Source organism: Myotis myotis, unplaced genomic scaffold, assembly GCF_014108235.1.
Source record: "Myotis myotis isolate mMyoMyo1 unplaced genomic scaffold, mMyoMyo1.p scaffold_m19_p_1, whole genome shotgun sequence".
Taxonomy (NCBI): domain Eukaryota; kingdom Metazoa; phylum Chordata; class Mammalia; order Chiroptera; family Vespertilionidae; genus Myotis; species Myotis myotis.
In genome coordinates, this window is record NW_023416313.1 from 148,050,867 (window position 1) to 148,120,493 (window position 69,627).

Below are 69,627 nucleotides of genomic sequence, written 5' to 3' on the forward strand. Positions count from 1 at the left end.
CCAGTGTACAGATTTGTGCACATTGAAAAGAAATTTAGAAGAAATATTTTAATCTTGCTATTCGCCCTTTCTCTATAATGTAAGTGTCAACCAAATTTACAATCGACAATGACAGATCAAAACACATGCATGCGATTGGCACCAGCAAGAGCTTTATATGTATCGCACATGTGTGAGTCAACTTAGCCTTTTATGTATATAGATAAATTTGCTTAATTAGACCTGCTTTCTGATTTAGCTAAACTTTTTCCAGCCCGGTGAAGCACCCCAACTTCTCTTTCAGGTAATTGTTAACAACACAGCAGTAAATATCTACACGAAGGACATTTTTTTTTTTTAGTATATTTTTATTGATTTCAGAGAGGGAGAGAGAGAGAAATAGAAACATCAATGATGAGAGAGAATCACTGATCAGCTGCCTCCTACATGCCCCCCACTGGGGATCAAGCCCACAACCCGGGCATGTGCCCTTGACCGGAACTGAACCCAGGACCCTTCAGTCCGCAGGCTGACGTCCATCCACTGAGCCAAACCAGCCAGGGCACAAAGCACATTATTATTGTAGATCACGCAGGGAGAACAAAGGGTAAAATATTTAACTGCAGCAGTGTTTGACTATATTCTGTGCAGTGAGAAAACCTGAAGTCATTTTCAAGGTCCACCATTTCTTACTTCTTTTCAGTCGGGTCAAGCTTCTAAACTTTCTAAATCTCTGTTTCCAGCTAATGAAAAGAAAATGGGATTCTACCGAGTCTCCTATCTACCTACTCCAGGACCTCTGTGAGGATCAAATGAGATGAGGCACGGGAAAACACTGCACAGACATTTGGTTAAACTGTAAAGTGTTTGCACCTGGCTATAAAGCAAGTCAGGTTCCTGCGCTGAAGAAACTCCAAGGAAGCTAGTCCCTCGGGCAGTGATGGCGAACCTTTTGAGCTCGACGTGTCAGCATTTTGAAAAACCCTAACTTAACTCTGGTGCCGTGTCACATATAGAAATTTTTTGATATTTGCAACCATAGTAAAACAAAGACTTATATTTTTGATATTTATTTTATATATTTAAATGCCATTTAACAAAGAAAAATCAACCCCAAAAAATGAGTTCGCGTGTCACCTCTGACACGCGTGTCACCGGTTCGCCATCACTGCCCTCGGGAGAGGAAGCCCGCGTTGCGATGTGATGTCATTACCCGGCGCCCACAGCAGCTGTTTCTGGGCCGGGCTGTGGGCCACATTTTGTGCCATGGGGTCTTGGCGGCGTTGGTTGTGATTTGGGGGTGTCGCTCCGGCGTGGCGGGGGCTGTGTCCCACTTGGGGAAGCAGAGTGTTGGTTTGTCAGTGCCAGGTCCGTGGTGCCATTTATTTTTAAATGGCCAGGGCGCCTGGCAGCTCCTGCACTGAGCATCTGCCCTCGGGGGGCCACAGCTACCGGGTGGATGGACACTTAGCCTTTTATAAATATAAATATTGCAAATGTTAACCACAGTAAGTTTAGTTTACACACACTTCACTGCACATTTTTGTTATTGTTGTTATGATAAGAATATTTTAAGATCTACTCTCTTTGTAACTTTCAAGTATACAATATAGTGTCGTTAACTATAGTCATCATGCTGTGTATTAGATTCCCAGAATATATTCTTCTCATAACTGGAAGTTTATACCCCTCGACCAATTTCTCCCCATTTCCCTAACCCTCGGCCCTGGCAACCACCACTTTATTCTGTGGTGGTTTTTTTTTTCCTTTTTGCTGCGCTTTTTCCACAAACAAATGTGGTTTAACTAACTTCGTAGGAAGATGACCTCAGAGCAGATCATTATTTTATCCAGTAAAACAAGATGGCATTTCCATTTCAGAGGCGTCCCTGGGTGCTGAAGCGGGGGAGACGGGAGGCGTTGCTGGGACACCCGGCCGGGCGGGGCCACTCGCAGCTACGCGTTCAGAACCGTTTTCCCCAGTCACGCCCTTCTCAAAGATGGCCGGCCTGGCTTCCCACGCAACAGGGACCTTCCCGATCGCTCCCTAGGGATTTGAGGTTAAGCTAATCCAGGACCGCTTGCATGACAAAACCTAAAATGGCAGGCATATCCCTTTAGAGTTTAAGGGCAGTGAAGCCACTTTTTTTTTCCCCCGCTCGGGGAAAATGGTCCCTTGCATCTGGCTCTGGTCTTTAGAGGCGTGGTTGCCAGGAGTTAAAATGGCTCCTCCCTGAGATGCAATAGGAAGTGAAGCTGTGACGGCAAGACGTTGCCCGGCCGTTATCTCCTGGGCGTTCTCGGAGGCGGCTCCCAGTGCCCTTACTAGACATGGCGCTGGCCAGTGTGTTGGAGAGCTCGGTACCGGCGAACCGGCACGGGTTTTTCGGACTCGGAGGTCGTGCAGATCTGTTGGACCTGGGTCCAGGTAGTCCCAGCGATGGGCTGAGCCTTGCCGCACCCAGCTGGGGTGTCCCAGAGGAGCCGAGGATCGAAATACTTCATGGGACCACCACCCTGGCCTTCAAGGTGCGGACCCGGCAGCTGAGCCGGACCGGAGCCCGCAGTGGCCGCGCCGCGAAGCCCAGGCCGAGGCTCGGGTCCCTCGTCCCGACCCTGACGGTGTCGCTGTCTCATTGCCCCGGGAGGCCTCGGTGCTCGCTCTGGCCGGGAGCGGGTGGGCTGGGCTGGGGCTGGGGCTGGGCGGGCCTGGGCCTGGGGCTCGGGCTGGGGCTGGTCCTGGGGCTGGGGCTGGGGCTGGGGCTGGGCCTGGGGCTTGGTCTCGGGCTGGGGCTAGGGATGGGCCTGGGGCTGGGGCTAGGGCTGGGGCTCGGCCTGGGCCTGGGCCTGGGGCTCGGGCTGGGGCTGGGCCTGGGGCTCGGCCTGGGCCTGGGCCTGGGGCTCGGGCTGGGGCTGGGCCTGGGCCTGGGCCTGGGCCTGGGGCTTGGTCTCGGGATGGGGCTGGGCTGGGCTGGGCCTGGGGCTGGGACTCTTGCTGGGCCTGGGCCTGGGGCTCGGGGTGGGGCTGGGCCTGGGGCTCGGGCTGGGCCTGGGCCTGGGCCTGGGGCTTGGTCTCGGGATGGGGCTGGGGCTGGGCCTGGGGCTTGGTCTCGGGATGGGGCTGGGGCTGGGCTTGGGGCTGGGACTCTTGCTGGGCCTGGGGCTCGGGCTCGGGCTGGGCCTGGGGCTGGGACTCTTGCTGGGCCTGGGGCTGGGCCTGGGGCTTGGTCTCGGGATGGGGCTGGGGCTGGGCCTGGGGCTGGGACTCTGGCTGGGCCTGGGGCTGGGCTGGGGTAAGAGGGAGAAAGCGCCCGAGGCCACTTAGGTTGATTCCTTGGCGACTTCAGGTCGCTTCCTCCCAGAAAAGGGGAGGCAGCAGCAGCAAGGAACTTGGGCAGAGGGAAGGCGGTTGGTTGTAACCATTCACCAAAGGTTATGGAAACGGAATGGTTACAACCCGGCGAGGATAACGAACAGGTTGTGGCGAGAGGGGGATCTTGAGAGGCAGCGCGTGTCCCGGGGGCCGGACTCGGGGTTCCTGGCCCAGCTTTGCGGTAACCGCTCGCGATCTTGGACTCGTCGTTCTATCGCATTGAGCCTTCTTCCTCAGCCATAAAGTGAAAGAAACACCGTTTACACCTGTGTCACGGTATTGATGTGAAGCTCAAGTGACACTAATATGTGGGGAAGTCTATTGCAATGATTTTCAACTTTTTTTTAATCTCATGGCACACGTAAACTAATTACTAAAATTCTGTGGCATACCAAAATATATGGTTTTTTTGCAGATCTGACCCAAAAAATAAGGTGTAATTTTGATTTGTTCACACCGGGCGACTACTGTGTTGGCTGGTGTCTTTTTTTGACAATCTAAGGGGAAAGACGTCAGTGCCCCTGACTAAATAGGTATTGCATGTTTTAAAATTTCTCGGGGCACACTGGTTGGAAATTGCCGGTAAGTTGTGAAGTGAAAATGACAGAGAAAAAGATGTACTGGGCTTGCACTGATGCAAAAAGAAAAGTCAGGGAGATGTTTTTGTAGTCTAAGTGGCCTGCGTTGTGTTCTCTGATCTGAACAGTTCAAACATGGAGTCATTGTTGCAGCGGACTCCCGGGCCACAGCGGGCGCCTACATTGCCTCCCAGACGGTAAAGAAGGTGATAGAGATCAACCCCTACCTGCTGGGCACCATGGCTGGGGGTGCAGCGGATTGCAGCTTCTGGGAGCGGCTGTTGGCTCGGCAGTGTCGAATCTATGAGCTTCGAAACAAGGAACGCATCTCAGTAGCAGCTGCCTCCAAACTGCTCGCCAACATGGTTTATCAGTATAAAGGCATGGGGCTGTCCATGGGCACCATGATCTGTGGCTGGGACAAGAGAGGCCCCGGTGAGTTAAGCTTCAAGCTCATAATTCTTGGGGCTGACACTACAGAGAGGAGGGGCTGGATGAACAGATGAGTGAAAAGGCTTTGGATCCTTGCTGGGATCTGTCGATCCGTTTCCCGATAATCTTTGTTAAAGGAAGGCACTGTGGTGTGGAAACGGGCGTGGAGTTGGGCTAGCTGTGTCTGACTACCCATGTGACCTTAGGCGGTTGCTTATTACATGAAGTAATACACATAAAGCATGTAGCTTCTGGCACATAATATTTTTGCTTCTATTCTGTCTCCCATAAAATAAGACGACCTACAAAGAATATATTTGAGAATTGAAGTGCATAATAATAGACATAAAATATCTAGTCAGTGTTACCTAATAGAGATATAATGTGAGCCACACCTGATTTTAAATTAACAATTTATTTAATCCAAAATACCTAAATTATCATTTCCACAAGTGACATTAGCCCCATTTCAAGTGCTAAATAGACACATGTGGCTAGGGCTACTGTATTGGACCCCGAATATGTAGGAAGTCGCTGCTCAAAAGTTAGTCATTTCTCTTTCTTTTTTCCCTTTAGGACTCTTTGGCCTCGAAAGGGCCTTCATGTACATCTTCTTTCCGTGCTTAATATACTCATCCTAGGTCTTGTTCTGTCATCTCTGAAAAGAAATTCCTTAGCCTAGTTTCCTTTCCAGTACATAAAAACTTTGCCAGGAAGTTCAACCTTATATCTGATGTCAACTCCTTTTCAGCCAATTTTTAAAAAGTATTTTTTTATTGATTTCAGAGAGGGAGAGCGAGCGAGAGAGAAACATCAATGATGAGAAAGAATCATTGATCGGCTGCCTCCTGCATGCCACACACTGGGGATAGAGCCCACAACTCAGGCATGTGTCCTGATTTGGAATCAGAACCGTGACCTCCTGGTTCATAAATCTATGCTCAACCACTAAGCCACACCAGCCAGGCTCAGCCAGTTTTGAATGTTCCTTTAGTCAAATTGGAATACAGCTAGTCACCTTCTGTGTAATTTTCCCCCTTAATGCTTAAAAATAGTTATTTTTGCCCTTGCTGGTTTGGCTTAGTGGATAGAGCATCCACCTGCAGACTGAAGGGTTCTGGGTTTGATTCCGGTCAAGAGCACATGCCCAGGTTGTGGGCTTGACCCCCCACTAGGGGCCGTGCGGGAGGAAACCAATCAATGATTTTCTCTCATCGTTGATGTTTCTATCGCTCTCCCTCTCCCTCTCTAGAATCAATAAAAATATATTGTAAAAAAAGTTATTCTTTTCTCTTACTGTTTTTGATTCATTCATTTACCTGCTTACTAAATGCCTAGTTTTCCTTTGTCCAACGACTATGGGATACCCACCACTTTTTTTTTTTTTAATATATTTTATTGATTTTTCACAGAGAGAAAGGGAGAGGTATAGAGAGTTAGAAACATCAGTGAGAGAGAAATATCGATTCAGCTGCCTCCTGCACACTCCCTACTGGGGATGTGCCCGCAACCAAGGTATATGCCCTTGACCAGAATTGAACCTGGGACCCTTTAGTCCTCAGGCTGAGACTCTATCCACTGAGCCAAACCGGTTAGGGCCATACCCACCGCTTTTTCACTTGCTTTGGAGAATATCAGTTCACTACTCAATGGAAGATGAATGAGGAGATTAAAAAGTGGATGTGAAAGAGGAGCTCAGTTTGTTACTTTGGAAATTGAGACACTTTTCTCTTTGAAAGGTGTGCAAGAACAGTTCATACATGTTGCATGATCTAGGGAAGCACCTTGGAAATGCTGCTTTGAACCTTTAGCTATTTGGTTTGGTACAAGTGATGGAAATAGTGTAACAGTGTACAGAAGCTGGCTAGCAAGAAAAACCTAGGAAGCTAGAGCATAGCTTAAATTCTACCTTCTCAAACCCCTCCTGACAGCCTGTCCCATTCAGGAGAAGTCAACTCCTTGCTTCAAGAAGCAAACTGAGCCCAGCTGGCATGACTCAGTGCTTTAGCATTGACCTATGAACCAGAAGGTGGAGGCTCAATTCCCAGTCCAGGCACATGCACAAGTTGCAGGCTCATCCCCAGTGAGGGGTGTGCAGGAGGCAGCCGATCGAGGATTCTCTCATCATTCATGTTTTTATCTATTCCTCTCCCTCTCTGAAATCAATAAAAGTATATATATATATATATATTTTTTTTTTAAAGAAGCAGAATGAGAAAGGATCATAGATTACTTAATACAAGACTGAATGAGATGAATACCATCTTTTCTTTTTCTTTTTTGTTTTCCTCACCTGAGGATATTTTTCCATTGGTTTTTAAAGAGTGGAATGGAGAGGGAGAGACAGAGAGAAGGAAACATCAGTATGAGAGAGACACAACGATTGGTTGCCTATCACACACGCCCGACCAAGCCCAGGGATTGAGCCTGCAAATGAGGTATATGCCCTTGACAGAATCGAACCTGGGACTCTCCAGTCTGCAGCACGACGCTCTATCCACTGAGCCAAATCGGCTGTGGCTGAATACCATTTTTTAAATGCTGAAGGAGTTCTGAGGAGGAGAGGATTACTTCTGATGGGAGGAATTGTGGAAGATTTCATGGACAGGTTGCAGTTTTCTAAGATGTGAAAATGAGAGTATAGAAACATAATGAACAAAGGAAGGGAGAAGCATGAGGGCTGGGGGGAAGTATTTGGAAGTCCAATTTAATTGGAACTAAAGGAATGTGAAGAGTAGAGATCCATAAAGCCAGAAAGGTAAACTGGAACCAAATGGTGAGCCAGCTAAGCAAGGTAGAGGCAGTGGGACTGAGGAGGAGATAAATTGGGGTAGACATTAGAACAGTGATGGCGAACCTTTTGAGCTCGGCGTGTCAGCATTTTGAAAAACCCTAACTTAACTCCAGTGCCGTGTCTCATAGAAATTTTTTGATATTTGCAACCATAGTAAAAGAAAGACTTATATTTTTGATATTTATTTTATATATTTAAATGCCATTTAACAAAGAAAAAATCAACCAAAAAAATGAGTTCACGTGTCACCTCTGACAAGTGTGTCATAGGTTCACCATCACTGCATTGGAACCATCTGAACCTGAAAATCGATAAGAGCAGTGATTCTCAACCTGGCTTGCATTAGATCACCCAAAGAACTTAAAAAACAAGCCCTGTGCTTATCCCTCACCCCAGACCAATTGAAAAAGAATACCTTGAATAAGTCCTAGACATTTTTTTAAAGTTTCCTTAGATTATTCTAGCGCATAGTAAGAGTTGAGAACCACTGAAATAGGAAAAAGATTAGTGAAACCATTACAGAAATTAAAAATACAGCAGAAATTGTGTCTTGATGGGACACAAGAGAGATGAGTTTGGTAGATAATGATAGTTTGGTTGATAGTATTTGAGGACAAGATGTTTGAATCTGAACATGGTGACAAAGGCTTGGAATTGATAAAAATTTTATTAAAATCTTTGTCTTAAGTTTTTATCTATATGAGAGGTCCGCTAATTTTTTCATAAAGGTCCAAGTAATAAGTATTTTAGGTTTGCAATCAGTATGGTCTTTGTCTCAACTACTTACTTAACTGTCCTTCTTTAGAGTAAAAGCAGTCATAGACGAGTGAGTGTGGCTGTATTACAATAAAACTTTATTTACAAAAACAGACAGTTGGCCTGGCTAAACCCTAGTCTATACCAGCACTGTCCAGTAGAAATAAAATGTGAGCCATATATGTAATTTTAAACTTTATAGTAGCCACATTTAAAAATTAAAAATAAACAAATTTTCATGGAATACTTTATTTAACCCAATAGATCAAAAATATCATTGTGTGACGTGGTTCTAGCTTCATTTCAAATGCTCATTAGTCAATGTGGCTAGTGGTTACCACATTGGACAGTGATTTGGAACTGTAGGCTTTATTCTCTACTGTATAATGTATGTCTTGTGCCCCAGATAGTCTACTTTGAGGGCTAGGATTTTTAAAAATATTATCTCGCACAGAAGTTCTGTGCTTGAAACCTAAGTCATTTGAATTATACTTGCTTTTTGGTTATACAGACAGGACAGAAAGTGGTTACTACAATGTGAGGCGAGATGGATTGGTATATTGTAGAATCCCGGAGTCTTAATATTTAATTTGATTCCTCCGGCCTTTTTTTTTTTTTTAAGCAATTTTATAGTAGTGCTTTTTTCTTGTATTTGTGTTGGTCTCCCTTGGGTTTCAAGAGTGATGGAGATCTGTTGCCTTGGAGGATGAATTAGATGTCAAAAGGGGTGGTCATTTGTTTTCCTGCTAACCTCATCTCTCTTTCCAGGCCTCTACTACGTGGACAGTGAAGGAAACCGGATCTCGGGGGTCACCTTCTCTGTAGGTTCTGGCTCTGTGTATGCATATGGGGTCATGGATCGGGGTTACTCCTATGACCTAGACGTGGAAGAGGCCTATGATCTGGCCCATCGAGCCATCTACCAAGCCACCTATAGAGATGCCTACTCAGGAGGTTCGGTCAACCTCTACCATGTCCGTGAGGATGGCTGGATCCGAGTCTCCAGTGATAATGTAGCTGATTTACATGACAAGTACACTCGATCTACCCCCTGAAGGAGGGTGGATATAGCTACTTGTGTTTGGGGTGACTGTTGTTGGTAATATGGGTACAACTCCCCATTCTGTAGTGGAGGGGTCCCCAATTGTATTGCTTGTTTTTTAAGCTCTGGTGCATTAACCTCTATTGTTACAGTTGTTAATGAGCTGTTGCGAAGGTGAAGATTGCTTTTCCTTTCTTGGACGTTAGCATTACACTACTGGACCTCAGCCTGTGTTGTGTCTTTTTTCCACCCTGTCCCTCCTCTAAGCACTTTACAGTCAAATAAGCCAGGACAGTGGGAGGGAAGTGACTGTATTACCGGAAACTGTGGTGTGAAGACATTGTCTAGTGAATACATTAATGTCCCCACTTATGAAGCTAATAACAAAGGAGAAGGAGAGAGGAGCAGGGAGGAGGGAGAGACTTCCCGGTTCCGTTTGCAAAGATGAAAAGTTGATGAGGTAGAAAGATGCACAGGGCTGTACCAGGCAGAGCTGCAGAGGCCCTCACCCTGTGGTGTGGGAGGGTAGACTGGTGTTACAGGCAGAGCAGAAAGCGGAGAAGGTAAATCTTGAATTTTAAACCAATTGAGAAGGGAAAGCTTGGACCCCGGGAAAAGAGAAGACAAAAAGGTGAATGCGAAAGCAGTAGTGACCACAAGCTTGGTAGCCCCACAGTGTGTACGTGTTGGGGACAGAGAGGGATGATGGTGGCTTATATACTCCTGGGCAGGAAGCAGCACAAAACTGTCTCTGGAACATGTGGGTGGGGAAGAAGCAGAGAGATGGCTGATTTATCACACCCAGCACTGAGGGGTTCCCAAGCTAGTGGTGGCAGCAGATGGCAAGACCTTCTGTTAAAGAGAAGGCATAGACATAGGGAAGGTGGAGGTTGATGGAAAAAACCTTTAAAAAAAAATGGGAGTGGAAGGCATAAACAGTACTGCTTTGTATTTAGCAAAAGTGAAGAAAGTGGTTGGTGACAACTGAGTGTCATGTTTTTCAGGGGTCATTCATAGAAATAGAGGGGTAAAGCCCCCTCCCTGTACTGTGGCTACCTTTCCTTCCTTCACCCCCTTCCCCCTCAGCCTATGCAGTCGACTTACTGATTAATGAGGGCTGTCCGCCAGGAACTGATCGAGGCTTGTTAATTCCATTTGTCAAATGCAGGGAAATTGGGAATTAGTGAGATTGGAGAAGGGAGTTTGGAAAACAAATGACTCTCGTGCCTAAGGAGATTCATTTTGCTGAAAAGTGCCTCAGGATTCCCTGGACTCAGGGAGCTGCCAGCATGGACCTGGACCTGCTCTGCGGGCAAAGCAGGGAGGAGCCATTGGCCAATGGCGAACTGGAGGTAGAGGTACAGTCATCCTCTCAGGACACTGTTTTGCAGATCTTTTTATTTTTTAAATATGCTTGTATTGGTTTTAGAGAGAGGAAGGGAGAGGGAAAGAGAGAAACATTGATGAGAGAAATATCATTGACCAGCTGCCTCCTGTGCACCTCTCACCTGGGATCAACCCTGAAACCGAGGCATGTGCCTCACCGGATGACCGAAAATTGAACAGGTGACCTCTTAGTACATGGGTTGATGCTCAACCACTGAGCCACACTGGCTGGGCTGCAGATCTTTTAAAAAATGAGAAATCCCAAAATCTGAAAGAAATCAAATCAGGTTGAAATAGAACTGAGGGTCCAAAACCTCAACCATTGAACTCCCCCACCCCTGGAACCACAACTCTCCCTTTCCACCTCCACCCGCCATACATACACATACTCCCTGGCACTTCTTAAAGCCCGAAGGAACATAAGTGTTTTTTTTTAATACTTACCTGAGGGTAAGTTTTTCATTGATTCCAGAGAGAGAGAAAAATCGAATGCTTGCCTTACACATGTGCCCCAGGGTATTGAACCCACAACCTGGGTATGTGCCCTGCCCAGGAATCGAACCTGCAACCCTTCAGTGCACGGGACTATGCTATAACCAGTGGATTACACCAGCCAGGGCCCAAGGAACACAGTCTGAAAATACCTGCCCTGGGGAATAACCTTAAGGGTGGAAAGAAAGTTGAAGATTGTAATTCTTTATGACCCCAGAGAGCATAAAACTCCCTAGGCCAGTGATGGCGAACCTATGACACGCATGTCAGAGGTGACACGCGAACTCATTGTTTTGGTTGATTTTTCTTTGTTAAATGGCATTTAAATATATAAAATAAATATCAAAAATATAAGTCTTTGTTTTACTATGGTTGCAAATATAAAAAAATGTTTATATGTGACACGGCACCAGAGTTAAGTTAGGGTTTTTCAAAATGCTGACACGTCGAGCTCAAAAGGTTCGCCATCACTGGCCTAGGCTCTTAGCCCATGATGGAAAAGTCAGTCTGGAGAAAAGAGATGGTCTTAAAGCAATGTTGCTCTTGCCCTGTTTCCGTCTCACCCTTGGCTTTGGCAGTGGTTTGGGTGTTTAATGTGAACACCTACTCTTCACTAGCTGCGTCATGTTCAGGCAAGAAAAAGCATAAGCAACAGTCCCATGTTCTCTTCTGGCATATCCCTGTTTCTGTCCTCTCCTGGATCTTAGATGAAAGGATTACGTAATAGAAGAAATCAACTTGTGGAAGGTTTTTTGGAAAGAATAGAGAAGAGGTAGAGGAAAACGGCAAGACTCTAGGCCCAATCATATCCCTGTGTGCAGTGTGGTTTCTTGCTGCTGGGGACTGTGGGAAGTTGGCTTTGCAGCAGTGTATGTCTCTGCTTGTGTGGGATGATGGATGCCGCATAGGGTTGGAGAGATGCTGTTGAGTGGAGTGTACCAGTTCAGGGACTCCCATCAGATTCAATTTCCCAATGCAGTCCTCTTGACAAAGGATGATGGAAAAGAAATCGCCTTAAATAGCAGGAAGATTAATTTCTCTCGGCAGCTCCCAGGCATCCAAGGGACAGGGCTCTTTAAGTGATGTCTGACAATATCTCCTCCTTCCACAGATAGCACAGTAACACCAAAATCTAATTCTTTCTACTGATGGGACTAATCTAATTAAACAGGGAGCAAACACTCCTAGAGGCCCCGTGCTTCTCTTGCTAGCAGGGAATGCTGTGGGTTGAAGCATCTCCACACCAGGGAGGGGGGGCTGTGGGGAGCAGCAGTGCACTCTGGGGTGAGTAGAATGTTCATGAGGGAAGGTGACAGGTAGGTGAGGACATGGGGAGCGGGGAGGAAGGGCACAGTGAAAGCAAATCAGGACTGAAGCATAATAGTCACTGATTGTTCCCTCTTTAGGCAAAACCAGAAGGTCAATGTCTCTTGTTATCCTCCTCAGCTAGCAGATGAGAAAACTGTCAAAGCTATGTGGGGAGTGGAAGGTTATATCCTTCGAGGGGGAATAAAACACCAGATTTATTCTGGTCCACGGATTCTGTGTGGTCTGTTAGGAAAGAGGTGGGATGGAAAGGGAGGAAGGTGAAAAAAGGTGGAGAGAAACAGGGGAGCATGTCCCTTGTCTCAGAAGAAAAGAGGGTGATTGGGTCAATGAAGAATTTCTATGAGACATGAGCCTATCTCATTTGGGGAGTACAGTCAGGTTTTTTATTTCCTAGTAGAAGAGCCCCTCTTGCCAGGGCTATAGCAGAAAATTAGTTACCTTGAAACTGACCAACAGCAGTGACCTCAAGACATGATCAAGTGCTTTATGGTTTAAAATATACGCATATTGCAACCAAGCATCTCTGCTGGTTTGTTTGTCTTTTAATTCTAGTTTCCCTTTAGGAAGCCAGAATCACATTGGGAAAGTTTTAATTATAGTGAGCAAGAGGAGAGCAAACACAGCAATGAGAACTGCCCTCATCAGCAGCTGCTGCCACCTCCCGCCTGACCTAGGCCGCCCCCTCGGTCCCCGCTCCCACGCTCCCACGTGGCAGCTGACCTGGCAGCTGACCGCCTGCATTCCTGCAGTGCTCCCCAGGCTGGGCCTCAGAGCCACGTTCTTGCTTCCAGGGGCTCTGCCCCACTGAAGCATTTAAATAAAAAATATTTCTAAAATGTCCCATTCACAGCTGGTAGTGGGTCAGGCGGAAGCAATTCTACCCATGTCAGCTTCTTGGGTTTATTTAACCCAACTCACTTTCCCTGAAGCTTTTGTCTGAGTTAGGTGCCAAGTCTCACTGATCTTAACACTTTATAGTCCATATTTAGCTGTCATCAGCCATGAATATCTGACTAGATTATTTGATAGGAAATCAGACATCGTGGAGTCAATCTTTTCTGATGCCTCCCCCTACTCCTCACCCCTACCATCCTCTCAGGCTGCCTCTTCTTTCTAACCTCCCTTTGTTTGATTTCTTTATAAAAAATTCTCTCACTTTATAAAAATCCTCTTTTCTTTCCTCCATAGAATTTAAATAAAAATCAGTCAATCAATAAACCAAGTGCTGCTTATGGACTTTAATGTAACAAGAAAAGGTTATCACTAGCTGCTGGGAACCCAAAAAAGCTGGTTGTTACAGAAGCAAACACAGATGGACTTCGAGAAAGTGAGAGTACAAGAGACAAATGAGAGACAAACAGAAAAGCAACTCATGGACAGCGAAAATAAGATTGAGCAAAGTGGAGAGGAAGACATGGACATGGCAGAGAAGATGGATGGAGACACTGATGGGCAGAGGTGGACTGTGAAGGGGGGTCAGGGAGTGAGAAAGAAGACTCAGAAGGACAGTGATAGAGAGAGTGGGCAGGGGAATAGCGAGGAAGGAGCGGCTGGAAGCTAATGCACAATGAAACATGTCCCCCTGGAGACAGATAATTTCTCCGGCCGTACATAATGAGCACGTGCCTCTCTGTGTGTTGCCCCTGGACTGTCACAGTCACTTAGATTCCGCAAGAATCTCTCTGTGTCTCCACCACTTGTGCAAGGTTGGAAAGATTTGAGCTCTCTCAGAATAACCTCAATCCAGCCAGGCCAAAACCAGATAAGTAGAAACCTCTCTCAGAAGAGCAGCAGGCTGAGTCAGGATCACAGATTTAGTCCCTTTTAACATTTCATTTTTAAAAGTCGTGAAGAGATCCTCTCTCCCCTCACCCGCATACTCCCTGGCCATGCACCTCACACATCGCTAACACATCCCCTTTTTTCTATACATGCTCAGGGCCAAGGCTGTTCAAATAAAGAGAGAAGGGCCACAAACTTCCAAAAAGACAAGAATAGCAGGTGCTTCAGGTAAGAATGAAATAATTAGGTCCAAGCAGGAATGTGGTACACCACAAGGGACCAAAGTCAAGGGGATATTTTTGCAACTTCTGCAGCTCTTCTCCCAGCCTCAACACCATCACTATCCCAGGACATCATACATTCTAAGCTTCCCCATGCACACAGAGTAGTACATAGTCCATTGTGTATTACTGTAGCAGCTCATCTCAAGTGCTGACATACAGTGTTGTCTGATTAGAGGGAATCCACTAAGCACCAGGGTTCTATGGAAGGTTCATAATCACCCTGTGTCTCTTGGCTGCACTCACAGCTTAATCATTTTAAAAATTTATCTTTATTGTTGAAAATATTACAGATATCACCTCCTGTTTCCCCCCACCAATGACCCCCTTCACTCTGCACCTGCCCCTTCCAAGCCTTCACCACACTATTGTTTATGTCCATGGGTATGCATATCCTAAATAATAAAACCCTAATATGCAAATTGACCAAACAGTGGAACGACCAGTCACTATGATGCGCACTGACCACCAGGGGGCAGATGCTCAAAGCAGGAGCTGCCCCCTGGTGGTCAGTGCGCTCCCACAGGGGGAGCGCTGCTCAGCCAAAAGACAGGCTCACAGCTGGCGAGTGCAGCAGCAGTGGCAGGAGCCTCTCCCGCCTCTGTAGTAGCACTGAGGACCCCTTGGGGGATGTCCGACTGCTGGCTTAGACCCACTCCCCATGAGAGGGCCCAGGCCAGGCTGAGGGACTCCCCCCTGCCCAATGCATGAAGGTCATTCACTGGGCCTCTAGTATGCATATAAATTTCCCAGTGAATCTCTCCCCACCCACCTATCCCCACCCCTGCCTCCCTCTGAAATTCAACAGTCTGTTCCATAGTTCTATGTATCTGGAACTATTTTGTTCATGAGCAGATGAGTGGATAAAAAAGCTATGGTACATTTACTCAATAGAATACTCACAGCTTAACCTTTAGAAAAGAGAGTAATAGAGCATTTTAAACTAGAACAACAGAGTAAGCATAGTCCCATATTTCTAACTACCTCCCAAAGAGAAACAATGTGCATAAAGATGGGTCAGCCTTAAGCCAACAGAGCCCAAGTGTTGTCCTTGACTAGGGTAGCAATGTTCCACATCCCATTTAAACAGCCTTAGGCATGTTATATTTAAAGAGCATCTATGCAGGGTCTCTGGTTGTTTCATGATATGTCTGTCTTAATTTTCAGTTAAACACTTACTATATTGTACTTTGTTCCCCAATGTCGGACATGGTGCAGGCTAGTCGGCAGAAATAATAGATGCACTTTAAAGAACAAATGAATGAATGAATGATTTCACTTTGGTGTCCTTATGCCAGTGATTCTTACCTTTCTCAGTATTGTGACTCCATATTATTTTGGGGGGAGGGGGGGACACTCTAGGGTGCTAGGGTGGTGACCCTAGAGAGGGAAGGGGTGATCCCTCTCCCTCCCAGACCTTGCCCCATGCATTTCTTCTATTTGATTGTTTCTGAGTTGTATCTTATTTATTTATTTATTTATTTATTTATTTATTTATTTATTTATTATTTTTGTTAATCCTCACCCGAGGATATTTTTCCATTGATTTTTAGGGAGAGTGGGAGAGAGAAGGAAAGACAGAGAGAAACATCGATGTGAGTGAAACACATTGATTGGTTGCCTCCTGCATGAGCCTGACCAGGTCCCAGACAGGGGAGGAGCCTGCAACCAAGGTACACGCCCTTGACCAGAATCAAACCCAGGACCCTTCAGTCCTCAGGCCGATGCTCTGTCCACTGAGCCAAACCAGCTAGGCCTGACTCCATATTACTGTTGAAGTTCAAGAGGCCATTTGCTATTCTTAAAAATACTATAAAACATTAATTTTTAAAATTAGGACAAATTAAAATTGCTTGTTTTAAGGAAGTAATTTTTTTAGTGTTATTCCACCCCTCTTTATAAGTGAAGATAATTAGGTATCATAGAAAGTGGTTTTAAGAAGAAGTCCTATCCATTCCTGGTATCTTTCTCTTCAAATGGCAGGATTAGTCTCATACAAAATATGGTTAGCTTCTGAAAAACTGACTCTAGGTGTAGCTCTCTGTAGGTTATCTCCCCTAGCATATTTTGTTTGTTTTGTCTTAGATCCTTGGACAGAGGCTTAGCCACTACCCAAGTCTGGTCCCTGGAAATGCTTTCATATCCTAGGCGGTGTTTATTAACATGCACTTGGGAATTTTCTGAAGCATTATAATGGAGTCCTAAAATCAATTAAGGAAACCCAGAGTCCACGAGACCATTTCCTTGTCTCAAAAAATGGCTGAATCTAAATAGCTAAAGCAAACCATGCTATTTATTTATATTTTAATTTTGAAATGTTTCAAACTTCAGAAAAGTTTAAAAATAGTACAACAAATACCCATATATCCTTCATATAGGTTCACTAACATATCATTTTGCTACATTTGCTTTATCTCTCTATATATCCATTTATTTATTAACTAGTGACCTGGTACACGGATTCGTGCACATTGAAAGGAAATTAACTAGAAGGTGGCCGGTGGGGTAGGACTGAGTGAGATGGGCTGGACACACCCTGGAGCCAACCTCCCATGTTCCCTCCCCAGTGTCTGCGGCGTCCCTCCAGCAGGTGGGGTCCCTCAGCCTGGCCTGCAGGGATCGGGCCGAAACCAGCTCTCTGATATCCCCCAAGGGGTCCCGGAGTGCAAGAGGGCACTCTGCAAAGTTGCTGTCATACAGGGTGTGTAACGCAAACACAAGTGTGCAGTAAACCAGATTCTGGGCCGACAGTGCCCCAGCAACAACATAACCCATGGCTGAAGGTGGAATCACGTAGCCCTGTGAGAAATTGGGCTCCCTCCTCTCTGGTTTCAGGGTGCGTCACCCAAGAACTGATGCTGCCAAGTCACTGCAACTCAGCAGCTCCTGCGTTGAGCGTCTGCCCCCTGGTGGTCAGTGCACATCATATCAACAGTTTGGATGGTCGGACACAGCATATTAGCCTTTTATATATATAGATATTTATTTTTACTAGATGGCCGGTGCACATATTGATGCACATTGAAAGACATTCCCAGTGATTCCTGAGCCAGGCACAAAGATGATGTTAAATAAGGTCCCACTGCCCCCTAGTTCTGTTGTTGTTTTTCATGAGTGTGTTACCTCTTTAGATGTGTGTTTGTTTCTGCGTTAGGAGGAGGAGTTGTGTTCTTTATAAATAAAGGTAGAAAAAAAAAAAAAGAAAGTAAATTAATTAGAAGGTGGCCGTGGAGCGGGACTGGGCAAGATGGGCTGGACACACCCTGGAGCCAACCTCCCACAGTTCCTCCCCAGCCAGCCACACCTGGGGCAGCACCAAAGCTTGAAGGGCATCTGCAGAGTTAGTGGGACTAGCCTGCGGGGAATTGGGCCAAAAACGGCAGTTGGCCCTGACCGGTTTGGCTCAGTGGATAGAGCGTCGGCCTGTGGACTGAAGGGTCCCAGGTTCGATTCCTGTCAAGGGCATGTACCTTGGTTGCAGGCACATCCCCAGTAGGGAGTGTGCAGGAGGCAGCTGATCGATGTTTCTCTCTCATCAATGTTTCTAACTCTCTCTCCCTCTCCCTTCCTCTCTGTAAAAAAATCAATAAAATATATTAAAAAAACAAAAAACAACAACAAAAAAAATGGCAGTTGGACATCCCCCAAGGGGTCCTAGAATGCAAGAGGGCACTCTGCAAAGTTGCTGTTGCTCGGCAGCTCCTGCATTGAGCATCTGCCCCCTGGTGGTCAGTGCACACCATAGCTACCCGCTGGCTGGTTGGCCAGTCGCTTAGCCTTTTATTTACTATATAGATATTTATTTTTACTGAATCTTTTGGAAATAAGTTACAGAGATCATGACATTTTACCTCTAAATGCATCTCCTAAAATCTAAGATATTCTCTTTCAAAACCACAATGCCATTATTACACCAATAACTTTTATATTAATATAATTATATTATCTAATATCCAGTCCATATTCAAATTCCCAACTGCCTCAATAATATCCAGTATAGCTTCCCCCCACACACCCCCCGGTCCAGATTTCAATCAAGATTTGTACATCACATTTAATTGTAATGTCTTTTTAGTTTTCTTTAATTTAGAACTGGCCCTCATATTTGTGTATGTGTCTTTTATGACATTTATGCTTTGTAGATTCCAGGCCATCATTCATCTTGTGCAGTCTGGATTGTCTGATTCTTTCTTCATGATGAGATTCAGGTGAGACATTTTTAGCAAGAATATTACCTAGGTGAGTCCGGCCGGCCGGCATGGCTCAGTGGTTCAGCATTGACCTATGAGCCAGGAGGTCACAGTTTGATTCTAGGTCGGCAGGGCACATGCCCAGGTTGCGGGCTCGATCCCCAGTGCGGGGTATGCAGGAGGCAGCTGATTAAGATTCTCTATCATCGTTGATGTATCTATCTCTCCCTCTCCCTTCCTCTCTAAAATCAATAAAAATATATTTTAAAATAAATAAAATTAAAAAAAAATATTACCTAGGTGATATTCAACCTTTCAACTGCACCACATCAGGATGCACACAGTGTCAGTTCATTACATTATTGGTGATGCAAAGTTTGCCTGCTAGGTTTCTCTATTGTAAAGGTATGCTTGCCCTTTGTAATTAGTTGGTAAACTAATAATAAGTAGATTGATTATTTGAGATCATATGAATATCCTGTTCTCCCACAATTTTTCACCCATTGGTTTTAGCATCTATATTGATGCTCCTTTTTGAATCAACATTTACATTAATGGTTGTCAAATGTTGGTTTTTCAAATTCTGTCATTTCATCTACATATATTGGCTAGAAAATTATCTTTCTTCTCTTCCTGTTCTTCTTTGTCTTCCTCCTCCTCCAACTTTTTTGCATTTATCTATCTTTAATTTTTTAAATTTTATTGCATTTTAATGTTTTTGTATTCATTGTATTTTACTGGTTTTTAAAGAAAAACTTCCCAGCTGTTAATATAATTTCTTTCTCTCTTTTTTTAAATCTTTATTGTTCACATTATTACAGATGTTCCTCTTTTTTCCCCCCATAGCTCCCCTCCACCCGGTTCCCACCCCACTCCAGGCCTTCCCCCGGCCCACCTACCTTGTCCATAGGTGTAAGCTCTTTGTCCAATCTTTTCCCGCACCCCCACATCCCCTTCCCCCCGAGGATTGTCAGTCTGCTCCCTTTCTATGCCCCTGATTCTATTAAATTCACCAGTTTACTCTGTTCATCAGTTTTTTTATTCATTTGATTTTTAGGTTCACTTGTTGATAGATATGTATTTGTTGTCACTTTGTTGTTCATAATTTTTTATCTTTACCTTTTTCTTCTTCTTCCTCTTCTTAGAGAATACCCTTCAACATTTCATATAATACTGGTTTGGTGGTGATGAACTCCCCTAGCTTTTTCTTGTCTGTGAAGCTCTTTATCTGACGTTCAATTCTAAATGATAACTTTGCTGGGTAGAGTAATCTTGGTTGTGGGTTCTTGCTATTCATCACTTTGTATATTTCTTGCCACTCCCTTCTGGCCTGCATAGTTTCTGTTGAGAAATCAGCTGACAGTCATATGGGTACTCCCTTGTAGGTAACTGACTGTTTTTCTCTTGCTGCTTTTAAGATTCTTTGTCTTTTGCTCTTGGCATTTTAATTATGATGTGTCTTGGTGTGGTCCTCTTTGGGTTCCTCTTGTTTGGGATTCTCTAAGTCTATTTCTCTCACCAGGTAGGGGAAGTTTTCTGTCATTATTTCTTCAAATAGGTTTTCAATATCTAGCTCTCTCTCTTCTTCTGGCACCCCCATAATTCAGATGTTGGTACACAGGAAGTTGTTCCAGAGGCTCCTTACACTATCTTCATATTTTTGGATTCTTTTTTCTTTTTTCTTTCCAGTTGGGTGTTTTTTGCTTCTTCATATTTCAAATCTTTACCTTGATTCTTGGGATCCTCTAGTCTGCTGTTGGATCTCTGTATATTATTTTTTATTTCAGTCAGTGTATTCATATCCTTGAGGGTCTCACTAAATTTCTCAGAAGTTTCTAGAAGATTCTTGAGTAACTTTATAACCGTGGTTTTGAACTCTATATCCTGTATTTTGCTTTCATCCATTTCTTTCATTTGTGACTTGTTTCTTTGTCTCTGCATTTTGGTTGCTTCCCTGTGTTTGTTTCTATGTACTGGGTAGCTGCTAAGTCTCCTTGAGTTGATAGAGTGGCCCTGTGTGATAGGTGTCCTAGAGGGCCCAGTGGCTCAGCCTCCCCAGTCACCTGAGGTGGATGCTCTTGGTGCATCCATTTGTGGGCTGTTTGTACAGTTTTGTTGTAGTTAACCCTTGATTGCTGTTGGTATCACTGGGAGGAATTGATCTCCAGGCCAATTAGCTGTAATGACCAGTGGTTTTTTTTTGTTTTGTTTTTTATTTTTTGATGACCAGTGTTTACACTGGAAGATCTTTTGTGTAGGAGACACCCTTATGGGGCAGGACTTGCTTCAGTGGGGCTTTGGTGCTCACTGAGTCTGCCCCTTCAAGTATGTCTCTTATGGATGTGAAGAGTTGTAATCCGGTATGGTCTCACTCTGACCACTGGGTACACTGGCTCTTGGATCTCCAAGGAGGCGCAAGTTCAGCCACTGTCTGGGGCCACCCAGCAGGAGCTACAGAGACATCTGCAGATTCCTCCTCTTTCGGAAGTGCCCAGACGAGGACCAGCTGTGAAGCAAGGCAGGCTGTTGCTGCCAGCCTTGGACCTTCTTTTAGAAGCTTTGGGGCTCTATGACCCAGCTGCAGTTTGAGAGGTTTTAGGCTGAGAGAGGACAGGCCATTCATATGCAAAAGCCGATACACAGTTTGGGTGGGGTTGTAAATTGGGTGGGGCGAGGTCTCTGAGAATCACCAGGGCAGAGCAAACAGCAATGGCTGCCAGTCAGCCCTGCACCAGGAAGGTCCCTGAGTTTCCTGCACCCCCACGCAGGAACAATGATCGCTGCGAGCACCTCTGCGAGAAAGCCGCCCTCACATTCCTGTCCCGATGCCAGATAGTCCAGTTTCTCCCCGTATGTATCACTGTATGGAGGTCCCTTGGATATCACTGAACAGAAACAACTTAAAATAAAGAGATCTGTTTTATTCAAAGCCAAATAAGCAGCTTTTCCTTAATCAAGTCACCTGTAAAACTTAATATTTGAAACTCAAATGTTTTAGAGTTCAAAATTGTAACTTTTTAGGTGATTAAGGTGCATCTTCTCCCTATTCTCATTACCTAATAGCACAAAAATGCTTTATTCAAATTTCTACAAAAGATTCCCCAGTGATCATTTGGGAAATAAAAGAAACTTTAAAAGAAATGGCTTTTCCAACTTAACTCTGATCTTTGTAGAAATGGACTCATAACTTAAAATATATTGCAGGAGATGTTGTATGGGGGTTGATGGGGGTTGTGAACATTCTATTGATCATCAGAAGAAAGACAGCTTGACTTTCATGAACTCAGAACAAGAGAGCAAAAGAGGATAAAACAGCAAGACAGAGCAGATTTCAATTTAGGCAGAGACTAGTTCTGGAGTCAGTGGACCTGGATTCAGGTTCTGACTCCACCATTTAATCAGTTCGATTATTATTTTTTTTTTAAATATATTTTATTGATTTTTTACAGAGAGGAAGGGAGAGAGATAGAGAGCTAGAGAGCTAGAAACATCGATCAGCTGCCTCCTGCACATCTCCTACTGGGGATGTGCCCGCAACCCAGGTACATGCCCTTGACCGGAATCGAACCTGGGACCTTTCAGTCCACAGGCTGACGCTCTATCCACTGAGCCAAACCGGTTTCGGCCAGTTCGATTATTTTGAGTTTAAGTCTCCTTCCCTCTCTGAGTTTCAGTTTTCTCATCAATAAAAGATACAGTATAATAATAATCTCATAGAATTGATTAAATATAGTGCCTGACATCAAATAAACCCTCAATAAATGCTGATTGTAATAATTGTTGTCAACAATTCTGTTTATCCTTTATCCCTAAAGTTTATGAAAATAATCACTTGTACACTTGAGAACATGAGCTGTCCTAGTATATTACTATCAGAAGTTAATATTTCCCTAGTGATTTCCTGTTTATATTTTTTTAAAAATTAATGGAGCCCTGGCCTGTATTGGTCGGTGGTTAGATTGGTCCACACACTAAAGGGTTGCGGGTTCAATTTCCCGTCAAGGACACCTGGATTGTAGGTTCGATCCCGGCCCCAGTTGGGGCTGTGTGGGAGGCAACCAATCAATGTGTCTCTCTCATAGATTTTTTTTTTTTCTCTCTCTCTCTTCCCCTCCCTCATCTCTTCCACTCCCTCTAAAAATTAATGGGGAAAATATCCTTGGGTAAGGATTAACAATAACAAAAAAATTAATGGGAGTCATAGGAAAGGAAACACAGATTCTATAACCCTTAAGAATATAAATACTAGCCCTAGCCACTTTGGCTCACTGGATAGAGTGTTGGCCTGTGGACTGAAGGGCCCGGGTTTGATTCTGGTCAAGGGCACATGCCCAGGTTGCAGGCTCAATCCCTAGTAGAGGGTGTGCAGAAGGCAGCTGATGAATGCTTCTCTCTCAGCACTGATGTTTCTATCTCTCTCTACCTCTCCCTTCCTCTCTGAAATCAGAAATAAATAAATAAATCAGAAACTCTGTAAAAAAAAGAATATAAATACTGCCACCTCATTTTCATGTAACAGGGAAATCTGTTGTCTGGGTTGCGTAAAATATAAGCTAGTGTGCTGCTAGAGTGAAAATAACACTAAAGGTCTTTCTGCTGAGAACCAGATCCTATCAGAACATCCTAGACTTTGAGAACCAACAAGTGTATGGAGGAGGACTGACTGACCACCAGTGCTGAAATGTGGGGGCTGAAAAAGGCAGCTGGCGTGGGTTTCAAGTCTGCCACCTGTTAGCTATGAGAACTTGCAGTAAACTCTCTCTGATTCTGTCTCTTGTAAATGGAGATGCCAATAATCTGCCTGTTTAACACTGATACAGTCAGATTATCTAATTTCACATATTTTATTTATCATATTCAATTTTGCCCAATTATCCTGGTAATGTCCATTATAGGTGTTTGTTTGTTTTTCTGACCCAGATTCCAGCAAGAATCTTATTTTGCATTTAGTAATGTCTCTTTTTGTCCTTTAATTTGTAACAGTCACCTTTGTGTGTGATTTCCATGCATTGATATTTTGGAAGTATTCAGGCCATCTATCTCATGGAATGTTGTGAGGATGAAATCAGGTATTAATATTTTTAAGAGCTGTGCTCTAGAGCCAGTGAGGAATAGTGATTAAGAACTTGGGCTAAGGAGCTAGATTTTTGAGTTCAAATCCCAGGTCTCTCTCTCTTATTATCTGTATAACTTTAGTTAAATTACGACTCTGTTCTTTAATCTCATCTATAAAATGAGGGTAATCGTACCTACTCACTACTGTGGAGATTAAATAAGTAAATATATGTAAAGCGTTCATAACAGTCCCTGCGCAGTAAGTATTTATCAACTGTTAATTGCTATAGAAGGTAAATTCTTGTCATGGGATCTGAGTTTCCAAATTCATGTCTTAGCCAGGAAAAAAAAAATCACTCATTTAATTATAAATTGCTTTCCCCCCCCAGTGTTTACTAAATGTCTACAATTATGCCAGCTGGTGCAGTAAGAATGAGAAGAAAAAAAAGATTCTGAATGGAAAAAGAAGTTTAAAAGATATGATCTCTGATTTCCAACCACTCACTAGTGTGAAATTACTAAATATGTAAACAATGAAGGTCGAGTTCAGAGCTGCTTCCCTGAGTAAGCAAGCATGCAGCTCATGCTGAGAGGAGAGCAGAGAAGGAAGGGGTCCGTGTTGACTCAAACAGGTGAAGAATGGATAAAAACTGACTAGTCAGAGAAGAGGCAGGCGTTATTCCAGGCTCAGGAGACCACCCGGGCAAAGGAATAAGAATAAGGGGTGAAAAGGTGAGAGCCGTGGGAACTCAGAACGAGCAGGGCCTGGGGTCAGAATACGGGGGCGTGAGTCCGGGCACAGCCCCGGCCGCTGGTGGGGGCCTCGCCCGGTGCACCGAGAGGCGGTCCGCTTCCCAGGCAGGGCACACACCAGGGCGGAGGCTTGATCCCTGGTCTGGGCGCACACGGGCGGCCACCGATCCTCTCCCCTCAAATCAATGAAACCGCCTCCTCCGCCGGCCGTGCGCTCGCTGGTGTCACCTCCACCCAGGAAGCAAGGCCACCAGCCGGTTCCCAGGCTGGGTTGCGGGATCCCCAGGAGGGGCGAGCAGGAGGCAGCCGATCAATGCTTCTCTATCCCTCTCCCTTACTCTCTAAAATCAATAAAAACATACTTACAAAACAAACATATTCTCGGGTGAGGATTAAAAAAAAAAATCCAGGTACCAGCAACCAGGTCTTCATGCAGGGACAGGAGTTAAGAGAAGCCATTTTATTCAGGTCCCTACGAATGTAGTCAGTCAAACAGAGGAAACTGGGGAGTCAGGATGAGCAAAATCACCTCCAAAAGTGTAGCCTGCTTTCACCTGAGGGATGTGTGGATGTTCACTTAAAGGTGGGAGTGTCGAGCCGCAGACGAGCCCGGAGACATTGGCCCTGGAAATCCTGAGTTCGGCCACCCCGACAAGTCCTCGTCCTGAACCCCAGGCCCGAACTTCCCTGACTAGTTGACCGAGTTTAGCAAATGGCCAGGAGGGGCTCGCTCACGGGGGTATTTCTGTGCACCAGGGCCTCTTCGCGCTGAGAAACCGGATGGGGAAGGGAGAGGGGCGGGCTGGAAAGTAAAAGGAAGCGGAGAGCGGCCCCGGGCCGGGGGGAGGGTGCTGGGGTCGGGGGTCGGGCGGCCCTCAAGGGGCCCCATTGGGCCCGCGCCTCCGGCGCGCGTGTGCTCGCGGGCGGGGCGGCCGGCGGCCGGCGGCGGCCAATCCGGGCGGGCGGCCGGGGGGCGGGGCTTGCCGGCTCGGGCGCCGCGCGTCCTCCTTTTTGCACACACACGAATACAAAGAGCCATACGACCTTCGGGTATCCTTTTTCCATTTTCCTCGCCCTCTTGACTCTGTGTGTGCGTTCAACATTTTTAAAAATAGAGGTCTGTGGCAGTGCCGGGGTGAGGAAACTGTGGCTGAGGGCAATTTGCGCTTTCCCCCCCGTTTCTTTTTCTGTCTCTCTTCCTCTTTCTTTTTTCCTCGTCCAGGTTTTAAATATACCTAGAAGTTGAGAAGCAGGATGGTCGTGTACAACTGTTTCCAGTCAAATTTATAGAGATTTTTTTTTTCTTTTTGCTATCACATTTTAAGAACTGGTAAATTTTTATGGTCGAGGGATTTAAAAAATGTGGCTGCTCGGGAAGTATCGATTTCGTGTTTTTAAGCGGGCTGAAGGGATAATGTAAATTTCTGCCACCGGCAGTGTCGCAGGCAGCGGAGATGGACGACTCCACAGGGCTGTTTGCGTGCGTTTTACACTCTCACGCAGAACCAAAAACAAGTGGCTTGGATGTGGCAACTGTCCAAGGCCAATAGGTTAAAAGTGCTTGGATATTATCATTTCCCCGGGGAGCGGGGCTAAGCCCTTCTTACCGCGCGTCTTACATTTTCATGTGTACGTGTGTATTTCATGAAGCAAGTAATTTCCTAAAGGCTTATCTGGGGGCTTTGTGCTTTGTGTCTGCGTACAGCGTGTGCATACATGCCGCGTTAGGTTTTGTGTTCAAAAGCGATCGCCTTTGGTTTTTATGTGTGCAAAGCAGCCCCCTAGGGCGTGCATTTCTTTTCTGTTGCGTTCCCAAATGTGATCAAAACAGGGTTTTGTGTGCAAATTAGAGAGTTTAGAAGAGTTCCTACACTAAGTAGCATATACTCAAGCACTTTCATTCTGTGTGCACTTACTGTATTTTCCTGCTCCTCTTCTAAAGGATCAGATGGGTGAATAATTAAATAATTGCCAGGAAGTATACAGTCCCTTTGGCAAACGAGGGTAGGCAATCGATCGAATCTGTGGTTCAAAGCCTTTTTTAGGGACTGTTTTGCCTAAGTGGTTTTGCTTTTTATTGCCTCTGTTCTTTAGTGTACAGCTGTGTACATTTTGGCCTTTATGTGTGGTTTGGTTGGTGTGTTCAAGAAGGGAAGTTCTCTCTTGGCTTTTTGACAACATTGTCGTTTATAGGTTGGGATTTGTTTGAAAAGCCCCGCAGCTGGCAGAGTATCAGGAAAATGATCCAGTCAAATCCAGTTCTGGAAAACTGTCCGTGGTGGTGGGTGGGGCTGGCAAGGGGTCGGAGGAGGCAGAGGCACATGATAAACAGGAGGGAGGGGAAATGCTTCTTTATCCCGTCGCGTTTCTGGAATAAAAAGTCAGCTCACGTCTAAGTTACAGAGAAAAGTGTGAACTAAAGGACAACAAGCTTAGAGCAGGGCCTCCAGTCATTTGAGCTGCATTCTCATTTCATTCTGCCGCAGGGCCACGGCCTCCTATTAGGAGCCGTAGGAGAATGTTTATGTTCGGCCCCGTGGCGGCAGGTGGGAGCGGAAGCACCGACGGACGTGGGGGGACAGGGAGAAACCGGAACGTTGGCGCGCGGGGCGCGGCAGCCCCGGGAGGATGATGAGGACCCACCTCAAGGTCAAGCTCCATGACTGCGGGTGACGACGGTATTAGTTCCCATCCCTCACCCACGGCCCTAGTTCCAACAGTAACGGAGACACTAAGCAACCACGGCGATGACATTATTTGTGCAGATCCTGACATCCATGATCAGGAACGTGGCCCTGTGGGGGCTCTGTGCATTTCTTACCTGAACTGAATGTCTTTTTATTCCCCGACAGTGCAGGCCAGGTCAGTGCTCAATAAATATTCTCAGACGTGGGTCATCCTGCAGGTGAACCTGCAGGACTGTGAGGTCTCGTCGGTTCTAGCGGGGGGTAGTGGTGGCCGTGCCGGACGTTTCCAGTGGAGTTTCAGCTTTCTCATCCCCGCCGCAGCACTGCGGCCATCACACTCACCTTCGCCTCACTTTTGAGATTCCCAGAAAAGGGGGGGCTCTGCCTGGCGGGGACACAGCCCAGGCCCCGGCTCGCGGCTGCTTGCTTTTACCAGGACCCCAGGCTCATAGCCTATATCCTTGCTTTGAGTTTCTTTCTTTGTAAGAAAGATAACTCCTCTCACGAATATATCGTGGCTTGTTCTCCTACCAAAGCAAAGCAAAGCTGAGCTGAGGTGATGTTGTTTGGGAATCCGCGAGGCCCCTCGAGGTGAAAACGTCTTTAAACTAAAGGGAAGTGCCATTGGCTAGTGATGGAAAGATCTGTGACCAAGGCCGGCAGGACCGAAAGCCTTTCACCGCCAAAGGTGTGAATCCGATTGGTGTGTAGGGGGGGTCGATTTGTGGCCACTGTGTTTATAATGTTGTACACGCAGCTTTGTAAGAGAAACAAAAGCGAGGAAATGAGAAGAAGAAAAAAGCTAAAGATGGCGCCTGACCGGCCTTGAAAAAGCCTGCAGTCGTGTCCCTCCCTGAGGGGGCCCCTCCTCGCCCTGCTTGTTGAGTGACTGTGGGTTGGAGCCAGTAGCGTCCCTGGCTCGGCTCCCCCCACACTCTGACTGCCAATCAGAGGGAGCCAGAGGACAGGCGGGGCGGGGCCTCCCCGCGTGCGCGCGCTGGCCGGTACACGGGCGCCGGGGTCTCCCTCAGCCGCTGGCGTGCGGATCTGGCGGCGCTGAGTCAGCTGGCGGCCCGGCGGGGCGGGCGCACGTGGTGGGACACCGCGGGGCTGCCTCGCGGGGCCACAGCGGGAATTCCGGGGCCTTCCTCAACTGGAGTCCGCAGAGCTTTCGTGGCCACGTAGTCTCCCCCTGGTATGCCAGCTAGATCCCGAGCTGCTCGGGCCAGCCTTTCCCGGGAATCACCCCTTTCCCGGGACTCCCAGGGTTGGGTTCAGGACGGTCGCCCTGTCCCCTGTGGCTTTGGAGGCAGTGCCTGAGCTCTGAGCTCTGTTCTCCTTCCTCGCTGCAGCCACCCTGCCTGTAGCTCAGTGGTTCTCAACCTTCTGGCCCTTTAAATACAGTTCCTCATGTTGTGACCCCCAACCATAAAATTATTTTCGTTGCAACTTCATAACTGTAATGTTGCTACTGTTATGAATCGTAATGTAAATATCTGATATGCAGGCTGGTTTTAGGCGACCCCTGTGAAAGGGTCGTTGGACCGCCAAAGGGGTCGCGACCCACAGGTTGAGAACCACTACTGGTATCTTCGGAAATAGTTCTGTCCCTGGTGCCCACCTTAACTAATATTTAATCAACTAATATTTGCCGAGGGCTTTCCGGGCACATGGTATAGCTTTAGTTATTTTATTTTATTTTTCAGTTTCTCCAGAAGTGCAGGATGAATTCTTTACTATCAGATACATTTATGTAAAAAGCTTAAGCCGGAAAATTTAATTTTACCAAGCTGCATGTTAGCAAATGTAAATAAAAACTGCTACACTGAGTTAAAAACTCATACCACTCCACAATTATATTCAGAACTTTTTTGATTAGGTGAAATCCTTTTCATTCTACCTGATTCTGCCTTCTAGGTCTATATCTCTCTTTTTTAACCCCTAAAAGTGAGGTCTTAGATTTTTTTTTTTTTTTTTTTTTTTTTTTTTTTGCAGGACAGTAGTACTTTATGGTATTTGCTTATCTACTTTTGTGTGATAAAGAACTCATTTTTTTTAAAATATATTTTTATTGATTTCAGAGAGGAAGGGAGAGGAAGAGAGAGATAGAAACATCACTGATGAGAGAGAATCTTTGGCCACCTTCTGCATTCTCCCCACTGGGGATCGATCCAGCAACTCAGGCATCTGCCCTTGACCGGAATCAAACCTGGGACCTTTCAGTCCACAGGCCGATACTCTATCCACTGAACCAAACCAGCCAGGGCAAGAGCTCATTTCTGATAGAAGTAGGTTTCCAGAGGACTTTTAACAAATGAGCCATTTTGCACCTTCAAGTGGAGGAGCTGGGCTGACCAGCACAGCAGGAACTTTAAGTGGCATTTTCCTTTTTTATATCTTAAAATGAAAATTATGGCATGAATTGCTATGCTTTTAGTAATCACATTTAAGGAAGTCCATTGCTAGCATGACCCTGAATGAGTCAAGGGCCCATTATAAAACATATATCATCTGAATGATACCATATCATACACATCTAGTAGTGAAAAAAACTTTTATTTTTCATAGTTTGGAGGTGAACTCAGTCATGCAGAAAATTCAAACTCAAAATGGGTAGAAAGCAAGCAAGGGACCTGCCAAGAGTGTGATATATTTAGTTCTAACAAAAGTACATGTGACTTGGGAAGAAAGGGATAGTTAAGATTATGGACAGTCTCACCCTGAACTGTCTAAAGAAGATGAGTTTTCTTTCTTCTTTTATCCAAATATTTGTGAGGAAAATATCAAAATTATTGAAATGTACATTTCTTCTTTAACTATATTTTTTTATTGATTTCAGATAGAGAGGAAGAGAGAGATGAGAGAGAATCATTGATCGGCTGCCTCCTACACATCCCATACTGGGGATTGAGCCCATAACCCGGCATGTGCCCTGACCAGAATCGAACTGCCCACCCTGGTCCATAGATCGATGCTCTACCACTGAGTCATGCGGGCTGGGCTGCTTTGTTCTTTAGACATTCCCATTCTCACATACACTGTTAGTTCCTTGCATATAGGGATTTTGTCTTCCCTTCAAGTACTTAGAAGCGATAATCCATTTTGGTGACTCATTCTTTAGCATGTTATTATATATAAAGAATTTTTAGAAAAATCTCTATTTTTTAAAAAATGTTCATTTTCTGTAATGGGAACACATGTACCTAATGAAATTAGTGTTTTTTTAAATATATTTTTATTGATTTCAGAGAGGGATAGGGAGATAGAAACATCAATGATGAGAGAGAATCAATGATCAGCTGCCTCCTGCACGCCCCCTACTGGGGACCCAGCCGGCAACCTGGGCATGTGTCCTTGACGGGACTCAAACCTGGGACCCCTCAGTCTGCAGGCCAATGCTCTATCCACTGAGCCAAACCAGCTAGGGCTAGTGGTTTGTTTTTAATCACTATCCGGCATTTATCTAGCTAGTAAATGTTATACCGGGGCCTTGACTTACTAGTGTCCCGACTAACGAGTTTTTTGAGATACCAGCTGTCTCTCAGCCGATTTTTTGCATTGAGTTGATAGAGTAATTTGAGTTAACGAGCTCCTTAATGAGCTCGATCTCGGAACGAATTAAACTCGTAAGTCAAGGCCCCACTGTAATGTGAAATATTCCTTTATTCCCTGCTGACCCAGTTTCTTTCCTTGTCCTTTCATTTCAGTGTCTTAGAATTTATGGGGGAGACTATTGCAGGAAGCAGACAAATTAAGTCAGCAATAATATTTATAGAAATAAAAAAAGAGTAATTTGAATTCCCATTGTGCTACAGTGCACTGTACTTAATTCAAGAAAACACCCATTTGTTGTCCTGAATCTGACATTCTAAAATGGACATAGTATGTTAATACACAAAATAGAAAAGCAGAAAAAAATTGAGGAACAAAGAGAATTCACAATAGGAAAATATATTTATTATTAACTCAGTTTAATATGCAAGCAAAGTTGAATATTATGCTTAGTTGAAAGCCATTTACTATAGTAAATAAATTGCAAGTACTCTTCTTAATTATCTTTCTGATTTGCACAATAGAAAGTTTCATACCTATAAATGCATCTTTGTAGACTTTAATTTAGTCTTAGAAATTTTAGACTAAATTTAGGGGAAATCCCTCAAATTCCATTTCAAGCCATTGCATTGTTTTGTGCGTGTGTGTGTGTGTTTTTAAAAATATATTTTATTGATTTTTTACAGAGAGGAAGGGAGAGAGATAGAGAGTTAGAAACATTGATCAGCTGCCTCCTGCACATCTCCTACTGGGGATGTGCCCGCAACCCAGGTACATGCCCTTAACCGGAATCGAACCTGGGACCCTTCAGTCCGCAGGCCGAAGCTCTATCCACTGAGCCAAACCGGTTCCGGCTGTGTGTGTTTTTAAGATTAGGAAATCAGGATGGGTGTCCAGGGTGGGAACACAAATGTTTCAGGAATAGTCATAATATCATCCAGCTGCTATTGTGGAGCACTGCCCGTGTACCAGCACTCTGTAGATGCCTGACTCTGTAGATGGCTGACTCTGTAGATAATCTTAACGAAAGCACTCAAAGTAGGCAGGGATGAGAACTCTGGGCTCAGAAAAAAAAAGTGATAATTTGCCCAAATTCACACAGCTCTTAAGTGAAGCAGCAGGATAAGTACCGCCCTCCCCTCCATTTTGAAAAATTTCCAGCTCAGTGCTGTTTGGGAAAGATGACCTGGGAAAGATGGTTTAAAGGGGAGGGAAGGCTCAAGGCAGACAGCATGTTGGCAAGGTAAGGACCTCATGCAGGTGGGATAAAGGCCTCTTGCAAGAAAGAGTGTTTGGGGCAAGAGTACAGCAGTCATCAGTTTGTCCTCACCCAGTGTCCCAATTTGGTGCATCTTTAAAAAAATATATATATTGATTTCAGAGAGGAAGGGAGAGGGAAACATCAATGATGAGAGAGAATCATTGATTGGCTGCCTCCTGCACACCCCCTACTGGGAATATGGCCCGAAACCTGGGCATGTACCCTTGACCAGAATTGAACCCAGGACCCTTTAGTCCGCAGGCCGATGCTCTGTCCACTGAGCCAAATCGGCTGGGACAGATGCATCTTAATTTATGATTTTATAAATACTGAACCCAACTGACAAGCATTAGTATGTTGCCATCTACATAGCTTTCTTTTTCTTACAATGCCCATGTTTCAGACTAAATTCCTTGCATGATGTTGGTTAGAAAAATGAAAAACCCTACAGGAGCAGTGTATGCCCTTATTTAGAAGGAAAAGGAGCTAGAATGATTCATCCATAGAATTGACATGGAATCACTAAGTGCTTTCCCTTAACCTTTAGTTTAATTTGGCTTTAACCTTTCATTTTAGGCTTAGTTGTGCCTTCCAGTGGCTAATGACAGAGAGGCTATAATGGATTTGAGTTCAGCTCTTGCAAGTGAATATCTGGCACAGAAAAGCATTTCTTTTTTAAGATTTCAAATGCTTCAGAGAATAACAGTTTTATTTCATTTTTTATTGATTTTAGAGTGAGGAAGAGGAGAGAGGGAGGGAGAGAGAGATACATTGATGTGCAAGAGAAACATGGATCAGTTGCCTTCTGTACGCACTCTAATCGGGTATCGAACCCACAACCTGGGCGTGTGCCCTGACCAGGAATCAAACCCGCCACCTTTTAGTGGACAATGCTCCAACCTACTGAGACACACCGGCCAGGGCAGAAAAGCATTTCTTGATATAAAGGGTGGAAAGAACAAGTTAAAGACCATTCTTGCCCAGCTGGTGTTGCTCAGTGGTTGAGCATCAACCTATGAACCAGGAAGGAGGTCATGATTTGATTCCCAATCAGAGCACATGCCTGGGTTGTGGGCTCAATCCCCTGTGGGGGGCGTGCAGGAGGCAGCTATTGATGATTCTCTCTCATCATTGATATTTCTGTCTCTCCCTTCCTCTCTGAAGTCAATTAAAAATATTTTTTTAAATAACTGTTCTTTTTTTTTTTTTTTTAAATATATTTTATTGATTTTTTACAGAGAGGAAGGGAGAGAGATAGAGAGTTAGAAACATCGATGAGAGAGAAACATCGATCAGCTGCCTCCTGCACATCCCCCACTGGGGATATGCCCGCAACCCAGGTACATGCCCTTCACCGGAATCGAACCTGGGACCCCTCAGTCCGCAGGCCGACGCTCTATCCACTGAGCCAAACCGGTTTCGGCTAAATAACTATTCTTTAATAATAACCAAATGTAATGAAAGTGTATTGTCAGGTTTAGACTTTAGTACCTGAGAGGCATTGATATTACCTGTTTCTGAAATGAGATTGCTGATTCCAAAAAAATCCCAAACAAAACAAAAACTAAACAAAAAATTTCAATATGCCATAATTTTTCCTAACCTCCTTCTCTCCTTTTAATTGTGAAGTTATAATTTACAGGGTAAGATAGAAATGTATGTCTTCAGGAAATTGCAAACATACTTAAGATTTTGTCACTTGGGGATCTTCAGGCAGAAGGATTCTTTTTTCTATAATCAAGTATCATTTAGAAGATGACAGTATGAAATTCCTGTGAGTGTTCTCAGTGGTACAAACCAACTCTCCCACACCTTTTTTCTCTCTCTCTCCTGGAGTAGTTTAGTTGCTTAACTACAGTGATTCAAAAGAGAGGCAGTTTGGTTTATCATTGATATTCTGGTTTCTCCTTTCATAGGCACTGGTCATGTGGGCAGTGGCAGCACTTAGCTATTTAGGCATTCCAGCTGAGCTGTGCCTCTCCCTTAAGGAGCATGTGAAGTGGAGATGAGGGCCCCAGGAGTGATCTCTCTGGGCTACAGGCTGAAGATTCGGGACAGTTAGTTTCCTTTGCAGAGGTGGAGGCCCAGGTGTACAACACAGCAAGAGGCTCTGCAGCCCTGGTTTACTGCAGCTCAGTTCTTTGATCCAGCGTTTCCTTTCTCTCCCCTCCCCTTCCCCAAAGCATTTATGATATGATAGTGTGAGGTCAGTGACATATTAAGGGCTGCAGTGATCAGCATATTTCTTTCTTTCTTTTTTTTTTTGATCCTCACCTGAAGATTTTTTCCATTGATTTTTTTTTTCTTTTTAGAGATCGTGGAGGGGAGGGTGGACGCAGGAGGGGGGGGCCGGGGGGGGAGTGGGGGGAGAGAGAGAGAGAAAGAGAGAGAGGGAAACGTCGATGTGAGAGAGAGACATGGATTGATTACTTCCCACAAGTGCCCCGACCAGGGCCTGGGATCAAGCCTGCCACCAAGGTACATGTCCTTGACTGGGAATCGAACCCAAGACCCTTCGGTTTGTGGTCTGATGCTCTGACCACAGCAAAACCAGCCAGGGCAGCATATTTCTTATTTAAGAGTCTTCCTCTGAATGCATCTGTATGAAAATTATGGAGAGGACAGAATTATGATGCTTTATGTCAACAGAAAGTGGTGTCAGTTCAGAAAAATAAACACGAGGTTGAAAATAGATCACTGGATCCTGCTGTCTTCCTCTGACCTTGAAAAAGATATGTAACTTCTTCACATTGTCTCGTCTCTGGACCTGGTGTAACGGTGTTCCCTAGAGCTGCCCTATGGATGCGATAACCTATGCGAAATGTTCTGAACTCCTTAAGGCATGATGTCAAAGCAATAAAGTGCAATATTGTTATTACCGATCGACATTTTCTTCCTTAATCTTCTCATCTTTTCAGATCCTGGTGGGTTTTTTCCAGTCCCCTCTCTGCTCCTTAGGTTGGAGTGGTAGGGGTTCCATGCTTGGGTGCAGGAAAAATGCCTTCTACCCTCTGAAACTGTGTTCATCAGGAAAGGCTTTGTAGGCACCACCCTTTCGGTAAAGGATGAATGTGACACCCAGTGTGTCGTGCTAGGGGAGCACAGGCTCTGCAGACAGAAGAAGGCCCCTCTCTCTCTGAAGGACGAGGAGAAGCAACCATGAACTGTCTACTCCTTCACAGAACACACAGCCTGGTGCCCAGGCTCCTCTGACCATCCTCCACGAGAAAGAAGAGTGAATCCAAAGAGGCCAGTGTCTCCTACAGACTCGTGAAGTCCAGCCGACTGGGGACCCCCTTGGAGCAGTCCCGCAGTGTGCGCATGGTGGTTCCTTATTCCGTCAGCCATGTCCTTCAGTGCCACCATTCTCTTCTCCCCGCCCAGTGGCAGTGAGGCCAGATGCTGCTGCTGTGCCTGTAAGAGTGAGACTAGTGGGGGCAACACAGGCGCTCAGAGTGGGAATCCTCCTCCCAGCACCCCTATCACAGTGACCGGACACGGCCTGGCGGTTCACAGTTCCGAGCAGCTCCTGCATATTATCTACCAGCGGGTGGATAAGGCAGTGGGTCTGGCTGAGGCTGCTCTGGGTCTTGCCAGGGCCAACAATGAATTGCTAAAACGTCTCCAGGAGGAAGTGGGTGAGTTGAGGCAAGGCCAAGTGTCCGCCCCTGATGAAGACGGGGACAGCCAGGCACATGGTTCCCCACTTGAGGAGCCTGGGTCTCTCAAGGAGAGTCCCGGGGGGGCCTGCAGGACCGTGTCTGCCGTGGAAGAGGAGGGTGACGGCGTGGGCAGCGATGTGCAGGTGGTGATCGAGCAGCAGCTGGGAGCAGCCTTGGCTGTAGGGCCTGGCCCTTTGGGCTTCCCAGCTGCTCAGAGAGATGTGCGGCTCCCGGGATGCACCCTGGCTGCCAGTGAGGGGGCTCCAGTGCTCAATCCCGTGAGTATATTGCTGCCGAGCCGAACACAAGTGTTGTTGCTTCTTAGTGCTTTTCCTGGCCTTTTCCTTTTTTCTCTCTTTCTGTATTTCCCCCTCCTTCAACATGTCTTTTGTTAGTACGTGTGATAAAATAGAAACAGTACCAAGTTTCCTTTGTCTTCAGGGTTAATCTGCACTCCTGTTTCTTCCTGAACCATAGTCTCTGTGGCAGTAGGTCATTTCTGGTGTGTGTGGTGAGGGGGTGCCCTTCCCTCCCGCTCAGTAGCTGTGCGGCACCTTCTCCCCCACAGCTGTCTCAGCTGCTCCATGCTCTGTGCCTCTCCTGGAGAGAATGCCTGCCATGCACAGACGGCTCATTTATATTTTATCACGGGCCCTCTGCTTGCCAAGAGGAATTCAGTACAGAGAGATGGGAATGAGAGGGGAGAGAGGCAGAAGTAGAAAGAGAGGTAGAAGGAAAAAGTGAGGGGGGAAGGACAAAGATAATAGACGATGAGGGAAGGAGGAAGGTGGAAATGAAGGGTTGAGGAAGGAGAGAAAGTGAAAAAAGAACACAGAAAAGAAAGGTGAATCTAAATGGAAAGAGAATTTATGCTGGAAGAGTATGAGGTAAGGTGGGAAGAATGCAGAGGAAGGGAATAAAATGAGGAAAAGCAGCGGGTCACGAAGAGTTAACAGTAAGAGAACAGGTGAGGAGGGAGCACGAGCACGTTGGTGGGTAGGAAAAGACACTGAAGTGCTTCCTGCTATTTCAGTTTCCTTACTGCTCAAGGCCATGCGAGCAGGCAGATCCTGGCTGAGGAAAGTGAAAACTGCGGAATGTCACCCAGGGAAGTATGAGAAGGAGATGGAGCAGCTATAGAGATCATAGAGATGGGAAAATGTCAGATGTGCTGCCACTTGAGAGACCGCGGGAGGTCTGTCAACTCCCCCACCAGGTTCTTCCTCTACCCTTTCCCTTTCCCTTCTCCTTCTCCCCGCCAAGACAAGGCCCAGACAGCCAGTCAAGAGTTGAGGAGGACACATAGGTGGATGGAAGGGATGCTATGCCCAGTCCATCTGTGGACCTGAGAAAGGAATGTATAAACCCCCCCTGTCCCCCCCAGTGCAACCTGCAGCTGGTCACTGCTCCCCAAAGGCCTAGCTCTGTGGGTGGGTGACAGGTACTACTGCTGTCCCCAGGCTGTGCCTGGCCAGGACTGTCTGTTTGGGGCTGCAGGAGGAGGAATTGGGAAGGTGGTAGGAAGCAGGAGGGTACCAGGCCAGGCAATACCCTGAGCTGTGGTTCCTTCAGGCAGGGAAGGCTTCCAAGCCGACAGGATGGAATTACATTTCCCAGCGCAAAAAGCAGCTCACAGGTCTATAAATCTCAGCCTCCTCCCCCACTTCTTTCTGTGTCCCCCACCCCCACTTTCACTGTTTAGTTTTCTTGGCTGCAGAAATCCCCCCTCCTTCTTCCCTCTTTCCCTTCCTCCCTCCTTCCTTTCCCTGCCCTGTATGTCCTTGAATGAGGGCACAGGCAGGCAAGTAGATGTCAAGGCAGTGAGAGTTGGATGTGACCAAGGCAGGGTGAAGGTGAGGGCACAGACTGGCCCCACAAAGGAATAGGAGGGGGGGTATTGGTGCCAGCCTCTCTAGAGATTTCTGACTCTGTATCTCCCTCCTTTGCTCGCATTTTTCCTCCCGTTTTCCTCTCTATTATTATTACCATTTTATTTTCTTGTTCCTTCTCTTGGTTTTCCTTTCTTGTCATCACTTCCTCCCCCAATCCCTTTTAGACAAAACACTTACCTAGCTACAGTTCTATACCCAAGAGCAAGTCATAAGTGACCCCTCACAGATAGAGCACCAGAAACATGCCTTATCCTTGTAATCAGTCCTATGGTAATGATCCAACATGAGAAGCCCTGCACACACAGAAATATTTGCCCAGCACTCTTATTGGAGGCCCACAGAAACAGGCCATTGACCATTAAAGACTGTGCTAGATTCCCCCCCCTGCTTTCCACTCTCTGTTCATTATCCTTGGCCAAAGATTGATGGTTAACAAGGTTCCCCTCAGCCTGGCTGGCTAATAGGCTATTCTTTTTTATGTTCTTAGCTGGTGGATGATTATGTGGCCTCTGAGGGTGCAGTACAGCGGGTGCTGGTCTCTGCTTATGCCAAGCAGCTCTCACCAGCCACACAACTGGCTATCCAGCGGGCAACTTCAGAGACAGGGCCAGAAAATGGAGTCAAGCTGCCACTGCCTCGCCCTGAGGACATGCTCAGTGCTGCTGCTGCGCTGGAAGGTGCCTTGGAAGAGGCAGGCCCAGGGGGAGCTGGGGAGCTGACACACTCTCTAGGGTTTACTGCTTCCCCCTGCAGGACCAGAGGGAGTGGGCAGAAGAACTCCAGGCGCAAGCGGGATCTGGTTCTCTCTGTGAGTGAGCTCCATTTCTATGAACTTTTCTTCAGATGGAAAGATAAATGAAGAGTAAAGTGTGGGTTGATTTTAAACTTCCCATAGTGAATGCGTGGTGTCCTGAATCTTACTGGAGTGGGAGGGGCAAGAAGGAGATTGTTCCAGAGCTCTAGGGTTAGGCAGTCCCCCACCTATCAATGGAACTTAAAAAAATTTATTTTTTTTTATTGATTTCAGAGAGGAAGGAGAGGGAAGGAGAGAGAGAGACATCAGTGATGAGAGAGGATCATTGATTGGCTGCCTCCTGCACGTAACCCGTGTCCTGACTGGAATCGAACAATGACCTCCTGGTTAATGGGTCAACACTCAACCATTGAGCCACACCAGCTGGGCTCAATGGAACTTTTTTAAGGCTTTTCCAGATAAATTGATATCTTCCATTTAAAAGTGGGGGCATCCTGGCCAGTGTTGCTCAGTGGTTGAGCCTCAACTATGAAATAGGAGATCACAGTTTGACTCCCGGTCAGGGCACATTCTCGGGTTGTGGGATCAATCCCCAGTGTGGGACAGGCAGGAGGCAGCCGATCAATGATTCTCTCTCATTATTGCTGTTTCTGTCTCTCTCTCATTCTCCCTTCCTCTCTGAAATCAATAAAAACATATTTTTTTAAAAAATAAAAGAAATAAAAAGGGGGGCATTATATCACATCTCCCAGGGATCTAATAATCCTAATGGGAAGATCTTTAAGGAATGGAGCACTTTGACCACTGAAGGGTGGCACTGGAAACTGCCTGAAAATGACCAGTGTTCAGGGTAAGCAGCAAGGGGCCCTTTGGGCAGAAAGGTCAGAGTGTCCTGAGGTGGTCCCAAACCCCGAAGAGGCAGAGGCCCATTAGGCACTAAGCTCAGTTGTAAAAGTTTGGGGAGTTTAGTGAGTCTGAGAGCTCTTGGCAGAAAAAGTACTGACCTGATCCAGTTCTGTCTAAAGCCGTGGTATGGCTTAAAGCCTTAGGAACATGGTTCAGCATCCTACAGTGCACAGCTATCGGGCCTAAAATGTCAATAGGGCCAAGGTTGAGAAACCTGTTCTAGGGTGACCATAGTCCTTTGGATCTGTGTCCAAAAACATCTTTCTGATAACCATGGGGGTGTTCTTTAGCCATATAATGTTCATATTGACTATAATGGGTTCCATGCCCTGGATAATGGCTAATGAAGTAACTTGAGAGTTCTGGTTAGGAGTGGAGATCACCACTCACATCCAACCAAAATCTTATCACAATGTATAGTATTGCCCATGTCTTCTTGTTAGTCTTAGCAAAGATTGAAAACAATTAACACCTCCTTTATTTACATTACCTCTTTCTTCCTTTTCCTTTTCCTAAGAGATCCTACCTTATTCTCCCTTTCATTTGATTTGTTTTTACATTGAGGGATCTTCCTTAGGAAGGAAGACACCATAATCAGTTTTAACTGGTTTCTAACCTTCATTTCAAATCTTGGTTATGTTTGGGGATATCTGCTCACTTATCAAGAATAGGGAATGAGTATAATTTCTTTGTCATGGATTTCTGACCCAAGAGGTCCACTTTTGCTGCCAGGGATAGAAATGGAGGCATTTCAAGGGATTTCCCCAAACTTCATAGTGTTTATAAGTTATGAGTAAATGTATGATAATTCTAATTTGCATAAAATGAGGATTTTTTTTTTTCCTGTCACTTCCATTACTCTCCTGCCTCCAGTTAGAGGTTCAGTGTCGAGGCCTGGCTTCTCCCTGTCCTTTGGAGAGCCTGGTGGAACAGCAGACCTTCTGGGGTGCAGTATGCTCACTCATTACAGTACTTGCAAAGTACTGATATAGAGGACCAGTCAGGGAAGTTTGCTGCCCATCCCAGAAGACGATTTAAAATGTCCTTGTGCCAGACTGGATTTACAGGGAGAGAGATAGTTGCAGATCTTCACTATTCTGTGGATTGCTTCTAGGGATCCAAAAGAACCAAAACAGAACTCTTAATTCCTTGGAATGTTGTACATCCCAGCCACCCCTGTGGAAAGCCATTTATTTTTTAGCCAGCAGCCTTTACATAAGTTTTAATACTATTGTCTAGAATATTTTCCCTTTCCACTTCAAGCCTGGTTTTTTATCAGCTCACATCTTCCAAGCCCCCACTTCCAATTCCACTTGAATTGGAAACTAGGTAACTTTTTTTTTCTTTCTTCTTTTGCAATTCTTTCAATTTCTTTATGAAGCATTCTCACATCTCCCTGTGATTCCTTAAGTTTGGACTTCTAAGAGGTAAAATAACTCTATCAAATATGAAGCTAGTATAATAGTCTTTTTTCATAGAGTGGAGATCATAGCCACAAAGAATTAACAGTAATTTCCTAACTTGATATGGTCAATCAGCCATAGAGGTAGAAGGGTAAATTGGGCATTTCTGAATATGAAATTGAAGTTTTGAGGTCAGGATATGAGTCCATCAACTCAGAACTGGGTAACATCCATTAACTGTGAGAGCTTCGGATGAAAATATAATCAGAAAAACAGAACTAAATTTAATAGGAAGAAATTTAAAATCCTACATTAAAATTTTTAAAAAATCTGCAGAATGGTAGAGATAATTAACCCATGTGAAAAATGAACTTGACTACAGGTTCACTGTGAAAGAACGCTATGACACTGTGAGTAGGGATGGGGTTGCTAAGAAAAGTAACACCATCTTGGGTTTCATTCCTAGAAGGGTAGAGTTCCACTCGGGGAAGTAATGCTCCCTGTGGCCAGACCTCAACTGATGAGTTAGATTTGGTTCCAAGTGCCACGTTGTAAGAGAGACACTAGCAAACCAAAGATCCTCATAGCTTCATGACAAGTCTATCTGGGAACTCTGTCCGAGGAATGGCTGAAGGATGTGGGGTACTAAGACTGGGTAAGAGGAGACTCCGGGAGTTCACGAAAGCTGTCTTCAAATATTTCAGGTGCTATTATGGTCAAAATGGGTCAGATTTTGGAGCATCTAAGGCAGAATTTTTTAATAGAAATGTTCAACAGTAGAATAAGCCAATTCAAAAACTAGTGAGGACCTGTCATTAAAGGTGTATAAGCAAAGCTGAAAGACAGCCTGTTTAATGATGTGAAAGGGACCTTTCCACTTCACATTTCTATTATTCTAGGTTTGTGTTTTTCAGACCATGGTGTGGGTACCCCTGAAATTTGTGGTAATGTACAAAGGTTTATACCTGGAACATTTTCCTGGATCATCAATTTTACTAGAAAAATTTGGAAGGTATTTTTTAAAGTATATTTTTATTGAGAGGAAGAGAGGGAGAGAGAGAAACATCCATGATGAGAGAGATTCATTGATCAGCTGCTTCCTGCACCCCACCCCCCAGCCCCACCCCCACTTTACTGGGGACTGAGTCCACAACCAGGCATGTGCCTTGACTGGGAATCGAACCGTGACCTCTTGGTTCATAGGTTGATGCTCAACCACTGAGCTACACCAACCAGACAGATATTTTTATATTAAAAGAAATACAGATATATTGTGAAGAAATTTTTAAAAATTGCAAGAGTAACTGGCTTCAAGAAATTTCCCCTAATATAGCCCTGATGTGTATCTGTTCTCTCCTTGCTATTGGGAGTATGTTTGTGGATATGTCTGAGACCCTCTGCTCTAGTGATCATATTCCTTAGGAGCAGAAGCAAGGCCAGGGATGATCTTGGAGTCTTCACACACATTAATTGAAGGGGGGGGGCATTAGAAATACTAACTTTGTATAAGTACCGCGCGCTAACCGATTGCGCCACTGGAGCTCCTGAAATACTAACTTTGATAGGTTCTCTGGCTAAGAAAGGACATTGACAGAAAGGATTCAGAAAGGTAGACAGAAAGGTAGGGAACTGTATGGGGACAATGCATAGGAACCAGAGGAGGGCTTCATCATATCCACCCCTGGTTTGATTCTGTGTTTGTTTATTTGTTTGTTTCCCCTAGAAATTGGTCCACAATGTGCATAACCACATCACCAATGACAAGAGATTCAATGGGTCTGAAAGGTATGATCCACCTGAGGGAAAAGTCACAGCATACTTAGCCAAGGAAGGGAAGCTGAGGGGGCTGCTCTGGTAGAACAATGAGGCTAAGGCTTTGGATACACAATTGCCTCTTATATCCTGTTTTCGGCCATGGAGGAATTGATCACAAAGTTGATTAGTGCTGGGAATCTCTATTTGTCTAGTTTCAAAAATGCTGATTGCTTTATTCACTCTCTTCTTTTTGTGGCAGCATCAAATCCTCTTGGAATATTTCAGTAGTGAAGTTCCTTCTGGAAAAGCTCAAGCAGGAGCTGGTGACCAGCCCCCACAATTACACTGATAAGGAGCTGAAAGGTGGGAAAAACCAAGTGAACTCCCATTTCATCCTCCCTCCCTGTTCCTGGGCAAAGGGGAAGAGGCATAGTAGAGATGATTTAGGTGATTTGAAAATAGTGGGTTTAAAAAAAATTATTTTTGGTTCCTTCTCATCTACAATATTCACAGGATTGCCTCTTAACAGCCTTTTTATTCCCCTACTCTGTCTGAAATGAAAATGGGAGAAGGGAAGGGCTAGAACACCATTGTGCAGGATATTTATATAGGCCTGAATCTACAGTGTTATGAAAAGGAGTTTAGAATCCAGGCCAGTCCTTTTGTCCCTGAGTTTAATGTCCTGGGCTTTCTATTTTCCTTGCTCTTCTGTTATTTGTCTGTAGCTAACCCTGAAGAATTGAGAACACTTCTGCTGAAGAAAGCCAATGTCATAATTCAGTAGAGTTGGGAACCTGACACCTGTCTGAGTCAGGAGGACTCCTCAGAGTTCTCACTGGCAGTGCTAACCAGAAAACAGACAGACCAAGAGATGAGAAGCAACTTGCGTAAAGCTAACCGGCAAATCAGCCGCAGAACCGGGATGAGCCTAGTGGCTCTGTCCGCCCCAGTCCAGGGCATCGCACATCACATGTAGCTGTCAGACCCAGTCCTGAGCAGGGACCTGACACCTACTCTGGTCTGCTTGGCCCCACCCAGGGGAATGCTATGGCCTCGGACACCAGGGCAGCAGTCGGCCGGCTCCTGGGCTCGAGCCCCGCTCACTCCCCAACCCCCCTCCCCCACAGCCCCTGCCTGCAGCCTCTAACCATCAGTGGGACCCTTACACTCAGGCACGTGGCCTGTGGTCTGTTAATGACCATGGAGGGTGGGACTGACCCCAGCTTCCAGGGACTGTCACTGTACATGCCAAAATGGCATAACTGAGATAAGGTGGATAAGTGACAAATAAAGCCACCTTTTTACAAAAAAAGAAAGCACTGAACCCAGGCCAGTTTGGCTCAGTGGCTAGAGCGTCGGCCTGCAGACCAGAGATCCTGGGTTTGATCCTAGTCGGGGGCACATACCCTGGTTGTGGCTCTTCTCTCACATCGATGTTTCTCTCTGTCTTTCCCTCTCTCTTCCACTCTCCCTAAAAATCAATGGAAAAAAATATCCTTGGGCAAGGAAAAAAAATTTTTTTAAAGAAAGCACTTGTAATCCACTATCAGCAGAGTAGAATAGGGGTTAGTTTAATTGGAGAAGGGGGAAAGGAGTTACAAAAACATTGGAGTTTTCTTTTTCCAGTACTTAACTCTTCAGAGGAGTTAGTGTTAGAGAATGATGTAGGCAGGGAGAGCTAAACCTAAGAGGAGGTTTTGAAAATAGTGGTGCCCTTCTGTCATGTGAGGACATAGTGAGAAGACAAAAAAAACTTATGAACCAGGAAGTGGGCTCTTGCCAGACATGAAATCTGCCAGTACCATGACCTTGAACTTCCCAGCCTCCAGGATGATGCAGGAACAGAGCTTGTGTCACAATATGAATGTGTACGATGGGGAACAACACTGGAAATACATGAGTAGTTGAGGACAAGCAAGGTTTGAAATGCATGGAGACAGAAGCTAGTCTCTGGAAATTATTCCAAATATTCAATGTATAAAATTATAGGTGGGTGATTTAGTTTTCATTAATACCGAGTCAAAATTATGAATAACTAAGTAATTTTCATAAATTATACTAGAGAAAATATAAAAAATAGTGGATTTTTTAAAAATTTGTTTACTATTAATTAATTTAATAGTGATACCCTCCCATCCAGTAGTGTTAGGGCAGGACAAAGGGCTGAGAACCACTGCTCTTTGCTACCTCCCTTCTCTCTCCCTGCCAGGAGCCTGTGTAGCCTACTTCCTTACTAAGAGGCGTGAGTACCGCAACTCCCTGAACCCCTTTAAAGGACTGAAGGAAAAAGAGGAGAAGAAACTTCGAAGTCGCAGATACCGGGTAGGTTTCTAGGCCTTCCTTTCAAGATGCTAAACTCTAAACCCTAATAAGCACCAGTGGGAAGGGCCAGAGGTCATGGCATCCAAGAAGAGAGTTTAGAGTGAATAATGTAGGCAGATAGAGGAGGAGGAGGGTGAGCCAGTTCTAAGATTTGACTTGGGGGCTTGGGTTCTCTCAGGCACAGATTTTACACAGACTTCCTCCCACACAACCCTCTCCCCAAACCTAATCCATAGTTTTTTTCTCTTCCTAATCTTTGTCCTGGGCTCCTACGATAGCTTTTTGCCAACCGATCCAGTATCATGAGGCATTTTGGCCCAGAGGAACAACGCCTGTGGAAGGATGTGACAGAAGAGCTGATGTCAGATGAAGAGGACAGTCTTAATGAGCCAGGTGTCTGGGTAGCCAGGCCTCCCCGTTTCCGGGCCCAGCGCCTCACCGAGCTCTGCTACCATCTGGATGCCAACTCTAAGCATGGCACTAAAGCCAACCGTATATATGGGCCTCCCTCAGACCGGTTACCCTCTGCTGAGGCCCAGCTCCTTCCACCAGAACTTTATAACCCTCATTTCCAAGAAGAGGAAGACGAGGGAGGTGATGAAAATGGACCTGTCTCCCTATCTTTTGACCAGTCCCATAAAACCTGCTGTCCTGACTTGAATTCATTTATTGAAGTCAAGGTGGAAAAGGATGAGTGAAATCTATAACCAAGAGTATCTCTGGCTTCTGCCGCTTCCCATGTCCCAGAGCCAGGCCTATTGGGCTTCCCAGAAGAATGAGATGTCCTCTGCAGTCTGAGAAAGCAAGTCTGCCTCTGTTCTTAACACGGTCCCCACTGGAAATGAAAGCTGGCAGCTCCAGTGGGATCAAAGGACTTCTCTGAAAGGGGGAAAGTCCCCCCATTGTGAATGGCAAGCCAGAAAGTGCTTGTTCCTAAGCATAAACAATGCCTCAGAAGAGCCGAGGAGGAGAGCAGGAGGAGGATGGGTCTAAGAAACACGAGGCCTTCTCAACATATGCCCGGGTCTCTGAGTTTTTTGTTTTGTTTTGTTACATTTCGGGTTTCACTCAAAGCTCTGGGGAAGCAGCTCTGGTTGCACCTTCTGCTTCCCCAGGACCGCGGGTCTTGCTCTGCAGTGGAAGCCGCACGGAACCAGCCCAGGGTAATACTGCCACCTGGTGGGCAGTGTCAGTCTTTGATTCTTCTGAGAAGAACTGGGGCTCCATCCCTTTTTGGAAATTAGGATTTAGATGTAATAGCTTTATTGAATTACATAAAGCAGATTTTATCATTCTCATCTTACACATGAGGAAATTAAGGCTAAAAGAGTTCCCATGTATCACTGGCACCCGCTCTACCACCGTGTGCATATATAGGGCTCTGTAGCTATTTCTTAATCTTGCCAGCCCAACTGTATTTTGAGGAAGGTGTGTGCGCGTGTGTGTGTGTCCGTATGCACACACCAGCACACAAAATGTATGCATTTTGAATAGATGGAGAAGTAAAAATGGCTTTCTAGTCAGTCATCCATATAACAAACATTGATTGCTTACTAGGTGTCACATACTGTGCTATAGACACAATGTTGATCAAAGTAGATGCTGATCTAAGGTTTTATTATCTAGTCAGAAAACCAGGCAGTTAAGTAGGCAGTGGATAAATAAATAGTGCTAAGAGTGATGAGGGATTGTAGGGTGCACTGGCAGGATACAGCAGGGGTAGCTAACCTATGCTGGTGGTCTGGAAAGGCTTCTCAGAGTGGTGTTTAAACTGATACCTGAAAGATGGGGGAAGGGAGGCCAGGAGAGTGTCCCAAACATAAGGAGCAACGGGTACTAGAGAGCACAGACAAGATACACCTCTACAGAACATTTTGGGGAGGGGAGGATGCTGAGGAGAAGAGGCTGGAGAGGTAGAAAAACCTTGTAAAATATCTTAAAGAGTTCAGACTTCAGTTCAAGGGCAATGATCAGTCATTGTAAGGTTTTAAGGAGGGAAATAAGTTGATCAGTTCTGTGTTTTACCCTAGTTCCCCCGCCCCCTCCAGCTCTGTGTTTTAGAAGAATCACTTGACCTTAGGTTATGAGATGGCTTGGAAGGGGAAAGCCTTGGCAGTGAGACTCTTGCAGTGGTTCTGGGGAGAAAAGATGGTGGCCCGAGAGACACAGGGGTGATGAAGGGAGGGCAGATTTGAAAGATATTTAGGAAGCAGAATTTATCGGACTTGGTGCTAGGACTTAGTTGATTTGAGATTAAGGGAGGAGGACATAAGATTGATGTTTAGGTTTCTGGCTTAAGCAGCTTAAATGGTTAAGGATGCCATTTACTCAGGGAATGCTGGAGGAGCCCGTTTCAGGAGGCAGGGAAGGTGGGGTCAGTTTAGAGCGGGAGTGGGCAAACTTTTTGACTCGAGGGCCACAATGGGTTCTTAAACTGGACCCGAGGGCCGGAACAAAAGCATGGATGGAGTGTTTGTGTGAACTAATATAAATTCAAAGTAAACATCATTACATAAAAGGGTACGGTCTTTTTTTTCAATAGTTTTATTCATTTCAAACGGGCAGGATCCGGCCCAAGGGCCGTAGTTTGCCCACGGCTGGTTTAGAGTGTTGTATGCCTTTGAGATAACCAAGTAGATACTTGAACTCAGATTTTTTTAAATCCAAGAAAGTCTGGGCTAGAGATACGGCTTTGGCAGTCATTTGTGTATATATAGACCTTAATTAAAGTCTTTGGGGTGGAAAATAGGGCCTGTGGAGCTCCTGACTCCAGTTTAAACTAATGACTGGTTACCCTGAGGTTGTGAGCCCTATGGGAGCATGCCATCTCAGTGTACCTCTCGCCCCCTTCCTATGATCCCCTGAAAATGCAGGTCGTTGATTCCAACTGTGCTCACTGCTGCCACCACCAACTCCTGGGTGGGCCTCCTTTAATGGCTTTTCAACCTTCCATAAGATTTACTCTCTCATCATCACCCCAAAGGAGCAAAGCTTCCAAATATTAGAGGCTGTTCGGGTTTTCTGGGTATAAATAACTGGGAGGAAGAATTCAGGTTCTCCTTCCCCATTTGGAGACAGGAAAGGAGGGAGCAACCTATGGTTAATTCTGAAGATGTCGCTCACAGCAAGTTCTGGATGCAATCTGATAGCTCCCCTCTATTACTAATGCTTTCAGTCCTCCTTGCTTCCAGTCTGATAGTAAACTCTCTTCTGGATCAGAGAAAAGCTGTAAGCCTGACCAGGCAAACAGAGAAGCTGATTCTCAGGAGAGATGAGGTCAGGGAAACAATGCAGCTAGGACGAAGAAGCCAAATAGTTTGTACCAAATTAATTTCCCCAAAGATATTAACCCCCTTTTCTTTCCCATTCCCTAAGGCTACACTAAGATTATAAAAGGTGTTCAAAATGTTGAGACAAAAATAATATGCATGATTTGTTTGCATGATTTGTTTTCTATCTAAATACAAAGGAGTCATTTTCCTTCTCCATTCTACTTCCTCCATCCCTTGCCCCTGATGTGTTAGTCTGGGCGAAATCAGTTGGTGGGTATTTAACTGGATATGTTTAGCTTCAACCATGGTTTCTTCTTTTCCTTATTCTTGATCCTTCTAGTATGGCCAATATCAGCCTCTTTTTCTTTTCCACCCTTATCATTTCACTTGCTAACTCCTTTAAATGACATTACTTTTCTTCCTCTTAATACCTACTCTTTATCGCCAATCTCCTGTGGGCCAACCAAAGTGTGTGTGTGGGGGGGGGGGAGGGGGGGTGGCATTCGCTAGCCCTAAAACCAGACCTATCCCATAGTCACCTGAAATATTTGCTAAAAAATTTCATTTCCCAACACCAGGGGGGGTCTGTCTATCTGTCCTAATCTGAAGTTAGAGATTAGTTCCGAACCTTTTCCTCCTTTTACATAGACACTAAAGTTCCTTCCCTTCTTAAACAGAGCTTTGGGTTCAGGAAGTGGTGTCTTGTTATTACAGTTTACCTCTCATTCTCTCTGGACTTGCACAAATTTGTCTTTTTCTTAGTCTATTCATCCTTCGGTCTCTGCACCACCCTCAATCTCCTTTGCTCCCTTTCCTTTCGCTACCTGTCTTCCACCACCTCTCTCCACGGGCTTCCTCACCTTTCTGGACACTACGCCGGCGTCTCTGAAACTCTTTATGTACCTACCTTTCTTCTTTTTCCCTGTCTTCCTCTTTACGGATCCCTCCCTGCCTCAATCAGTCTCTCTTCATCTCTCCCAGTCCCCACACTAGGAACAAAGTGGTGTTTGCACAGAGCATGCCTCGCGTCGCCCGGTTCTAGACCAGGACATTCCACCGTGCCCCTCCGCGCATTCCAACTGCAGACAAAGAGTCCCACCCCAACTTTTCCCTGTCCCAGTCATCGAGTGATGCAGGAGCAACTGCCCGAACTTGCCCTCCTCTCCTCTCCTGGCGGCGAATCTCCACCTCCAGGACAGTTAAGACCCGCTCCCACCGCCCCATTCCGCGCAGCAGAGATCCCTGCGCAGACACCCCCGTTTCTCCTTCGCTCGGGGCTCCGCCCCTCCCGGAAAGTAGATCCGGCCAGGCAGACAAAAGTTTGGGAGAGAAGTTCCGTCCGTGCTGAGTGTGAGAGCGAGGGGGCGGGGGCCGGGAGCAGCGGGGCGGCCGGGCAAGTCGACGCGTGGACAGATAGACCTGCGGACGGGACAGCCGTAGGCCCTCGGAGCCCTGCTCAGCCCCTGATGCGCGGGGGTCCGCAGCCCCTCTTGCCGGGGAATGCTGGGGGATTCCTGGCGCCGGGCATCTGGGCCGCCCGCTAAACCCTTGTGCCTACCCCGTGCCCCCGGGGAACCGGAGCCCGGCCGCAGGCAAAGAGAAGCGGGGGCCGAGACGCTGCTGGGTGCGGGGCGGGGAGGGGGCTGGAGGCCCCAGGCCCGAGGGCATGGAGCGGTTGGGAGAGAAAGCCAGCCGCCTGTTTGAGAAGTTAAGACTCTCGGACTCCGGCAGCGCTAAGTTCGGCCGCAGAAAGGGTGAATCTAGCCGGTCTGATGGGACCCCCGGGCCGGCCAAAGGGCGCCTGAGTGGGTCGGGGGGACCGAGGAAATCAGGGCCCCGTGGAGCTACCGGGGGGCCTGGGGATGAGCCGCTGGAACCAGCCCGGGAGCAAGGACCCCTGGACGCTGAGCGCAACCCGCGCGGCTCCTTTGAGGCGCAGCGCTACGAGGGCTCCTTTTCCGGGGGGCCGGCTCCCACCCGGGCCTTGCCTCTACCTCAGTCACTGCCCCCAGACTTTCGGTTGGAGACCACGGCCCCAGCCCTCAGCCCCCGCTCCAGTTTCGCCAGTAGCTCCGCCAGCGACGCGAGCAAGCCGTCCAGCCCCCGGGGCAGCCTGCTGCTGGACGGGGCCGGGGCCGGCGGGGCCGGAGGGAGCCGACCCTGCAGCAATCGCACCAGCGGCATCAGCATGGGCTACGACCAGCGCCACGGCAGCCCCCTGCCCGTCGGGCCGTGCCTGTTCGGCCCGCCTCTGGCTGGGGCTCCGGCGGGCTACTCGCCCGGAGGGGCGCCGTCCGCTTATCCCGAGCTCCACGCCGCCCTAGACCGACTTTGCGCTCACCGGCCCCCGGGGTTCGGCTGCCAGGAAAGCCGCCACTCGTACCCCCCGGCCCTGGGCAGCCCTGGGTCTCTAGCCGGGTCTGGAGTGGGAGCGGCGGGGCCCCTGGAGAGACGAGGGGCGCAACCCGGACGACATTCGGTGACCGGCTACGGGGACTGCGCGGCGGCCGCCCGGTACCAGGAGGAGCTCACGGCGTTGCTGCGCTTGACGGCGGGCACAGGTGGACGCGAGATCGGTGCCCGCGGGGAGCCCTCGGGGATGGAGCCGTCTGGTCTCGAGGAGCCACCGGGTCCGTTCGTCCCGGAGGCCGCCCGGCCCCGACTGCGGGACCCCGAGGCCAGAGAGGACTACTTCGGTGAGTGAGAGGAGCGGTGAGGGGCAGGCAGGGACCCCGCGCTGCCTGCGCCTCACCGGCCCGACGGCCCCCATTGCCGGCCCGGGTGGTCGGAGGCGGAGACGCGGGGCTGGCAAAGAGGCCGGAGGGACTTCCCCTTCCTAATGGGTTTCAAACGGACGGGGACACCTATCCTGCTGAATTCTAAGCCCCTGACTCCCTCGTTCCCCGGGCTTTAGAATCTCGGTTTTTTCCGCGGTAGCAGGCCTCTCCGGGAGTGGACCCGGGGACAGTGAGAGCATCCCCCCTCACCCCCGCCCCCCCGGGTGGCGGTGCCCCTGCAGGCTTCTGCGCGCTGAGCCCCCACGCGGGCCCAGGCTCCGCCCGCAGGAATTTGGGGAATTCGCGGGGGGAGGACGGGGCGGGCGGGCCGCGTGCGTGCCGGCTCCTGTCCCCGAGTTCCAGGTGCCCGCGGGCGGGGCTGGCCGCGCCGCGCAGGGCGGAGGCGTGGGGTGAGGAGGTGGGGGGCGGGGGACGGCTTCCGAACACGCGCGGAGCCGGCCTGGGAGGGAGGATGAAGCGCCCTGGGTCGGAAAGCAGGGACCCTACTGCTGCCCGCCCCAGTCCTGCCGGCTCGGTGCGCGCCCGGGCATTTAAACAGAGACCTGGTGGTGTCCGCTTCTGTTTTCCCATCCGGAAGTCAGGGCAGAAGGCATGACCGCCGGTCACCCTCGCCCCGATGGGTATTCCTGTGGAACTGCCAGGATCACCTGGCCTTCAGTTTGGCCCTAACCTGCTCAGAATTCAGCTAAAAGTAGCCTCCTATTTTTCTGTTGCTGTTAAGGAAGCCTGGTCGCCGTCTCCCCCTGCCCCCACGTGGTTATCTTTAAGAAGTATTGATTTTATGTCTCAGCTATGAGGGGATATGGGGGTCTTGAAATACCTTTTAGCCAAACCTACAGGCACCACTTCACTATATCAATACTAATCTGACTGTGAGAGGAAGGACAGGACGAAGTAGAGGGCTCACCCCCAGGGCTATGGGCCTCTTCCGTTTTCCAAGCATCTCCTACCTTTCTCACCACCCATGTCCTGCTCTAGAACTCTATGGCTAGAAGTGTGAATAGGGAGGGAACCCCAGCCAGGGAGGATGCGTTGCAGAGGAGGTACAGAGGTGGTAGGGCTGCAGACTGGAAGAGGCCTGCCTGGTCCAACTCAATCGCCCCCATCCTTTTCCCTCTGCCCTTTGAGGAAAGCCCATAGCAGAAGCTTTGGTCAAGGGAGACTAAGTAACAGGATGCTTCTTGCAATTTTCTTTTGAGGCCCAGGAGAAATGGGTGTTGGATGGAAAGAGGTCTCGTTGGCCAAACCATCAGAGCCAAAAGGAAAAATGAATTCAGATAAAGTGCAATAAAATGACAAGAAGAAACTAGGTTTGGATATCTGGGTTAGAGGAGGTGAGGCGGACATGCCTGAGCAGTTTGCTCTTATCTTCCCGTAATGTCCCAAAGACATGGCTTTGGCCGGGCCTCCTGGCATGGCGATCTTGGGGCAGATCCTCACTCCGATGGGGTGGGGAGGCCACATTTTGACCCCAGAGGGAGGGGCCTCTTCTCCCTGTGGGTCAGGTAGGCTCCTCTGCAAGAACCCCCAGCCTAACCATACCTTCCTGCTCCTGTCCTTAATAGGGGCCCTCTTCCTTGGCTACAGCTTTGCCCAGCTGCCAGAGGGTGGGAGCAGGACAGGCCTGGGCCCATCAGTTGCTGCAGCTGCTGCACGGGCTCCCAAGCCTCTGGGCAAAGACTGGGATGGGCCCCAACAGGCAAGGAGTGTGGCAGAGTGCCGAGGGGGAGAGGTGGGGCGGGGTGAGGCAGGCCCGTTGGGATCTGCTCCCCAAAGACAGGCCCTCAGCTTCACTCATGGGCCTGGAATTGGGGAGTGGAGGGAGGAAAGAACACACCCAGGAAAGGCGGGTGCCAGGGCCAGGTGTATGCGTTTGTGGGGGGGTGGCGGGGAGTAGTTCAGCTCTGGCCCTCCCATGAAGGAAGATGACTGAGAGACCTTAGGGGTTCACCCATCCCCCTCTTCCTGTGCAGCCCTCCTGGGAACACACCCTGCATTCTCAGCAGCCGCCTCCCCCAGGAGTCATGCTCACAAGGTCCCCCCTGCACAGGTCCACTGCTGAGCCAGTTCCTTCTTTTTCCATCCTTGGAAGCCTGGAGGTATGGAGCAGGGAGAAGTCCTTCCGTAGCAAAACACCAGCTCATTTTACAGACGGAGAAACAGGTCCCAGAGAGGCTTTCTAGGCCCAGCCTTCTTTCCCTAGGGAGTGTTTTTGAGTCTACCACTGGGCACTGGCATCTCTATTTGTCCCCCACAGTGTAACACAGATCATACTTTGCCTGTTTAGTCTTTTCTCCCCAGTAGAAAGTAAGCATTTGAAGGCCAGGGACTATATCTTTGACATGCCTCCAGTTTTCCACAGTATTGAGCACAATATTTTTGTTAGGCACAAAATAGATGTTCAGAAAATAAATATCTGTTGATTAATCAATAAATAAGAATGGGTCCACTCAGCCAAGACCTTGCTTCATTCCATTTCTTATTATCTTCTTTTCCCAGAAGGGAGCCCATCAAAGGGAGGCTCTGACTTGTGGTACTTGGCACAATCAGGAAAGACCGGGAATCCCAGGTTTTGAGCAGGGGGAGTAGGATGTGATGCTGACAACATCTCTCCCCTCAGGCACCTGTATCAAGTGCAACAAAGGCATCTATGGGCAAAGCAACGCCTGCCAGGCCCTGGACAGCCTCTACCACACCCAGTGCTTTGTCTGCTGCTCCTGTGGTGAGTGCTGCCCCCAGATCTGGACGGGGGCCCGAGGCTCAAGCACTCCCCACACACATACACAGTCACAAGTGCCTAGGGAAGCAGGAGCAGAACTTGTGCCTCTTCATTTGCTCACAGAGCAGCTGTCCCCACCATGTGTCTGGACCTCCATTGCTACCCCACCTTCTCTCTTGCTTCCCTTCTCTGTGCCCTACCTGGCTCTCTCACTCCCATGCTGGGTCTGCTTTCTGGAGTCATCTTCCCTCTGCTCAGCCTCTCTCTTCCTTCCTTGTCTGCCTCCCTGCTTGCCCAGCCTGGACTCCTGCCTGACCCTCCAGCCTCTCCTCCCTAGGGTTTGGTCTTGGGCAGCCAAGTTGCCTAGGGCGACAGTGAAAGACTGGAATGTAGGAAAGGCGGGGGTGGGCTGAGGGAGTGGGGAACTGTCGGGGGCAGAGAGGGGGGTTTTCTCTTGGCTGGTCAGAGTTCAGCCACCTCGCCAGAGTGCAGGCCACCGGGCCATGCCAAGCTGATGACATCATGCTCCAGGAATGCCTGCTGTTAGCTCAGGAGGCCCAAGGCAAGGGGGAGGGGACCTGCTCCCAGTGGCCTTAACTCCCCAGCCCTTCCCTCACGTCCCTCATTACCTCCTCCCCACTGCTTACCCACTCTGATTCCTTTGCTAACCCTTAATCTCCCATCTCTGCCTGTCTGACTCCAGCACTCAGTTTTTCTCTCACTCCTCCACCCCCAGCCTCTGCCTGGTTCTCCTTAGGTTCCTCTGTCTCTCTGTTCTTCTGTTTATGGGACCCCTTCTGGGTATGTCTCTTTTCCTCTCTACTCCCCTGTGTCTCATGAGTTTCCACGTCAGCTTTTCTAAGCCTCTGGGCAGAGCTAGAAGTGGAGATTTGGTGAGAAGAGGGCAAAGGTGGGAAAATTGCTCATTCTCCGCCATGGTCTCACTTCTCCCCCATTCCTGACCATTTAGATGCCTTGGAGGAGTTCCTAGGTGTTAGTTACATGGGGAATGGTCCTGCCTTGTCTGCTCATAGGGCATCCTGAGCTGCCTCTGACCCGGGAGACTGGGTTCCTGTAAGCTTGGTGTAGAGCCTAGCGCAGCAGGAAAGAGGACCAACTTTGCTCCCAAACAAAGCACTTTGTCCTCAGCAGTAACTCCGCTAAGTCCTGGCCTGCTGGCCTCCGTAGAGCCTGTCCTGGAGGGAGACAAACAAGGCTAGGAGAACAGGAGAGCTATGCTCCACAAGGAGGCTCCTGGGTTGAAAGGTCCCAGAGGGCCAGGCCTGTGACAATGTGATCAACTCCATGCACATTGTACACCACCTTTTTCAGAGCTCCTTTGTTGTTGTTAATCCTCACCTGAGGATTTTTTCCCCCCATTGATTTTTAGAAAGAGTGGAAGAGAGGGGGAGAGACAAAGAGAGAGAGGAACGTGGATGTGAGAGAGACATCAATTGGCTGCCTCCCGCACACCCAGACCGGGGCTGGGGATCGAGCCTGCGACTGAGGTACATGCCCTTGACTGGAATTGAACCCATGACCCTTCAGTCTGAGAGCTGACACTCTAACCAGCTAGGGCTTTCGGAGCTCCTTTGACCATGCACTCCAGCCTATGGTTGGCTTTGCTTCCCCAGGTGGCTCCCCATGCAGTGGGGAGGAAGGCACTCATTTGAGACAGTTACAGAAAACTGTTGAGGCAGGAGCTGGAGGAGCAGTGGGCAGAGAAGAGGGGAGATTGGCAGGAATCAGATGGGATTTTTGTGTGGGCAGGGAGAAGGTAAGCACTAAAGTCCAGGTTTAACACCACGGTGGAGAACAGTAAGCGGGGAGCCCTCTCCTGGGCACCAGGACAGGCTCCAGCCCCTTCTCTGCTGCTTCCAGGGCGAACTTTGCGCTGCAAGGCTTTCTACAGCGTCAACGGCTCTGTGTACTGTGAGGAAGATTATCTGGTGAGTGAGAGGGATCCCCTGGGCTTAGAATTGGCTCCCACACTGGGACACCCTTTTTGGTGGCTCATTGGAGTTCCATCCATCAGGTCATTCTCAGTTTATAATATCCTCCCTTGGTCTCTAGTTTTCAGGGTTTCAGGAGGCAGCTGAGAAATGCTGTGTTTGTGGTCACTTGATTTTGGAAAAGGTAAGCAAATATCTTTAGCAGAGACTCTGAGTGAGGCTGAGGGGTGGAATCGGGGACTAAATGGATACTGAGAAGGGGTTTGGGGAGGGACACACCTATCACCAGATGAATCACTTTCATCCATTCCTTCCCAGAGCAACTGTTGAGAGTGGCTTCTCTGCCTCTGACATCAAGTCCTGACACCTAATCCTGCCATCCCTAGACCTGTGTGATCTGGCCCCTCCCTAATTCTGCAGGCACAGCCTGGCCCTCCACCTGAGATAGGACTATGGGGTTCTGGGTTTCAGTCCCCTTTCTGCTACTAGCTAGGATCAGCTGGAACTCAGTTTTCTTTTCTATAAGAAAGGGGGATTGGATTAGATCAGTGGTTTTCAGCAATGGCAGCCTAGCAGATCACCTGAGAAGAAGCAAAGAAAAATGCCAAAGCCTGGGTCCTCACCAGATACTGTGATGAATATGCCTGGATAAAATCCTGGGGTGGGGCCCTGGCTTTGCTGGTCTTTAAAAGCTCCCTGGGTGTCCCAGCCGGTGTGGCTCAGTTGGTTGGAGCATCATCCCATACACCAATATGCGACTGGTTTGATTCCTGGTCAGGGCACATACCTAGGTTTCAGGTTCAATCCCCGGTCAGACAAAGTGTGTGCAGGAGACAACTGATAGGTGTTTTTCTCTCTTTCGCTTCCTCGCACTTTAAAATCAATAAAAGCATGTCTTCAGGTGAGGATTTTAAAAATAAAAATATTAAAAGCTCCCTGGATGATCCTTCTGCAGCCAGGGCTGAGAACCATTAGCTCTCTAAAGCCTTTTTCAGGGTTTCTGCCTCCACTTTTAAAAAAAAATTGATTTTTAGCCCTGACCAGTTTGGCTCAGTGGATAGAGCGTCGGCCTGCGGACTGAAGGGTCCCAGGTTCGATTCCGGTCAAGGGCATGTACCTTGGTTGCAGGCACATCCCCAGTAGGAGGTGTGCAGGAAGCAGCTGATCGATGTTTCTCTCTCATTGATGTTTCTAACTCGCTATCCCTCTCCCTTCTTCTCTGTAAAAAATCAATAAAATATATTAAAAAAAATAAAATAAAAAAAAATTGATTTTTAGAGAGAGAGGAAGGGAGAGGAGAGAAAAACATCAATCTACTGCCTCCTGCACTCCCTCCACAAAGGATCAAGCCTACAACTCAGGCATTTGCCCTAACTGGGAATCAAACAGGCAACCTTTCAGTGCATGGCACAATGCCCAACCAACTGAGCCACACCGGCCAGGGCTCTGCCTCCACTTTAAGACTCCTTGGTCCCCTCAGATTCTATAGCATTGTTCTGGAAGGATAGCAGGGGGTTGGGTGAGTTTTGTGAGAGCAGGGAACAACATGGGTAGCTGGGAAGGTGGGACTGGAGGGAGACTGATTCTCTTCCCACTCCACGAGCCAGATCCTACAGGCAATGGGGAAGTCCTATCACCCAGGCTGCTTCCGATGCATCGTGTGCAACAAGTGCCTGGATGGCATCCCCTTCACAGTAGACTTCTCCAACCAGGTGTACTGTGTCACCGACTACCACAAGTGAGTCCACCCCTTGCGGTATGGTGTGGAACTGGGCTCAGGATTTCCGAATCTCAGCTCATCTCTGCCCTCTCTCTTTCAGAAATTATGCTCCTAAATGTGCGGCTTGCAACCAGCCCATCCTCCCCTCAGAGGTCAGTATGTCTGGGTTCTCCTGCAGGGCAGCCAGTGCTGCTGCCTCTGGGGAAGGGATGGGAACGTGCGGCCTGGACTCCCTTGGGATGCTGTGGTGCTGAGGAATGTACTCTGTGAAGATTCCCGTGTGACTCTGCTCTCAGGGTTACCACCCTGACCCTAACATCCGGGCCTGGACATGTCTGACAGCCGCACTGGGCCCAGGCTCTGTCTCTTCTCTCCCAGTCCAGGGAGGCAGACTTTCTTTGAGGTCAAGGTCACCAGAGGCCAGTGTAGAGGCTGGGAAAAGGGGGGGGAATCCTCAGGGCCAGTAGGAAAAGGTTGGAAATGATTTATCCTGTGTGTGCTGAGGTTGTGCTTAGCCAAAGCAAACGAGCGCTATTGGACCTCCTGTTCCCAGCTTAACCTCCTTTATTTATGCCGCCTGCCCCTTTCCCTTCCCTCCGCTTCCCCTACAGCTGGTAGAGATAGGTAAGGCCACGCCCTGGAGACAAGGAAAGGGAGGGAAGTTCCAGGAGGATTTGCAAAGCCCACCGGGAAGCTACAGATGATTGCAGAGGGCTCTGGAGGCCTTTGTGTGATCTTACCATTGGGGTGGCAGGGGCCTGTGCAGGGGAGGGTGAAGTTGGGCTGTCAAACGGCTCTCATCTCCATGGGGGTCTGCATTATTTCAGGGCTGTGAGGACATTGTGAGGGTGATATCCATGGACCGAGATTATCACTTCGAGTGCTATCACTGTGAGGTGAGTGTTGGGGGCCAGGACTGCTGGAAAATTGGAATGGGGCCCAGGCAAGAGCAAGCCCTAGACTTGACATAGGAAAGTATAGACCATAAATTCTAGGAAAGTGCTCTGACCCATCTCCAATCTATCTCATCCTCCAGCCACTCTCTCTGGCCCTGGTTGGTTAGTCCTTTCTGAATAGGGTCTCCTGGTATCCACTGGAAATGGGAGCCTGTCTCATTATTTTTGCTATAGCAGCGACACCTGGTGTCCAGCCGAGGTATTTTCTCAGGTTTCTCTTCTGGGAGTCCATCCCTTCCAACCCACCCTTTTCCCCTAGTCATTAGAAGTCTGGTGTTGAGTAGGTGCCTGGGCTGAGGTGAACTAGGTGTCCCTTTTCCCTAGGACTGCCGGATGCAGCTGAGTGATGAAGAAGGCTGCTGCTGTTTCCCTCTGGACGGGCACTTGCTCTGCCACAGCTGTCACATGCAGCGGCTCAACGCTCGACAGCCCCCTGCCAACTATATCTGAGCTGCGGTCACTGCTGCTGCCATCACCACCATTGACAAATTCCTCTGGCCAGTGGGCCCCTGAGGCCAGCTGAGGCAAGGATGTACCTTGCAGGCCTGGCAGAAGAGTCCTTTGGGGAGGGCCCCAAGGGCCAGAGACCCAAAGATCATGACATTCCAAATGGATTGTGGAGGAGGAACCTTCCAGTTACCATGGTGGGGGTGACTGGCTTCCTTCCCACATGTGCAACCTGTGCTGTAGCATATACTTAAGCACACACAGGCGGGCTCCCATACACTGTAAAGGTCTGATTCTAGTCTGTATTTCCAGTATAAGTCTATGTGTAAATCAGCAAATGCTGTGGTCCTGGATTACAGGAAGGGAAGACATCATGGAAGCTCCTAACTATTTTGTACCCCACACACGGGGTCAGATAGGAGGTCAAACAGGTTCTTACCACACCACAGTCTCTTATTTCTGTATCTAGATGAAGAGGTGGACCTTATAAATGAGTTATTTCTTGGTCACCTGCTCTCTAAGGACTAAGAGAGCTGCTCACCTCAAGGCTGGGAATAGAGACCAGCTCCAGGTGGGCTGCTGCCTGTATTGCCTGATTCTCAGGGACTCACGTGAGCCTGGGAAGACTAACTGGGTGCCTGTACTTCTCCTCAGCTGGTGGAGGTGGTAATGAGTAGGCCTTGGGGTATGGAATTGCTGGGGGAGACATTTATGAAGCTTCGAGCTAGTCACACTCCCCAGGTGTAAGTGCATTGAGCCCTCCGGCCCAGTATAGGCACCCAGGGGCATGTTCTCACACACACCTACTCGCTCCCTTCTCAGGTCACTCTTGCACCTGGTCCCTAGCAGCAGCTCACTACTCCAGAGCTGCCACCTTTCAGAGGGATCCAGGATTACATCTACTGTAACCCCCAAACTTTGAGGTTCTGGGGCGCCACAGGGGCAGAACACTTTGACTTGGTTCTAGTTCAGTTTTGCTGAAATTCGTTTACCTAAAGCTAGATCTCTTAAAACCATTTCACTGAAAACCTGTGTGTTCAAAGTTACTACCACTGCCAAAGGCTCAAATCCCTTTTGGGTATTTTTTTATTTTTATTTTTTTAGCCATTTAGGTATTCTATTCTTTTTTGTCATGCTTTGGGTATTTCAAGGATTTATATCTATTCATCCAAGAGTACTTCTGAATTGCCAGCAACATAAATTTATCAAATTTGCAGCACTTTGTAAATGATAAGATTGCTTCCTCCTACCTTGATGGGTATCTCTATGTTATTTGCTTTTCAAACACTTTTTTTAAAAAAGCTTAAAGTTTCTAGCAATAAATATAATTGGTACAGACATTTTGTGTATCATTTTTTTGTGTGTTTCTTAATCCAATATTCCTTTACAAATTAGATGCCCTGAAAAAAATAACGAAGCTCAATATGATTTTATGCTTTGGTCTAACTTCTACACCCATGCTGTTAAAATGCCAATATATCCAAAGCAAATGAACAGGCATGTGGCTTATTCAGTTGACTAACAATTCAAGGTTATACAGACAACATCATTAAATAGTGAAAGTGTGAATCTGCTAGATTCTTTTGAAAATGCTGCAGATTTGATAAATATTTATTTTAGACTAATTATCTCTAGGTAAATTGGTTTTAGGCAAATTAATCTGATAATTAATCTTGGATCCTTAGTCTTCATTCTCTATCACTTAGAATTTCACAGTGGAAATGATGACTCCTGAGAACAGACATTTCACATTTAGGGATTATTCTAAGATGACTGTGCCAGCCAACTCGGGAAATGCAGAGAAGAGACCTCAGTGCGAATGTGAGTGAGAGAGTTCAGATTCATGCCACTGACTGCCTGAGGTGGGAAATGCACTTTTTTGGAGGGATGAATGTTCTGGTCCTAGATTACTTGTTCTACAGCTGAGATTCTGAACTATTATCATTAAATAAGTGAGTACAAAGACTGTGACTGGGAAATTGTCTCAGCAGGATCCTCCAGGCCTGGGAAATGGGAGAAGTATGTGTAGCTTTATATCCATCTCTTCAGTTCTGTCTTTACTCTTGGGAGTCTTGTCTACTCTGTCATTCTGATCCTTGTGCTTTACTCTGATTTTGACCTCCATCTGCTGCTGACTGGCTGATTCGTATCTAGGTCTATGCTCACCAAGACTCTTCTTGCCACTGTGGCTACCCTCCCTTCCTGAGGGAAAACAGTGCTAACATTTGATGAGGACAGGCCCAGGGAACAGCAGCCCCAGCCACCCTGGTTACCGGCAGGCTCCAAAGTGTTCCCTGCATCGCAAGAGTTTTCCTTCTTTCTACTTACTGGGAGGCTGCTCATCCTTAATAGTTCTATCTAATATTTACAGTTGATAGTGAGATTCATAGGGTGCTGCCATGGTACATCAGCAGGTAAACTGTGGCAACTCACCACCTGATTTTCATCAACAGCCACTAAGCCTAAAAATGAGGGAAGGGAGAAAATGGAAGGATTATGGATCCATTTTGTGTCTCTTTAGAGTCACAGGACAGGGTTCATGCAGGCTTTCACGGAAGACGTTGGGTGTTAGCTTTCGCTAGCCCCGTTTGTTACAGGCCTGAGTGTGGTTTATCAAGAATAAGGCTGGTGGTGGTTCTCGCTCTGCCTTACTCCTTAGACATGTTTCCCCTTTCACCATCTGGAGCTCTCAAGACTAGGAAATTTATAGTCAGACTGGAGACTGTCCTCAGCCAAGGAGGAGGACAATTTGTTTCTATTTTGTTTGTTCATTTATTTTGTTCTTAAGATTCCACACATAAGTGAAATATGGTATTTGTCTTTCTCTGATTTATTTCTAGAGAAAGAGCTAATTCCAGGCCCATAAAGCCAATTGGTTGGTCCTTGATATTATACCTGTACAGAGGGAATAAAAGGTGGAAGGAGACTATTAGACCTGAAATAAAAGGGTTGGGGGAAACATTTTTATTTCATTTTGTTTTTTAGAAAGACCCATACCCCAGATCTGGCCTGGGGTCATTCAGAACCCTAATGGTGAGGTTCCACTGCAAGGACAAGGGTCCCGCCAGTCTCAGCTCTCCACCCTCTCTCCCCTGCAGCAAGAAGACCTAAGACTGGGCCTCTGCTGTGACAATGGCTTGGATAGGGCCCTTGGAATATCTACACTTGGCTCTAGTTGTAAAAGACTAAGGTTTGACCTTGGAAATATAAGCAAACTTCCTGGGATGTGTAGATTAGACCCGTCTAACTGATGGTAGGAGAGTCATCAGAGGCAAAATTTTGTCCACTGTGGGTATTATTGCACCTAAGTTTAGATAGGATACTGCTGACTGTGAAGGAAGCAAAGGTGCTCTCCAAGCAGGGAGAAATGGGTTAGGAGGGATACTAAAAGGTACTGCTTATGCATGTATCCTGGAGACCTAGAGCCAATCTGGGTGTGATTTTAAAGACATCCCAGAAACTCTGAGCAGTAACTTACCCAATGTCACATCTAGAAAATGACTTCTAACTTCTGAAGCTCAACAAAGAGCTTATTTTCCCTCTTCCCACTCAGCCCATCACAGGTATTCATTGCCACAGCACAGGTAAACTGTAAATGTGACAAGTACTTCATTATGATAGATATGTAGGGGATGTTTTAGTGGGAAAGCCAGGGAACACAAGAAACAATAATGAAAACATTGGCTCTTACTGGTGCTTTTTTGTTGTTAATTAGAATTAGCGGTAGCCAAAGTAACTTTAAAGCACAGTAGGAAAGGACCTGGCTAGGTAGCTCAGTTAGAGCCTTGTCCCGATATGCCAAGCTGGGTCCAATCCCCAATCTGGGAACATACAAGAATCAACCAATGAGTGCATAAATAAGTGGTACAACAAATCAGTCTCTCTCTCTCTCTCTTCCTCTAAAAACCATTTTTAAAAAAAGCATATTAGGAGAAGCAAAGGAAATATATTGCAGGAGACTCCCTGCCTTTGAGGAGGTCACAGTCTAGCCAGGGAGAAAAGTACATAAAATGCCTTGAGAAGATTACAAGCAATATTTCGACAAGTGCAAAGTGATTGAGTGTGAGAAACAGAAGACCTAATGCTCCAGGGTACAGATGACAGGGAAGAGATTTTATCTGGCTTATACTATAGATCAGAAAGTGGAGGCCCATAACTAGATCCTGCCCCCAAATTAATTGAGTTTGGCCCACTGGTGGTTATTTTTTATAAAACCAATTTGTACCTAGTTGGGAGAAAAACACCAGCTAATAAATATAGAAAAAGTGATAGAATTTGAAAAACAGCATTTTGTGAAATTAATGAAAGTATTGATTTGGCAAAGATTATTAATTGATGTTAAAACCATAGGTAAAATGGTTGGTGGACAACTGGACATCCATATAGTGCCAAGCAACACTATCAGTTTATAGTATTGAGGCCAAAAATGTATGTTGGAGGGATCAGACTGTTATCACTTGTTTTCTGGAATGGGTCTTAGTAACACTAACCAGTAGACCAATTCTGGTGAGAGGCAAATAGATAACCCAACCTGGTATACATTCTAGCTATTCCCCACCCCCAAAAAAGAATTAATTATTAGATGTAACTTGCAGTTTACAGGACACTAGGAGGGAGCAACTAGACAAATCTAAAAGGTGAGGCATTCTTCAGGGCACCTGGCCAGCTCTCTTCAGCAAGTCGGTACGATTTTTTAAAAACATGTTTTTACTGATTTCAGAGAGAGGAAGGGAGAGGGAGAGACAGAAACATAATGATGAGAGAATCATCGATTGGGTCCCTCCTGCATGCCCCACACGGGAACAAGCCCGTAGTCCATCCATATGCCTTGACTAGGAATCGAACTGCGACCTCCTGGTTCTTGTGTCGACGCTCAAACACTGAGCCACACTGGCCGGGCTGTATGAAAGTCAAAACTACTAGGTAAGTACCTTAGAGATACTTAAGGTATATGATAATAACATAATGCATGGTCCTGGATTCCCTATTGGTTTAAACAAGTTGCTATAAAAGATAACTAGGGTCGCCCTAGCCCAGCCGTGGGCAAACTACGGCCCGCGGGCCAAATCCGGCCCATTTGAAATGAATAAAACTATTGAAAAAAAAGACCGTACCCTTTTATGTAATGATGTTTACTTTGAATTTATATTAGTTCACACAAACACTCCATCCATGCTTTTGTTCCGGCCCTCGGGTCCAGTTTAAGAACCCATTGTGGCCCTCAAGTCAAAAAGTTTGCCCACCCCTGCCCTAGCCAGTTTGGCTCAGTAGATAGAGCATTGGCCTGCGGACTAAAGGGTCCCAGGTTCGATTCTGGCCAAGGGCATATGCCTGGGTTGCGGGCTTGATCCCCAGTAGGGGACATGCAGGAGGCAGCCTATCAATGATTATCTCTCATCATTGATGTTTCTTTTTTTTTTTTCTTTTTTTAAAAATATATATTTTATTGATTTTTCATAGAGAGGAAGGGAGAGAGATAGAGAGAGTTAGAAACATCGATGAGAGAGAAACATCGATCAGCTGCCTCCTGCACATCCCCCACGGGGATGTGCCCGCAACCCAGGTACATGCCCTTGACTGGAATCGAACCTGGGACCTCTCAGTCCGCAGGCTGATGCTCTATCCACTGAGCCAAACCGGTTTCGGCATCATTGATGTTTCTATCTCTTTCCCTTCCTCTCTAAAATCAATGAAAGTATATATATATAAAAAAAAAGATAACTGGGGTCAATTGGGAAATTTTTAGTATGGATGGGATTAGATAAGGTGCAAATTTACTAAAATGAAAAGTTCAAAATCATTAACAAAATGCCAGTTCCAAAACCATATATACAGAATAATCATATTTTGTTTATAATATGTCTATATATTTATTTTAAAAAGATCTGAAAGGATATGCCCTAAGGCAATCTCTGGTGAAAATGTTTTATTGCTGTTAGTCTACATTTTCTATTTTTATACAATACATGTGTATTGCATCTGTAATAATTATTACAAATAAAATACCTGGTTGCCAGCATTGATCACTCAGGAAATTTCACATAAAAATCTGGATATTGTATATGAAGAGCTGGATTTCTAAGTGTGTTTTTTCCAATAATCAAATATGTCACCCCTGGACTTCCATTCCCACACGGCAACAATCGTTTGGAACCAGGTGACGGCTGCTCCTTTATTCTCTCCTCGTTTGTCACGCTCCCTACCATTCCTTCTTCTGTATGCTTCACAAATTGCTTACCTGCCTGATTCCCGCAGACATCTGAGACAGTAAACCTTGATTTGGATTAACTTAATGGCCTCCCCATCCATACAGCCTCTCATTATCAATCATTTGAAGGTACCAATAAATTAACTGACCGAGAAAAGCATCCATTTCAGAATTACCTGTGCCTGTGTGTGTTTTTTAAAATATGTGTTTATTAATTTTTAGAGAGAGAGGTAGGGAGAGGGAGAAGAGAGAGAGAGAGAGAGAAACATCGATAAGAGAAAAAGCCTCCTGCATGCCCCCTAGTGGGGATTGAGCCGAAACCCAGGCATATGCCCTGACCAAGAATCAAACCAAGACCTCCTGGTTCATGGGTCGACACTCAATCACTGAACCTTGCCAGCTGGGCTGGGTGTCTGTGGTTGTTTTTTTTAAATAAGGCAATCCAGTCACGGGAAACACAGATTTAATACTTCATCTACTTAGCTACCATGGTTGCATACTGTAAGTTAGTTAGCAAAATTTCTCTTTGGTAAATGGAATCTAGGAAGTATACTAAATTGCTAACTTCTTTAAGGTTTTGCTTTTTTATCCTAGCACCTTAATCATAGGAGGGGTTTCAAATTTTACAATATATGTTTTTCCCAAGCATGAAACTCCAAATGCCCTTTGGTTGGTCTGTTTCTCTCACTGGTTCTGATACACTTTTTACAGGAGAAAATCTCTTTCATCTGTAACTCAGTATAAGACAGTGTTACCAACAGTTTAAAAGCCAGGGAAATACTTTTATCAGCCTGGTACATGTTTTAGCATGACAGCAGCACACTCAATCATTATAACAGAAACTTCATACCTTGCCCTACCCCAGTGGTTCTCAACCTTCTGGCCCTTTAAATACAGTTCCTCATGTTGTGACCCAACCATAAAATTATTTTTGTTGCTACTTCATGACTGTAATGTTGCTACTGTTATGAATCGTAATGTAAATATCTGATATGCAGGATGGCCTTAGGCGACCCCTGTGAAAGGGTCATTCGACCACCAAAGGGGTCGCGACCCACAGGTTGAGAACCGCTGCCCTAGCCGGTTTGGCTCAGTGGATAGAGTGTTGGCCTTCGGACTGAAGGGTCCCAGGTTTGATTCCAGCCAAGGGCACATACCTGGGTTGCGGGCTCGATCCCCAGTGGAGGGCGTGCAGAAGGCAGCCCATCAATGATTCTCTCTCATCATTGATGTTTCTATCTCTCTCTCTCCCTCTTCCTTCCTCTCTGAAATCAATAAAGAAATATATATTTTTTTAAAAAAGAAACCGCACACCTTGTGCTTCATAGCTAGCTTTTCAAAATGATACTAGTTGTCTTCTTCTGAATCAATTTCCTTTACTGTCTCATATTCCTTTCGAAAAATTGTTTCAATCTGTTCCATTTTTTGGAGCCAAATTTCTCAGCCCTTTCTTTGAGATCTAAAATTCCCCATTGAGCCTTGTTTATATTCTAGTTCACAATAATTTTTTAAAGTAAAATCAGGCTTATTCCCGATTGTACAAGTTTCCATGAACAAGACAGGCAACCCTTGAAGCCACAAGGGGCTGGGTTTGAAATCCCTTAGAAGGGTTAGGCAATTGCAAAAATAGCACATTATGAACATTTGTTCTAAAATTTTCATTTGATGTCATAGGTTGATTACATATTTCTTACCCACTTGTTTTCTCCTTAAATCATGTACTTACAATGGGCATGAAATTTTCAAGCTTAATCATCAATAGTTGTGGCTCTGAATACCTTCATTTTCTAGTGAACATCATTGAAAATAATTCTAAAATCTCTTGACTGCCTGTAAAATTTTTAATTCCTGAAACTAGTTTCTGGGTCCAAAATACCATAATATATTCCTGCTACTTGTCTTCAGATAGTTTCAAAGTGGTATGGCGTTATTTTTAAGTGTGGTTCCATAGTCCAATGGCCATTTTAACGTCATCCTACCTTTGAAACTGGTTATTTAAGCCCACATTTTCAGTGTGAAACATATTCTACTTAAACGTTTCCATTAGCTTGATAAGTAGAATACTTATCAAATACTAAATACTCACCTGAAATCTTTATCTTTGGAGCATAATTTTGTTTCTTGGCCAGAATGTGGGACACAGAGTCCCTGCAATGTCACAGCAAGTCTCCATTCTTCTCTGTAATTCTAAACAATGCAGCAAAGGAATGTTCAAGTCTGAAAGGTTAAGTAGACTTTTTCTCAGATTCCCATTTACATTTTCAAGTTAAAAACATACACATGAATAGTTTCAAGAAGATAGAGCTAGATTGTGGGCAGCTGTTATACCTAATTTATCTTTCTACACCCCCACCCCCCACCAGAGTCTAGCTCAGGAATATTTGAGCATGTTCTTGGCTTTATCATTAAAGAACATTTAAGAATCAGGTGATTGGCCCTGGCCAGCATTGCTCTCAGTGGTTAGAGCACCAGCCTGCACACCAGAGGGTTGAGGGGTCAATTCCCAGTCAAGGGCATGTACCTGGGTTGCAGGTTCGACCCCCCCACCCAGGTCAGGGTGCGTGTGGAAGGCAATCAATTGATATGTCTCCTTCACATCTCTCTCTCTCCCCTCCCTCCCTCCTGCCTCTCTAAAAATCAATGGAAAACAATATCCTCCCAGGAGGATTAGCCAAAAAAAAGAAAAAAGGAGTGATTGTAATTTTGCATATGACATAGCAGAAGGTGAGAGGAACAACACTGATGAAGAGATGGGCCTATAAAGGCCAAGCATTCCCCAGAGCAAATCCTATCCTATCTAATAAAAGACAAAAAGGGTAATTAACTGTATCTCCGCTATGCTTCCCATTGGCTAATCAGCGAGATACACAAATTAACTGCCAACAAAGATGGCAGCCAGCAGCCAGGCAGCTGAAGCGAGCAGGAGGCTTGCTTGCTCCAGTGATGGAGGAGGCCAAGGTTCCCCGCCTGCCGCAGCCCAGCTCTCAGCTCCGGAAGCAACAATATTTCAATTATAGAAGCTAAACAAACCCCAGATACCAGCTTTCAGTCAGCCGTGGCCTCAGAGCTGGGAGCGCCAGTGAAGGCAACAGAGTTTCAATTATAGAAGGTAAATAAATCCCAGAATTAAAAAAAAAAAGAAGAAAAAAAGGAGAGGCTGGGAGCTTCAGTCACAGGCCAGCCTGAAAATGGCCCTCAGTCCCTCACCCAGACTGGCCAGTCACCCCAGTGGGGACCCCCACCATAAAGGGGGTGGCCAGCCTGAAAACAGCCATCAGCCCCTCACCCAGGCTAGCCAGGCACCCAAGCGGGACCCCCACCCTGATCCGGGACACCCTTCAGGGCAAACCAGCCAGCCTCCACCCGTGCACCAGGCCTCTATCCTATATAGTAAAAGGGTAATATGCAAACTGACCCTAACAGCAGAAAGACTGGGAATGACTGGTCACTATGACACACACTGACCACCAGAGGGCAGACGCTCAATGCAGGAGCTGCCGTCTGGTGGTCAGTGCGCTCTCACGGGGGAGCTCTGCTCAGCCACAAGCCAGGCTGATGGCTGCCAGTACAGCGGTGGTGGTGGGAGCCTCTCCTGCCTCTTCACCAGCGCTAAGGATGTCCGACTGCAGCTTAGGCCTGCTCCCCACTGGCAAGTGGACATCCCCCGAGGGCTGCTGGGCTGCCAGAGGGATGTCTGATTGCCAGCTTAGGCCCAATCCCCCGGGGAGCAGGCCTAAGCCATCAGGTGGTCATCTCCCTAGGGATCCCAGACTGCGGGAGGGCACAGGCCAGGCTCAGGGACCCCGCCCCCCCGAGTGCACAAATTTTTGTGCACCGGGCCTCTAGTAAAACTATATAAGGTATTAGCTCTGTGGGAGTTGTCAAGAAATTCATTCTTTCAACAAATAAGTGTCTCAGTACGCCAAGCACTGAGATAGGTACCGGGTGTCTTGGAGAAAGCACCTCTTTAAATACAAACCCAAATTAAGGTTTTAAAAGAAGACTTCCTACTACTTCTCAGCAATAAAAAGACATGAGCTAAAAAAAAAAATGAATTATTGATACTAGTAATAACAAACATGGATCTCAAAATTAATTATGCTGTGAAATAGGCCAAAAGAGAGTACTTTTTTTTGGTTTGTTGTTTTTAATCCTCACCCAAGGATATTTTTCCACTGATTTTTAGAGAGAGTGGAACAGAGGGGGAGAGACAGAGAGAGAGAAACATCAATATGATATAGACACATTGACTGGCTGCCTCCCACATGTGCCCCGACCATGGCCAGGATCAAGCCTGAAACCGTGGTATGTGCCCTTGACTAGAATCAAATCTGGGATTCTTCAATCCATAATGATGCTGTATCCACTGAGCCAAACTGGCTAGGGCAAGAGTACATTTTTTTATTCCATTTACATAAAATTCCAAAAAATACAAACAAATCTATAGTAACAGAAAGCAGATTAGTGGCTGGGAAGTGGCAGAGAGAGGAATTACAATGAGGCAAAGTAAACACTTAGGGACTTAGTGGATGGTGCATATGTTCACTGGCTGGATTGTGGTGATGGTTTCACAGATGTATAGTTATGTCAAAACATAATAAACTGTACACTTGTATGCCAAACTATTTCAATAAAGCTGTTAAAAAAAAAACAGAACAAGAAGAGGGGCAGTAGGAATGGGAAGAAAGAGAATGAATTCTAGGACCTCTTGCAACTTTCTTGCTCATGGACATCAGATGGTGTCTGATTATAAGATCCTTTTTCAGTATTTTGCTTCAGTTTTAACTGCCAAGACAGTCTATCCACTCAACTTTCTAATCTTATGTGGAACTGGCCTATGAAGTCCAGCACTTCAGCTTGAACTCCTTCTCTCTACCTCCACTTGCTGGGATGTTTCCTCCATTGTAAATGATCCAAATTTTCTCTCCTTTCAGGCCCAGGTAAAACAAAAATTTATTTCATAGTCTTTCCCATTCATTCCTGCAGAAGAAAAAATATGTACTTTATTTGAGCTTCTCTAGAATGTATAACCTAAAAAGCTCTTTTGTCACCTTTGCTGCTTTATATTATTTGCTTTCCATATGCATGTCTTATCTTCTCAACTACATTCTGAATTTCTTCAGGTCTGGGACTGGGTCAT

General features: G+C 46.5%; 3 protein-coding genes across 8 annotated transcripts; all 3 read left to right on the top strand.

Annotated features, from left to right (window-relative positions):
* The first annotated feature begins 2,267 nt into the window (after positions 1-2,267).
* On the top strand, positions 2,268-9,179 carry PSMB5 (proteasome 20S subunit beta 5). The gene is made up of 3 exons (XM_036355729.1): positions 2,268-2,507; positions 4,058-4,364; positions 8,680-9,179. Exons 1-3 carry the CDS (start codon positions 2,310-2,312, stop codon positions 8,964-8,966), a joined length of 792 nt encoding a protein of 263 aa, XP_036211622.1. The 5' UTR covers positions 2,268-2,309; the 3' UTR covers positions 8,967-9,179.
* A 16,029-nt stretch (positions 9,180-25,208) lies between these two features.
* CUNH14orf93 (chromosome unknown C14orf93 homolog) lies at positions 25,209-46,878 on the top strand. 3 transcript variants are annotated; one of them, XM_036355743.1, is made up of 7 exons: positions 25,209-25,271; positions 34,640-35,661; positions 37,763-38,083; positions 42,062-42,123; positions 42,353-42,456; positions 44,303-44,415; positions 44,694-46,878. In XM_036355743.1, the coding sequence occupies exons 2-7, from the start codon at positions 35,068-35,070 to the stop codon at positions 45,111-45,113; spliced, it is 1,614 nt and encodes a 537-aa protein (XP_036211636.1). In that variant the 5' UTR covers positions 25,209-25,271; positions 34,640-35,067; the 3' UTR covers positions 45,114-46,878. The 3 variants fall into 3 exon arrangements, with proteins under 3 accessions (XP_036211636.1, XP_036211657.1, XP_036211646.1); XM_036355764.1 differs by lacking the exon at positions 37,763-38,083; XM_036355753.1 differs by lacking the exon at positions 25,209-25,271 and having other exon boundaries at positions 34,115-35,661.
* A 1,931-nt stretch (positions 46,879-48,809) lies between these two features.
* Positions 48,810-60,244, top strand: AJUBA (ajuba LIM protein). 4 transcript variants are annotated; one of them, XM_036355776.1, is made up of 8 exons: positions 48,826-50,383; positions 53,106-53,207; positions 55,086-55,153; positions 55,278-55,340; positions 56,764-56,894; positions 56,977-57,028; positions 57,704-57,772; positions 58,157-60,244. In XM_036355776.1, the coding sequence occupies exons 1-8, from the start codon at positions 49,354-49,356 to the stop codon at positions 58,280-58,282; spliced, it is 1,641 nt and encodes a 546-aa protein (XP_036211669.1). In that variant the 5' UTR covers positions 48,826-49,353; the 3' UTR covers positions 58,283-60,244. The 4 variants fall into 4 exon arrangements, with proteins under 4 accessions (XP_036211696.1, XP_036211679.1, XP_036211669.1 ...); XM_036355786.1 differs by lacking the exon at positions 57,704-57,772 and having other exon boundaries at positions 48,822-50,383; XM_036355795.1 differs by lacking the exons at positions 55,086-55,153; positions 55,278-55,340 and having other exon boundaries at positions 50,251-50,383.
* Positions 60,245-69,627: the final 9,383 nt, after the last annotated feature.

Coding starts and splice junctions, on each gene's coding strand:
- PSMB5 (XM_036355729.1), top strand. CDS start 2,310: ATGGCGCTGGCCAGTGTGTTGGAGAGCTCGGTACCGGCGAACCGGCAC. Junction 2,508..4,057: donor CCACCACCCTGGCCTTCAAG/GTGCGGACCCGG, acceptor TGATCTGAACAG/TTCAAACATGGAGTCATTGT. Junction 4,365..8,679: donor CTGGGACAAGAGAGGCCCCG/GTGAGTTAAGCT, acceptor CTCTCTTTCCAG/GCCTCTACTACGTGGACAGT.
- CUNH14orf93 (XM_036355743.1), top strand. CDS start 35,068: ATGTCCTTCAGTGCCACCATTCTCTTCTCCCCGCCCAGTGGCAGTGAG. Junction 35,662..37,762: donor GGGCTCCAGTGCTCAATCCC/GTGAGTATATTG, acceptor TTATGTTCTTAG/CTGGTGGATGATTATGTGGC. Junction 42,124..42,352: donor AGATTCAATGGGTCTGAAAG/GTATGATCCACC, acceptor TTTTTGTGGCAG/CATCAAATCCTCTTGGAATA.
- AJUBA (XM_036355776.1), top strand. CDS start 49,354: ATGGAGCGGTTGGGAGAGAAAGCCAGCCGCCTGTTTGAGAAGTTAAGA. Junction 53,208..55,085: donor CTTTGTCTGCTGCTCCTGTG/GTGAGTGCTGCC, acceptor TGCTGCTTCCAG/GGCGAACTTTGCGCTGCAAG. Junction 55,341..56,763: donor GTCACTTGATTTTGGAAAAG/GTAAGCAAATAT, acceptor TCCACGAGCCAG/ATCCTACAGGCAATGGGGAA.